The sequence below is a fragment of the Mustela erminea genome, chromosome 16 (assembly GCF_009829155.1).
Source record: "Mustela erminea isolate mMusErm1 chromosome 16, mMusErm1.Pri, whole genome shotgun sequence".
Classification (NCBI taxonomy): domain Eukaryota; kingdom Metazoa; phylum Chordata; class Mammalia; order Carnivora; family Mustelidae; genus Mustela; species Mustela erminea.
This window is the reverse complement of record NC_045629.1, coordinates 46,140,018-46,211,313: the sequence shown is the minus strand read 5'-3', so window position 1 is coordinate 46,211,313 and position 71,296 is coordinate 46,140,018. Positions and strand designations below refer to the sequence as shown.

General features: G+C 44.2%; 1 protein-coding gene and 1 long non-coding RNA gene across 10 annotated transcripts; one reads left to right on the top strand and one right to left on the bottom strand.

Annotated features, from left to right (window-relative positions):
* Positions 1–17,657: 17,657 nt before the first annotated feature.
* LOC116575181 lies at positions 17,658–53,216 on the bottom strand. Of its 6 annotated transcripts, none has more exons than XR_004279636.1 (10): positions 52,852–53,216; positions 52,103–52,146; positions 45,919–45,976; positions 39,250–39,301; positions 34,672–34,758; positions 33,472–33,669; positions 32,926–33,004; positions 19,084–19,123; positions 18,701–18,746; positions 17,658–18,253 (listed from the first exon to the last, which is right to left on the bottom strand). It is a non-coding gene; the product is annotated as an uncharacterized LOC116575181 (long non-coding RNA). The 6 variants fall into 6 exon arrangements; XR_004279637.1 differs by lacking the exon at positions 52,852–53,216 and adding an exon at positions 52,622–52,845; XR_004279634.1 differs by lacking the exon at positions 52,103–52,146 and having other exon boundaries at positions 18,701–18,749.
* A 58-nt stretch (positions 53,217–53,274) lies between these two features.
* On the top strand, positions 53,275–70,644 carry TSPYL5 (TSPY like 5). Of its 4 annotated transcripts, XM_032316431.1 has the most exons (4): positions 53,275–55,551; positions 61,248–61,359; positions 69,062–69,182; positions 69,379–70,643. In XM_032316431.1, exon 1 carries the CDS (start codon positions 53,373–53,375, stop codon positions 54,618–54,620), a length of 1,248 nt encoding a protein of 415 aa, XP_032172322.1. In that variant the 5' UTR covers positions 53,275–53,372; the 3' UTR covers positions 54,621–55,551; positions 61,248–61,359; positions 69,062–69,182; positions 69,379–70,643. The 4 variants fall into 4 exon arrangements, with proteins under 4 accessions (XP_032172322.1, XP_032172321.1, XP_032172324.1 ...); XM_032316430.1 differs by having other exon boundaries at positions 69,062–70,644; XM_032316433.1 differs by lacking the exons at positions 61,248–61,359; positions 69,062–69,182; positions 69,379–70,643 and adding an exon at positions 61,115–61,239.
* The last annotated feature ends 652 nt before the right edge of the window (positions 70,645–71,296 follow it).

Below are 71,296 nucleotides of genomic sequence, written 5' to 3'. Positions count from 1 at the left end.
ACATAGGGATTTTGAAGGGGACATCTTTAGAATTCTGCCGATTGCAGAGAGACAGAAGAAAGACCAAAAGAGAGGAATTTGGGTCCTGGAAGCTAAATCCCAGGAGGCACGGGGATGAGAATGAAGAGGAGGATGGTATCCATAAGAACTTAAATTTAATGATAGTAACAAGCAAGAGGTCATGATGGGATCAGCTAGATGAAAAGACTCACAAAGAATTATTTTTGCTGGATCTGGGTGAGTGATGGGGTTGTGGTCATCTTAGAAATACTCATCTTCTGGGGCAGCTGGGTGGCTCAGTCGGTTAAGCTTTGAATTCTTGAGTTTGGCTCAGGTCATGATCTTAGGGTGGGGAGATCAAGCCCTATGTCAGGCTCTCGCTGGAGCGTGAAGATTCTCTTTCCCTCTGCCCTTCCTTACTCCTCTCCCTAAAAAACAAAACAAAATAAAAACCAAAGAACTCATTTTCCATCTGGGAGAATGGAACTCTCTAAGAAGTGTGAGTTTCCCATGGGTTTCTAGTGGTGAGGAGATGCTGATTTTCCTGGAAAGTGACATCCAAGGTCTCAGGCACACTTAAGCCTGGAGAGGAACTGGATGCTGAGCCCACGCTCTCTCACTTTATTTCTATAGCTAGCTCCAGTCTCCTGCCCAAAGTCTAAGACCAAAATGGGTGTTTTCATTTCCTGGGGCTGCTACAAAAAATCACCACAAACTGGGTAGCTTAAAACAACAGAAATGTATTCTCTCACAGTCCTGGAGGCCAGGAGTCTGCAATTGGGATCCCTGGGCTGAAATCAAGGCTGTGTTTCCTTCAGAGGCTCTCTGGGAGAATTTGTTCCTTGTCTTTTCCATTTGGTGGCTGCTGTTGGGGTGTGTGCCAATATGGAGGAGAGTTGGGTTTTGCGGGGGAGAGCCTTAGCAGGGAGGAGCCTAGGGAGATGGGCTGGGCTGGACCAGTAGACTTACCTGAGGTGCCAAGAAATGGTCCAGAGATGACCTAACTAGTTCTTTACTATGTTGGGGGCCACCAAAGAGGAGGATGGAGGTCTCCAAAGATGGTATAATGGGGCATGCAAAGAAAACAGTAGAACTTCCAGAGAACTTCTGTCTGTATTCACTGATCTTCTCCCTCCCAATGTCTATTTTAAGGAAAGTTTTGCATTGCTTTTGTAAAACATTAGTATAGTAATTGATATATATAATCTACAGGAATTGATATAGACAATCTAGTACAGTCAATGATACACATAATATATTTATAATATGATATATTATAGATATGTAAAATAATTATATATATGTAAAACATTTTCCTGAGTGGGTGCAAGACCCCACAATACTATAAAACACAGCAGCACAGTCCAACACAGTAGGCCCTTCGCTGGATCCAGGAATGATGTCCCATCAGGTGGCCCGATTGGGTCTACGACCCTTGCATACCGGGCTTGATTCTGGAAGCTTCCTTCAGAACAGGTGGGGAAATAATTATTCAAGGTGTTACAGTTGAGATCTGCTGACCCTATATTAAATATCTTCCTACATCTAGCTAACTTGTCCTGACAACCCTCTACTGCAAGTCAATGTATTTAGTTACTGTTTATGTTGGAGGGTTTGCCGGGAAGTGACATTGCTTAAAGTTAAATGCTTTAGATCTACTATAATTGGTGTATTTATTGATGTTTTTTAAATGATTGTGCCTGGAGTTTGGTAAAAGCTGATTAATTTTTTTGCAGGCTTAAATGATCATGGCCATGCTCTGTGGAGGAACGTTTTAGGGGCTCCATCACCCACATCGGCCGGATGCAACCAGTTAATTTCTGAGGGAATCTGAGCCCTGCTCGGAGGGTTCTCCCAAGTTTGGCTCTGTGTTGAGGTGGGGGTGGGGCACACCTACAAGGTTCCCATCCCTGAAGTTCTTCTTGTTCTTCAGAGAAGTCTGTACACAAACACCCAGTGGAAGGACATAGGTCTACTTTGGCTGGTGCCATGGAGTGGCGGCATCTGTCATGTTAGAAAATGTGTTTATGGAACTCTGCCTCCTGGGAGACCTCTGGGCCTTTGGAAAGCTGTAAAATCTGGATTTGGCCCTTTTCACCAGAGCTTTGATGTGGAGCCATTTCGCCAGGCTGAAATGTGTCATAAATGCATCTAGGACATGGCCTCACAGAACTGTGGCCAGATTTGCAGCAGGGACACTGTTGAGGGTGACAGTCTGTCTATCATTACATCACACGGTCCTTTTTAAGAGCCGCAAGTGAGGCCTTTTCTGTAACTCTCAATACTGGGATAGAGGGTTTTTTCCCCTCCTGAGCACCTAGTTCGCTTTTCATTTTATGAACACAGTAAAGCATGTAAATGAGCACATTTCCCTCTTGGACTGAGAAACATCGAGATACATTTGCTGCTTTCTTCTCTAAAGTACACAGGGCTCTGTGGGTGTCCATTTTGTGTACTAATTCCAGCTTTATCTTATTTGTTTCTACCTTAAATTTCCACTTTATGTCTTTACTTCGCTGATGTGTTATTATATGTACTGAATGTGTTTTCCTAAGTCACCTCAGATATTTCAGAATTGAAGGGAATGGAGGTGTGTGCAGGGGTTAACAAAAACGTGAGTTCTGATGATAGAATGACCTGAGGTTGAATTCCCAACCGGCCACTCAGGACATGTGTGACCGCCGATAACTTGCCTGACTTTGTTCAATCTCAGCATCCTCATCTGTGAAATGGGGTACCAAGAGTACCAATTTTTTTTTTTTTTTAAGGCTGTTGTGGGCAGTCAATAGAAAGTATTTAATATAATGCCTGGCTTATATTAAGTACTAAATCAGTGTTCTATAATTATTGTTACTGTTAGTATTAAAACTAGTGAGAGAATAAATAAATACATGAATAAATTAGTTTATCTCCTGGAGGAGAACAAAGTTAGTCTCCTCCTGCTGGGGCATTTCCTCTGCTCCTATGGGTTGAAGCCATCTGGAGAATTAAGAGAACAAATTCCAATGATGATGACTTAAAATCCTGTAGAAGCTCACATACCCTGAAGCCTCTGAGAAAGATTTTTATTTTTTACGTTTTAACTAGGAGGGAATGGCGAAAGGGTCATAAAATGTTAAAGTATATTACTGAGTATATTATTGGCTTATATTACTTTTTAACAGCAACTCCAAAAATTATTCCACCTCAAAAACAATTCCAAACAATAATGTTGTGGCTTTTGTGTATGCTGTCATTAATTTGGAGTGTGTGGGGGGGTGCTGCCTACTGACCACATTTACCCTGCAACTTAAGACAAGAAAACGAAATGGAACAGTAGATGATTATAATGTTCTAGAATAGGCTAGTCATGTTATAGTGACTGAAGACCAGATGTATTTGAGGAAGGATAGAAATACCAAGGTGGCATCTTTATTGAGGTGCTTTATAAACATGGGCCAATTATTTCCCCAAGGAACTCTCTGAAATAGCAGAAGCTCTAGACATCAGACCAAGATCTCATGTTAGTCTGCACTTTTATGTGCTTAACTCATTTTTAATTCTGATCCAGCATCTGGAACATGCCTGGCACAGATATTTCTCAATTGAATAAGTGAATGAATAGGTTGCCCCAAGCCATGAGAAGCCCACCAAGCCCTGGACAATCTCCCAGGAGGCAAAGGACCAAAGGAAAGTCGGTGACCAGTGGGTTGATGAATAAGCCACTGGAAGACTATAAGGCCGGGAACATAGGGCAGGGATTGGATTCGTTCACTCACTCATTCAAGCTAGTTTTTGTTTATAGTCACTGTTAGGGTCCTGATGCTATGGCAGCCTCAGTGGATCCAGAAGACAAGGCATCTGTTTGCTGGCACTGATCACACAGTAACAACACGTGGGACAGGCACAAGGCATCCTATGGGAAGAAAAGGAGGATACCCCGTCCACACTTGGAAATATTCAGGGAAGGCTTTCATGAAGAATGGGCATAGGAAGGTTGAGTGGGAAGTCTTGATCAGGTGGGGTGGGGGGACAGGCAGGAATAGTCAGAAAATAAGAGAGTGCATGTCACCCCAGAACACTCCGCCATACAGAGTCATTGTGGCTGGAGCAGAAAGAGTGCAGAAGACCACTGACACTCAGGCTGGCAAAGACAAGCAAGGGGTCTACTCAGCATGGCCTTGTCTTCTAGGATAAGGGTTATCACTTTATATGGAAAGCAATGGACATTCATTGACAGTTTGAAGCAGGAGAGTTTTAAGATCAGATCTGAGTTTAGAAAGCTCACCTTGGATGCCATGGAGAATGGATTTTGGGGTGGAGACTAAAGACAGGGAAACCACTGAGAGAGAAGGCTGGCATGTTGACCAGGCAACAGAGGGCAGATCTGAAAGACAGTTGGGTGTTCTTAGTGAACAGATGTGACTGGGAACGGAAGAGGAAGAGCCAAAGCTATCTGCAAAGGAATGAAAGGAAGATCAAGGTTCCCTCCAAGTACTGGGTGGACATTTTCCACTTCTCTTTTCTAAGGCACCTCTAAGGACCCGCGGGCAGGAGGGTGAGATATGCATCCATCATGCATCCCAAAGTTGTCGGAGCTCCTCTTCTCACCTCCCTTCCAATCTCACCATCATGGTGTCCTTTCATAGTGGCTGTCTTGCTACAATCAGGGAGGCCATGGGAGCCCGAGGACCCTGCTTGATGGGATTTCGGAGGCTGGAAGGCCTTTGGACACTGCCTCACATGGGAGAATGGGAGTCAAGACCTGCCTATGAGGGCTACATAAAAATAGGAAACAACGAATCAGACAATGGTGGCATTGGGCTTGGGATTTAGAAGCCAAAAACCTATATCCAGGCTCCATTTAGGGTGAGCTGGGGAAAATCATTAAGCTCCAACACTAAAATATCATTAAACATCAACACTAAAAGCTAAAGTGACTTACACAAATCCATGAGTCGTTTACACTCAATGAATTTCAATTTTCTTTTTCTTCTTTATGAAATAAGAATTAAAGTATCTTCCTATCCATATCTTGAGTGCAATGAACCACGTGTGTACTAATGCTTTGAACCCCGTAATATGATTAACCATGCACGTGTTGGAAACCTGGGAGGCTGTGCCACGTGCTGTGTTGAGCATGGATTTTATGAGTCCAACAGATAGGAATTTGTGTCCTGGATATACTGCAAATCAGCTGTTGGCAAGTAGGGGAGGCTGCTCCCCAAATAGCTTCCAGGGATCCCCAACTCCTGATATTTACTCCCTTGTTCAACCCCCGCTTCTTTGTGTGTGTGGATTGGACCTCGTGACTCAACTGAGTAGAATTTGCAAAGTTCATGGGATGTCCCTTTGGAGATGAGGCTCTAAAAGGCTGTGATTTCTGTTTTGCTCACTATCTCTCTGACTCTGGTGAAGCAAGCTGCCAAGAAGAGACTCATGGGACAGAGGGCAACCTCCAGCCAATGAGTGTGGAACAGGGCCTTCAGCCCCACAGCCCGTGAGGAACTGAGTCCTCCAGCTCCCATGTGAGTGAGCTTGAAAGCAGCTTCTTTCCCACCGGAACCTTGACATGTCTATGGTTCCTGCTAATACCTCAGCTGCAGTCCCGTGAGAGACCCTAAGCCAGAGGACCAAGCTAAGCCATGCTGTGATTTCTGATTCACAGAAACTGAGATAATCAAGGTTGTCAGAAGCCACTAAGTGTTGGGGGGGGGATTTTTTACGAGATAATACGTAACAAATATCAAGCTACTCTATCGCTCTGAGCTGTAGTGTCCTCCTCCATGAAATGGGATCTGAACCCCTGCATGCAGAAGTGATAGCAAGAATTCACTGAGAGAATGGGTCTAAGCCAAATACAGTGCCTGGCACTTAGTAGGCATTTAGCAAATAGTTGTTAATAGTATCTAAAAGGCAGCAAACCCCGGGGACAGTTGAATGGGACACATAACAGGGCACTGAGTTAGACTCGTGTCTCCCTGGGCTGCCCCGTTATAACAAACCACAGTTTGTCGGTAATGTCAGTAGAGTTGCGTGTCTTCTCCAGTTGACTTTGCATTGGATGAGGATGAGGGTATGTGTGTCGTGTCCCCACTCTGTTCCCCATGCCTGGTAACACTCAGTGAAGATTTGTTAAATGAGTGAAGAAATAATTGAATTAATGAGAAGGCTGAGAGATGGCTTGCCCCTTTGGGACATCTGGGACTTCAAGCAGCTGGCGCTTGGCCCAGGAGAGAGCATGGGGGAGTGGGAAGGACATTGGAGCTGGAGTGTCAGGGCCAATTCTGAAGCTCATTAGCAGATCCACCCCAGCCCCACTGTGTTTGCTGCACATGGGCAACGCATTACTGCATCACTGAGTGATTCGAGCCTCAGGTTCCTCCTGCGTCAAATGGGAGTCACAGCTGTCCTCACCTCCTAATAGGATCCTTGTAAGGATTAAGCGAAGCCACCAACGTAAAATCATTTTGCAAATGATAAACATGATCCTAATATCAGCAACCAGAAATGCTTTTCACGTGGCTGTTATTCAATCAGTCCCATTTTGACGCAACTCAGGTTTGGTTTTTGGACAAAATTCATGGACTAATTTAATATAAAGAACAGTATGCTGATAAAGTTTTACTTTTTTTTTTTTTTTAAAGATTTTATTTATTTTCAGAGAGAGAGAGAGCACAAGCAGGGGGAGCGACAGGCAAAGCAGGCAGAAGGAGAAGCAGGCTCCCCACTGAGCAAGGAGCCCCATGCGGAACTCAATCCCAGAGCCCTGGGATCATGACCTGAGCTGAGGGCAGCAGCTTAACTGACTGAGGCTTCTGGGTGTCCCAAAGTTTTACTTTTTTTATTATCTTTTTTTATTGTCTGGAACGTTTTTTTTTCAAAGGAATAGAATGTCTTGTTTTTCCTTTCAACTATTTTCACTCACCTTTGTGATGGGCATGTTTGGATTTGCAAATGGGGGGTGTGTCTTTTTCCGATGCATCCTTTAATGGGAGGGACAAGGTAGTTCAGCCCTTCCAATGTGTTGTTGATAAATTTTGGCTCCAGACATTTGTTTCATGTCCATCGGCATGGGGGAAAGCGCTCTTACCTGCTAAGGAAAACAAAGGCCTTTGAGAAGTGTCCCTCATTTGTTTTCACGCCCTAACCAGACAACTCCTTCTGCTTCAGAGAAATCGCAAAGTAGCCAAGAAGCCTAAGTCAGTTTCCTTGAGCAAGTAACATCCAGGCCCCTTCCCTTCGGAGCCTGTCCCAAACACAACTTCTTTTACCTAAAAGATGTCTTTCCACAGCATTTTACAATTGAAGTTCAGAGAGAGGTTCACCAGTTTGCCATAAATGAAGGCACTGTGGGACATGGACACGAGTTAGGGAAATGGCATACTATAACTCCCTCTTGGAAAATCACAACGCCCCTGTTGGCAACCAACTTTCACATGACTTAGGTTGAAGGAAACATCATGGAGTCAGAGTCAGTTGCTTTCTCCATTATTTCTTCTATTTCTTTAATAACAGTGGTAACCTTCTTTCTGGCCCTTTAGTTGTTTGTCCACTTGCCTATCTCCCTGGTTGCTCTGTCATCTCTGTGAGGACAGACTAGCTCCTTCATTCTGCATTTCTGCTGGGCCCGGCGCCATACTGGAAATGGCACAGGTACTCAACGAATGTCTTTGGAACAAGCAGACAGACTAATAAATGTTGAATCAGCTAGAGTGGGCCAAATAAGCAGACCTTAAAGAAAAGGGCATAGACAGGCAAAATGGGTCATGTTTTTCATGGGCCAGAATCAAACAGTTATGGGGTGAAAATCCCACTTCCTTCATCAGCGGGTTCTAGTAAGTCATTGTTCCCAACCGGTTTGGTCCCCTTGAATCATTTATTCGGGGTCGTATAAGCATGGTCTTTCTGAACTTTCCTGCCCAGGAACAGTCACACATTCTTTCACACAAATCCTCTTTAATTTTTTTCCCCTGTGGACACAAGGTTGTTTACCAGGGGAAAGTAACTTAGAAACTGCTCATCTTGTTGTGGAGTTAATGAGAGCAAACACACGGCCAACCGTACATTACCAGTGGACGACCAGCCCGCAGTAACAGTAATAGTCTTTGCCTGGAGGCCAGTTTTGAACACGCTTTTAACATCCATGTCACCAACCCCCTTTTCTCGTGTTATGGGTAGAAAGTAATCCGTGGAGGCTCTGACTATATGCTCACATTCTCCATTACTTGTCAGGTTCCCTTTCACCTGATGGACAAACACAAACAAGTGGAAAAGGAACTTCGGCTCAGGCTGGCCCAGGAGTTGGAATAAAGTGTATGGGTTCCAGGTGCTAACTCTCTTCTATAACTTTTGTTAATGGAGGTTCTCTATCTTTCCATTAGCTCAGCTACATGCTTCTGGGGGCCTGAGTGTGGGAGAAAGAGAGGGTTATTCAAGACCATAATATAATGATGGCTCCAAAAACATGGCAACCGCCCAAGGAGGAGGAAGCAGGACCGTGCTAAGTTGTTTCATGGTTAGCGAGACAAACGTCAGTGAACTCCAGCAAAGGTCTGTATCATGTAGTGCTGACCCCAGTGGAAACGGTGGGGGAACCCTTCAAAGTTTGGCCATGACACCAGAAGCTTCGCAACACGCATCGGTCTGTTTTAGAGAGACCCAAGTGTCGTTCATTGCTGTAAGTGGGGTAAATGAGCCGAGCAGATAGGACAAGAGGCATGGCGCCATCTTGCACTTACTTAGTGAGAACCATTCAGGGGAATGGTTCAGCTTCCCAGCTGGGGGAAGCAGAATTGGTGAAGGTGATCTTTAGTAAAAACGACACCTGTTAAATTGCTAGTTATTGACCGGGATCCACGAAGCATGCCAAGGATGGAATTAGACTTTCTTTTTTATTATTACCAGTCTTTTTTGGCTCCAGGAGCTGGGGGTGGCATGTAGTGCAGGGACATGGACAGTGCTGGAGGCCAGAAAAGAAGGCTCAGTGATACGAAGGGTCAGAAAAAAAGGAGGAAAACAAGGAAGGACAAAGAGAGGTCTCAGAGAGCCACAGAGATAAACAGGCAGGGAATTCCTTCCGCAAACAAGTGAAACATGAATCATTTAATGCTGAAATTGTAGTTGGGGTTCCTGAAAGGAATCTAGGAGGCGAGGTGGAAAATCATTAGCAGAAATTAATCATCTGCCGCTTTCAACACTAAAAATGATACTGACCTCTGTCAACAAAAAAGACCATAGAGGAAGCCAGAGGGACTGCTCTGGGGCCTGAGGGTTCTCCAGGGAAGCTGCTGTCCTGTTGGGCAGAAGAGTGGCAACAGGCAACCAGGACAGGGCTCTGTCTGTGATTCTCTGGAGGAAATAATACTATCACAGATCTCCGTGCAGTTGGGAGGGAGGGTGGTTCATGCAGATAAACAGGAAGAGAAGTTCAGCACTGACTGGGGCCCAGCACCCCTTTGTGAAGACCATACTGTGATGAGCTCAGTTCCGGGCAGAGACCTGTTTGGTTTGGACCGGGAGTCCCCTTGCAGAACCCTAAGGGCATGCTTTGTCTGGGGGGCACGCTGACAGTGCCAGAGGGCACCTTAACCCCAGGAGCTAGACAAGAGATGACAACACTGTCTCCACTGTTTGGAGCCCGAGGCTGACTTGCTTCCTCCGGTGTCTACCACCCCAGGTTTCTGGACCATCACTTTCCCGATGGGTGTCTAGGGAGCACACTTCCACCTCCCAAGGAACTGTCTGATAGGCTCTTTGTCTCTTCCAGTCACTGGGGAGGGTGGGTGGGGGCTGCTTGGGCTCCTGGCTTCCTGGGCATGGTGATATTAGGATCATGGTGTGAGTGAAGTCCCCAGAGTGCAAACGTAAGGAGGCCCTCACTCTCAAGGCCATCGGGAAAGTGCATGGTCGACACCCCTCTGTATTTTGCACCTTGCTTCTCCCATCCTACTGCCAGCTCTGTTGGACCCAAGTATTTTTGCTCTACATTTGGTAGTCACCAAGGGGGTCTGGAGCCTACATTTCTTTCTGGTATCCAGAGAGGCTGTGGCCAAATTTGGAATATATCTGGATATGCGGGGCATATTTTAATCTCTGCAGCTGCAAGACTCTCAGGGGTTGTCTAGGACCCACTGCAGTGGATGCTTGCAACCTGTACAGCCGTTCCATCTCTGGGCAGGGAGAGGTGGGAAACAGAAGGAGAGTGTCCACCAGTGTGACCTAAAGGCGACCCCACAAGGACATTGATAAGCTTTGAGAGATAACTTCTCTATTCTTGTCTGATGAGAAAAATAAATACCTGTTCATTTTAGATGGAGTTAAAAAGGAAAAAGCACCTGTAAGTCCAACCTCCAGAGTGATCCACTACTCCCACAGTTAGTCCTTTATAGAGTTTCATCTTTCGTCACAAGGCCCTAGGGGTGACGACGACAGAGATGAGAACAACGACCATCACGACAAACGTGTATTATTTTTTACATGCATTTTCCAACATGATCTAATCTATTACTCAGAACAACCCCACTGGGTCAGTAACAGGATCCCCCTCTTGAGGTAAAGTGACAGAGCTTAGAGATGTGAAGTGACCTGCCAAAGTGACACAGTTAGGAAGGGGCTGAGCCAGATTCAAACCCAAGTGTACCCAACCCTATAGTCTGAGGGCAAGAGGGTGCATTAGGTAGGATCTCCTTCTTCCCCTCTCTGATTTGTTTCCTCTCTATTCACAAAGAAGGCATAGAATGAAGATTAAATGACAGATCCTGTTTTGGAAGGTTTTTTTACCCCTTGGGTGCAACGACACGAGGCTCCTGCAAACAAGAAGTGCATGTCAGCCCCTCCCATCCTTCCCACTTCAGATTCTGTACAGTGTTTCTGGAGCTTGCTCATTTCATATAATTTACAAATTTGCAAGAAAAACGTCTTGTTTCCTTTCTGTGTTTGCATTTTGATTTTCTAGATTGTTTCGATTCTTTCTGGTGCTGCATGAAGTTCCAAGCAATGGAAGACGGGTTTCCCACCAGAAAGAACTGTGCACCCCTCACATCCGACACCTGCTCACATCAGACTTTCCCCAGGGGTTTTTGAAGTCAGACACAGTGGGTTCCACTCCACTGTCATAAGAAGAAATTGTGTTTTTGTCCCTACGTGCTTTAGAATGACGTAAAACAGAAAATGCATGTAGATTCAAGAGGGTCACAAATTCTCAGACAGTTCTTCTCTTTGAGGGGAGGTCTGTTTCTCCTCCTCTTGAATATGAGGGTGACTTGTGACTGCTGGACCACTCGAAGATGATGCCGTGTCAGTTCCTGTTTTAGCTTTTTTGGGAACTGACAGTTCCTACTCGGTCTCCTAAAATACTCTGTCTTGGAGGGCGCCTGGGTGGTTCAGTTGGTTGAGCAGCTGCCTTTGGCTCAGGTCATGATCGTGGACTTCCAGGATCAAGTCCTGCATCGGGCTCCCAGCTCCTTGGGGAGTCTGCTTCTCCCTCTGACCTTCTCCTCTCTCATGTTCTCTCTCACTCATTCCCTCTCAAATAAATAAATAAAATCTTTAAAAGGAAAAAAAAATACTCTGTCTTGGAATCCTGAGCCATATAAGGGTGTTTCAATGAGCCCAAAATCACCGTGCTGGGAGCAAGTGCAGGCTAGCCACATGGAGAGAGTCAGTGAGGAGAGAAGTCGGGAGGAGAGAAGGACAAGGTTCTCTCTCGCCCGTGCCTGCCCCAGCCATTCAAGTCCCCCCAGCTGAGACTGAGACAGTGTGAGGCAGAAAGGAGCTGTCCTTCTCTGTCCTTTCAGCAGACTCTTGAGATAAAATCCTAAATCATTGTTTTCCGTTACTAAGGTTTTGTTTGTTACGCAGCAGCAGATAACTGCGACAGAACTGCTTGTAAAAGTCTACAAAACCACTGAAGATATTTTGATTCCAGGACAGTAAAGTGGTCCTGTCCTCATTTCCTAGGTTTGTTCTAATGAAGGCCCCAAACTTCATGGCTTAAAAAAGAATTTATTGTCACATAGTTCTGGAGCCTAGAAGTCTACACCCAGGTGTCAGGAGGGCCAAGCTCCCTCTGAGACGCTGGGTGGACTCCTTCCTTGCCTCTCCTGGCTCTTGGCATTGGCATGTGGATCCTCAGTGTGTCTTGCCTTAAAGCCACAGCCCTTCCCTATCTTTTTCTGTTGTCACGTGTCCTTCACCCTGTGTGTATGTGTGTGTGTGTGTCTTCTTTGTATAAAGATACAAACTGTACTGGATTCATGACCAGCCTTACACCCGTGTAACCTCATCTCAATTTAACTAGTTATATTTATGACTAGTTATATTTATCCAAACCAGGCCACATACTCCGGCACTAGGGGTCAGGTTTTCTCAATGCTTTGGGAAGGGGGACAAAATTCAAGCCCTAACAGCAACTTTGGACAAATAACCGGTCAGCCGACAGCCAAATGGCTGTTCTCTTGGAGACCACATGTCCCTCTGGTAGAGGTAAATACTTTGCCATGTTCCAGTCTCAGTGTTTACTCAGGTTTGTAATTCAAGCATTCAACATTCTGGTGAGACATTTATTTACAACTCTAACTGGAAATGTTTCATGCACAGCCTTTAGGCGTATTTATATTGGTAAGGTTAGGGGGAAAAAACCAGCCTATTGTTGTTACCTGTTACAGCAGTTGATCTTATAAAGAAGTGAGTGACTGGATGAGAACATGGGCATTCCCTCCGATTTTCTCTTTCTCTCTTTCCCAATCTATCACGTACACACACTCCCTTAGTCATAAAGCTCAGAGAGAAGTAAGAAAGAGAAACGAGAAATAGAGGGTAATCACAAGCCTTTTGTTCCTAGCCATTGGTGTCCAACCACCAGGGTTTGAACCCCACCTTGGCCTCTTACTTGCTTTGTTAGCTTGTATCACAATAGAACACTACACACTGAGTGGCTTAAATGATGAAAATTAATTTTCTTACAGTTTTGGCCTCTTTTTGTGTCCAAATTTCCTCTTATAAAGACCTCCGTCAGATCACATTAGGACCCATCCTAACAGTCTCATTTTAACTTAATGATCTCTTTAAAGATACTATCTCCAAAACAGTCACATTCTGAGGTACTGGGAGTTAGGGCTTCTATCTATAAATTGTCGGGGTGTGGGGGGCACGATTCAGCCATAACACCTGCTGTCCAGTATTAGCAGATTGCTTTCTCTCTCCAAGACTTAGCTTCTGTACAACTGGGAAACTGTTAGGAACTAATATGTATCAAATGTTTTCTATGTTTTAAATACTTTATTATCTCACTTAATCCTTACAATAGCCATGAAGTTGGTATTATTATAATACCCAATAAAAATACAGGATACCCAGTTAAATCAGATTAAAAAAGGAATACGTTTTTTGTAGCATAAATATGTCTCAGGCAATATCTGGGACATACTTACAAAAAATGATTATTTATTTGACATTCAAATTTACTCAAGTGTCCTGCAATTCATGTAGCAACCTTATCTCCTGGAGCCAGAATAGTAAGAAAGGACTATTTTAGTAAGGTCAGGTCTGTTGCCTTGGAAGAAGGCCTGAGTGTCTCCTTCTCTCCTCTTGTGTTTGGAAGCTGTCTTCTTACTGCAGCACCAAACTGAGGCCCCCGGGGAAGATAATTCCTGATTTTGGAAGGGATTTGCTTTCTCCCTCTTTCTTTACTTTCTTTTTCTCTGTCACTGGCTGGTGTGGCTTGAATAGGCTTTTTTTTTTTTTTTTTTTTTTTTTTTTTTTTGCATTATAATAAAATAAAAAAAGATTCAGATAGGAGCTTGGGGAGAAATGGCCAAGTGCCTATTTTGTTGGTTTGATGCTACCTAGCACAGAGAGAGGAAACAAAAAAAAGACTTCTCCTTGTGACCCAGCTGTGTTCATCAAAGCCCCTCACTCAGGTTTTTTTTTTTTTTTTTTTTTTAAGATTTTATTTATTTCTTTGACAGAGATCACAAGTAGGCAGAGCAGCAGGCAGAGAGAGACGAGGAAGCAGGTTCCCTGCCAACCAGAGAGCCCAATGCAGGGCTTGATCCCAGGACCCTGGGACCACAACCCGAGTGAAGGCAGAGGCTTTAACCCACTGAGCCACCTCTTCAGGTAAGAGCAAAATGGTATTTGCCTTACTTTGCTTTTCTTCATCCGGAGGTGTCGCTCTCTCTTGGGGACTCTGAGTGAAGGCTTGAGAAAAATTATTCAAACCTCAGCAGTAAGCAAAAGGGTTATTTTGTGAGCTTTTAATGTCATCAAAAGCTGTGGTAATTAAAATGTGGTTTGCTGACTAGCGAAGTCACTTGGGAATTTGCTAATATGCAAATTCTCAGGCCAAGCCCAAGATCTATTGAATCAGAATTTCTAAGGGCAAGACCCAGAAATCTGTATTTTTATATAATCTGAGAAGCATTGATCCAGAGAAGCTTGCCTAAGGGTCCTCTCACTCTTTGTGGGAACATTACATAGCGCGTGCCATTGATTTGGGCTCAGACCTTGTACAATGCTGGTAAGACGGTAATGATTTTATTTTCTATCCAGGTAGAAAAGACAACCCTACATATGATGTTTTTTCTGCCTTCTTGGATATAAACCAGTTTTGGATCTGAATTTACCATCTTCCCTCAGCTCTCCTTGCTTTCTCCACTGACTTCAGAAGTCCTGTTTTCTGGGCCTTTGGATGGCTCAGTTCGTTAAATGACTGTCTTTGGCTCAGGTCATGATCCTGGGGTCCTGGGATTGAGTCCTAGGATGGACTTGCTGTTCGGTGGGGACAATGATTCTCTCTCTGCCTGCTGCTGCTGCCCTCCTGCTTTTGTGCTCTCTCTCCAATAAATAAATGAAATCTTAAAAAAAAAAAAAGGAAAAAGCATTAAAAAAAAAAAAAGGAAGTCCTATTTTTTCATATTCTCTCTGATCTAGCATTGTCATTCTACTGGTTCCCTCATTAATGAACTAAATAAAACTTTGGCATGTGCTTACTTATCTATATGAAAATCAGGTTTTTAATATTTGGGGAATTATACTTTGACAGAAGGATAACTGAGAAGATAGGACTCATGACTTCTTCAGACTCCTGGCTGAATCCTGTCATAACACTGTCTCCATCGGGGGCTACTTATTACAAACAACAGAAGCCCATCCAAATTAGCGCCAGTAAGAAGGAATTCATTAGAAGCCTGGACGGGTCCCATGGAACTTAGCTATAGGAAAGACATAGCCAGGACTCCGAGGGAGGGGGACACTGTCAGTCTTTCACATTCTCTCACTCCAAATGCTCTCTGGTTTCTGATTTTCTACCGATAGGAGCACTACTCTCTGGTTTCATTACAGATTGGTTTCCCTGTTTACTTACCAGCATGAGTTTAGCGAAGCACGGATCTGGTTGATCTCCCAGCCCCAGAATCTGATTTGTCCTTTATAAACCAATAAATCAACTAGATTTGGGTACCATGCCCACCTAGCTGGGGGAGGGGAAGGTGGGTCAGCTGCCCATCACCAGGAGCTGAGGGTAGGGCAGGTATTCTAAGAAGCACCCATGAGCCAGGGTGGCAGTTTATCTGTGATACCCTGCCCTCAAGAAGGCCGTTTTAGATATTCAGGACTGAGAGGTGATGAAAGAGACGTTCTTTCCAGGATTTCCTGCCTGAAACCTGAGAGTGTTCTTAGGACCGTTTGATTCAAACTATCCCTGAGGCCCAGCAAATAGAAGACCTTCAGCTTCTGAAAAGGACCGAGTGAAGGCTGCAGAAAGGGAGGGTGATTTTTATGAAACTCTTTGAAATGGAACCTAATAAAACATCGTTTAACACTTGGTTAATTGATCATCGAGAAAATTATGTCATACTGGCATTCATTTTCAGCCAAAATACTTAGAGTAACACTAGCTACTATAACAAATAAATCTCTGAATTTCATTGCCTTAGTACAAGACCAGTTTATTTTCTACCCACAACAGTATAGGCAGTATGGGTGTCCCAGATCAGTGGGTAATAATCGCTTACCTTTAAAAATTTTTGTCAGTAATGCTTTGTGCATGATTTGTTAAATTTATAGACATTGGATGATTTTGATACTAGTTCAAGAGTTATCTTTTTTAAAAATGAATACATTTTCTCATCATTTATTGCCAGTATTTGGAAATATGCCAAGACTGATCTTGGCATATTTAACTAGCACTGTGGTTAAGCCCGCTTAGTCACTTTAGTAATTTATAGGTACATTCTTTTATATTTTCTATGTATATGATCGTATTGTCAGAATACCTTTATTTCTAATTCTTATGCCTTTATCATCTGGAGGAAAGTCAGATAAGAATTATGGTAGAACATTAATGAACTATGTATTCTTAAGAAGTTAGAGCAGTGAAATTAAACTCAAAGAAAGTAGAAGACAACAAGGCAGAAAACAAACACATAATAAAGATCCACAAAGCCAAAGTTTTTTCTTAAAAGGCTAATAAAATAAACACATTCTGCGAAATTAATGAGAGAGAGAGAGAGGAGGCACAACTTAATAACAGTAATTGACTTTCTAATGTAAATGTAAAAATCGTGTAATGTAAAAATGGAAAAAACATGACTACATATGTTAAAAAGAAAATATGGTCTTTTGAACAACTTAATGCCAACATATTGAAAAAAATTAGATGAAATTAAGAAATTCTAGAATAATATAAAACACCAAAACTGATTCAAGAGGAAATGGAAAATGTGAATAGTTCTATAATCAATAAAAATATTCAATCACTAACAAGAAATATCCCTACAAAAAATAACCCAGCTCCAGGCAGTTTTACTAAGTGATCTCAAACATTCAAGGAACAAACAATGTCAGTTTTATAAAAATTATCCCAGAACATATGAGTGCAGCCTAATCTTAATACCAAACTTGGCAAGTATGGTACAAGAAATGCAAATTAATCCGATGTCATTTATGAACATAGGTACATTCTACACAAAAATATCAGCAAACTGAATTCAGCAACATATGCAATTTAATAATATATCATCTGTCAGTTGGAATTATCTCCAAAATGTAAAGTTAGTTTAACATTAGAAAGTTAATTACTATGATTCACTACATTAATAAATTAAAAGGAAGAAATATACAATTATCTCAATCGTTACAGAAAAATGGATTGCTAAAACTCAATATGTGTTCAGCTAGAAATGCCTAGCAACCAGGAAGAATTCTCAAAAGAAAATAACTTCATTAACTTCAGGAAATCTACAAAAGCACTCCAAATAACCAACATCATAAGTAATAGAGAAATATTGAAAATATTCCCTTTAGTATCAAGAATAAGACTAAGAGGGCTTACCATCTTACTTCAATTTCATGTTGTAGTAGTATCCTGACGAGTTCAGTAAGGGGAAGAAATAAGATCAGAATGGAAGGATCCTAAAAGTCATAACAGAATTTAAAATCGTCTCCATAGAGAATCCAAAAGAAACTACAGATAATTATTAGACTCAATAAAAAAGTTTAGCCAAGTGGCTGGATAAACAGCTAGAAAAATCAAGAAGAACAAAGCAATTGAATTTATATCTCCCAGAAATACATTAAAAAAATGAAATAAAAAAAATCTATCTAAGATCATCCAAAAGTTAAAGTAACAAGTAATAATGTCTCCCGACCTCAGTATACAAAACTTTCATGGGAAATAGAATAAAGATGTATTGAAGACAGTTAGAAGCCCTAAAAACGGATGTGGATGTGGATATGAAGACGCAGACACACATGCACCAGCTTGGGCCTGGTGTCATCCTGGCAATAGTATGGGGTACAGAGTACACAGGTAAGGCCACCACATAGGTTACAAGTTTGCAAATAATGCTGAAAACTGGCGGGACGTCCCAGGAAGTCTCTTGTTTTTCCAGGAAGAGAGCTGGACAGCAGAGAGACTCGATGACCTTTGGGGGAGAGCCTTAAGAAGTTAAACACCTCAAACTGTATTGTTTCAGGCTCCCAACTGTGCAAATCCCAAGATCTTTAGGCAGCATCCAGGCTTTATATTTGGCTGGAGGAAAGTGACTCTCTTCTTTCTAATAGAGAAAGAATTGCCGAATTTTGGAAAAATACGAAACAATTTTGCAAGGGGCACGTTCATGGTAATAACATACCCCTTAGCTTTACACCTTGCCATAACAAGGCTGAATTACTCATAGCAAGATTCAAAAGTTGAAGGCTTCCTCTTTATCTTTAGTTACTGTCAGATGAGGCTGCATCAGGCTTCCATTGCTTTCCTTCAAGCCATCGACTGAAAAGAAATCATACATTTCTAAGAAATGGAAAGGGGGCAAGCACAAGTACTAACTTAGGGAAATGTGGCCAATGTCATGGGTAAACACCAGTCTGGTTAAGGTGGGCGTGAAAGTCCTCTTGTGTCCTTGTATCCCTTTCCTGTGTAGAATTTATCAGGGTGTTCTTACTGCCCATTGAAAATCAATGGGAAAGAAGCCAGGAGCCCAATGCCTATCCAGACTAATCATCTCAGTGTATTTAATCACAGGACTGTCAGCCTTGGTGTCATCACAGCCAGCATAGGTGGTCAATGGCATTTCAAAATCTTACTGTCAAGTCCTATCTTTCCCCAGCCTCTGTGGCTTGCTTCCATCCACCTTTGAGATGATTTAACCCACACCAGCATGTGTAGCCCCAAGTGGTTTCTAGGAAAAGGATTGCAGATATGCCTGCCACTACTTACCTCCTTTCCCAAGATAGACGTCATCAATGGATCACCACCTTCTTTTCTGCTAAACCCAGAGAGCCGCAGCCTTAGAATCCTTTACAACTCAGGGCTTCTAACAGCTATCTCCAATGGCCCAGGACTGGTATGCAGGCAGGAATGTATTTGGCTTCTCTACACTTGGACCAACTGGATATAGAAGACCCGAAAGATAGCCAGCCTAGGACGGGCTCCATATGGAGTCGTCCATGCTGCTTAGTCTGTCCTTGACTTTACGTTGCTTTTCTTATAACTGGCTTTCCTGCGTCCACCCATCCACCCACCCACCCATCCAACAAATACTGACTGAGTGCCTCCTATAAATCAGATGCTATGCTAAGCCCCAAAGATACAGTACTTACATTTATAATGGAACTTTTATCCTAGTGGTGGAGACGGTTTCTAAACAAATAAATGAAACAGTAATAAATGCCAAGAAGAAGATTAAAGCAGGACAAGCATATCTACATATGTCAAAATGATTAAATCCACAGTGTGAATAGGTGCAGTTTACTCTATTTCAATTATGGCTCAATAAACTTGAGGTGGGAGGTAAATTTAGAAGAAAAACAATGGTGGCTGACATGAAAAGGAGCAATATTTCAAACATTATGGCCATGACACTCCCTCTCAGGCAGCAGTACGTGAGCAGAGTCTGCGTGAAGTAAAGGAATGGCACAGGAAGTTATGCAGGAAGGAACATTCCAGGCTGTGAGGGACTAGTAGGAAATACTGGTAGGAAATAAGGGATTGATGGGAAATCATCTGGTTAATATTCCTCTCATTTTTAGGGTCAATTTTAGAGAGGTTATATAACTTGTCTAAATAACCGATAAACCCCCAAATGTCAGGGTTCTAACATGCCAGAGATGCATGTATTGTGCACTGGAAAACCAAAGCAGGAGTTTCTGACTGGCCAGAACTTTCCTCCTAGCAGGGATCCAGAGGCCAAGCGATGGCCTCTTAGACTTATGACCTCTCCATACCAAGGTCAGTTCAAAGGCACGGCTGGGAGTGGAGAATGTTAATCTACCAGCTGGGCTCCCCTTCCGCTCACGCTCAGGGTGCATTAGCAGGAATACTGTCCTGCGACTCATAATTGCGAAGGTGTAGAAGAAGAGAATTGGGGTGGAATCAGCCAGCAGTTTCCTCCATGGCTACTTAGTGGCCAGATCAGGATTTGAACCCACGTCTCCAGGCCTCCATAGTCCACACTCCTTATCACTGCCCTCTTCTGTCTCCCCAGGTGAGCTGTTCCTTTGCCATCCTCTGAAGGCCTGGCTCCTGCCCCCGCAGCTTTGCTTGGCCTCTGTCTGCCTTACCTCTTGTCTGTTTCTGAGTGTTCTCTGCTCCCAGACTTCTTTTCCCTGCGTTTTGGTCATGCGTCAGTGTGCGGCCTCCCCCATCGTCTGGGCTCAGTCCTCCAAAAGAGGGGGTCTGCCTGCTACATGGGGCCTGCGCCCAGAGTCCCTCTGTCCAGCATCAGCTGCACCGCACTGGGCAGGCTTCTCCTAAGAGAGCTTGGCTTTGTGGCAATTAAGGGGCTATTTTCACTGTTAAATGCAGACACTACAGCTAGAAAACCAATGGTTTTAGCATACATAACCAGTTGACTATTTCAGTTAAAGAAAAGATGCTTTAACTACTTTTTAGAGAATAAATAAGAGACAACCTGAACACTGAAAGTCACCGGAACCACCACGTGTGGAGACTCAGGCCTCCATGAGTGAATGGAGTTTCAGAACATGAGCACGCGCGCATCTAGGGCCACAAGGGGCCTGGGGTATGGGGTGAAGGGCTTAGATCCCCAGGCCATGCCCAGAAAGCTGCTCTAGGTACATCTATCATCGATGGGAGGCTGAGAATCCCATCATTTGTATAAAAGAGAAAACATGTTAACACATAATAACACATTTATAGAGGGTTTAGAAGTTCATTGCCTTTTCTGTTAAATTCACATTTTATATCTAGTTATTTTATCTTCATAATCTTAGCAGAGCACATTTCTTAATACACACTTGTTAAATGCAGAATGACTTATGGATGAAGGACTGGGACAGAAAACAAGGTCTCCCTATTCTTAGCATGTGTGAGTAGATGAATCTATGAGCAACAAATAAGAAGATAATATATCATCACGATATAACAAACCATATAATGGGGTTGATTTGCTTTTGCTATGTATAGGTAGGACTAGGTGATTAATAAGGTATAAATGTTAGGCAATTCCAGAGGTGGGGTCCAGGGACCCAGCCCCCACCCCCATGTCCTCTCTGCCTTATTGGGTCTGGGGACTCTGACCTTTCACACTCAGACTAGTTTTTGGGAAGACACTCCCATCCCTTCACACAAGATCTTTTTAGAGAATGTCCCAGAAAGGAATGGACCTGAGAAAAGAAAGAGAAAGAGAAGAAAAGAAAGGTAAGGAAAGAAAAAGAAAAGAGAAACAAAAACACAAGGAAAACCGAGAGAAAAAACGAGTCTTGAAAAAGAAAAAAGAAAAGTGACTTCATTTTGGCTCATACAAACAAAAACAAAACCCCCCAAAACGAGTCTTTATTCTTTTAACTCTGGTTCACATGTGCACACGTGCACACACACGCAAGCGGACCCATTTCCAAGGCACTAGACTCCTTCCTGCCCTCATCCTCCCTCTGTGGAACGTCCTCTTTCCCTGGCAGAGCTCTGGAATGATCTGGTTGCAGTTTATTATGCTGTGAGGACTCCAGAAAGAGAGGCCAAATGGAGATGAGGACAAACCTCTCCTTCTCCAAGGTGACGCTCAGGTGGTGCCGTGCATTTGCGACTCCGCCGGGTGTTTGGGTCGCAGGAGACCGCTGGACCTGAGGCTGCAGGGACGATGACCCGGGGGTGACAAACGTGCAAATAAGACCCAGAGAGGCAGTGGACTCCTCCTGTCTCTCACACTCCACACCGACACGGGCATCTAGTTTGAAGGCCGTTGGGAGTCTGTCCTCTCCGCCTCACCGCGCTGCTTCCTGCCTTAGATCAGGCTCACGTGGCCTCTTCCTGGGGTGGTGGCCACGGCGGGTGTCCCCTGAGCTAGCCTTCCTCCCTCCCGGGCTCCAGTTCCCGCAGCTCGCACTTGCATCCGGGGGCGCTGCTGAGTTGAGAGAAGAAGACACGAACCCGTGTAGCTCCGGGGGGTCTCAGTGAGAGCATCCCGCTTTCCTTCTCTGTCCAGCCCACCCTCTGCACTGTCGTCAAAACAGTCCTCCTGAAATGCAAACCCAGCCGAGTATTCTCCTCCTCGTGCCCGGCCTGCCCCCTACTCTACACGGTAAAGACCAGACTCCTTATCGTGGTGTGTAAAGCCTGAGCGACCTGGATCCCCCTACCTCCCTGGTCTAATCCTCCATTCTGTCAGATAGGGCTTTGCTTCCAACCACTCAAAATTACACAGAACTCTCCCTGAAAGCCTTGCTTCCCGAGAACCCAGGCCTGGTGATGCACTGTGCCTTCTGCCTGGAACTTCTTTCCTTCTCTTGTGCATCTGGTGACCATCTAGCCATTCTTGAAGACTCTGTTCAAACAGGCCGCATTGGCGCTTGCAAGCTGTGTCCTTAGGAAGCCCATTTGAGCGTGTGCATTGGTCTCCCGTAAAGCAAGGGCAGCCCTGCGTTTCGTTAGCTCCCTTGTCTCTCTCCCAGGGCTGGGAGCTCTTCTAAGAGTCCTGCTTTTTCCTCCTCCTCCAGATCCCCCCAGCACAGGCGCAGTGCCACTGATTGCTGCCGAGTAAGTTTCGGTGGCTTAATCACACCGTGCAGGGTTAATGCGTAGTGAGGACAGTATCGCTTCCTTTCTCTTACGGTCTGATTGTGTTACCCAAAGAAGAGATATTGAAGTCCTGATTGCCAGGACTTCAGAATGTAGTTTTATTTGGAAAGAAGATTGTCGCAGGGGTAATGAGTTAAGTTGGGCCCCTAATCCCAGATGACTGGGGTCCTTTAAGAGGAGCAAAGACACAGAGACGGACGCACACAGGACCGTTCAGCACTGGGGGCAGAGACAGCAGAGATGCATTGGCAGGCCAAGCACACCGAGGACTCCCGGGAGCCAGGAGATGCTGGAAGAGGTGAGGAAGGAACTCTCCCTAAAGCTACTGGGGAGAACACGATCCTGCTGACACCCTGATTTCAGATTTCTAGCCTCAGAACTGTGAGTCAATGAATTTCTGTCCTTTTAAGACACTTAGTGCGTGATAGTCTTAGGGGAGCCTGGCAAAACAAGTACACTTTCCATCAGACCAGATGATCCGTCCCATCCTTTGAAAGATGACTGCTGATTGTCTCCCTGTCTCTGCACACGATGGTACAAAGGTCACCATGCAGAGGCACAAGGACCACAAAACTCATAAATCTTCAAGGGCCCCTCCCTTATGAGGCTCATTCTCAAGGGCATGGGAGGGTCGCCAGCTTTGCGTTCCCATGACTCTAAGTTTTTAAAATTTTTTTTTGCATGGTATTGTAGCCACAGTAAATGAAGAGTGCTGTCTTTTTCCTCTGCTCTTGAGTCGGGCGACTTTGCCGTGGCTGGGAACTTTTTGGCATCCTGCTAAGAGGATATAAATTGCCCAGGAGATACGTGAGCTTGGTTTAGTGCGATAGATGGATGTGGTTTCCAGTCCCCTGGATGGAGAGGTAAGTTAGCATTAGCTCTCCCACCGTAAAGGACTTTCTGCAGCTCTCCTCTCCCTCCCTGTGCCGACTCAGCAGAGTCACATGGGGTGCGAGGCCAGAGGCGGTGTCCTGTTATGCCTGTGTCCTTCCGCACCCACTCTGAAGCTAGGGGGAAGTGAAAAGACACAGGTTCCAAGTGGATCCAGATGCGAGTCTGTGAAGCATTCTTTAAATCGCCAGACGTATAAAACCGTAATTGGAGAAATTCTCTGCTCATCTTCGTCAGATCGAACTTCTCTTCTGTCAGCAATATACTTGAGTAGTGTAGCCTGTACCTAGATTAACACGCCTTCCATTCTTTTGTATTATGATGGAAAGTCCCACAAAATAGAATTTAGTCTGAATTCTTGTGTTTTAGGACACAGACCTCTCCTATAGACAGGTCTATAGGGCTGAGCCCATTCTGAATGTGCATTTGTATGTTTTCTGCATGCACAACAGGTCATGTTTTTGTGACTTTACCATATCTTGTTCTGATGAAGTCTGATGCTTGGTACAGATGAACCTGCATCTGACCCACAGCCTGATGAGACAAAAGACAAGACTTTCGTCTTGAAAAGACAAGACTTTTCCCTGAACAAAAGTCCTACCCATATTCTTCTTTGAATCATTGTGTAGCATAAGAGTAATGTATTGTACAAATTAGGTAGCTCAATACAATAACTTATGAAGCAGAAAGTAACTTTTCTAAACCATTTAAATAACGTGAAATTAAAAGAAAAACTTTTTTTACTAAAAGAAAGACTGAATTTTGTTTTTTAGAAAAGATTATACAATTGTAACTGTATGAAGAGTTAATCAGAGCATATGGAGCCCAAAACTGTGTGGGAAGAATGTATTATAGAGATGTGCCAGGCAATTATTTAATAAGAATATGTTATTTATGGACTTTGTGATACTGGTGGTGTTAGTCATCTTTGTTATTATTTGAAATGTGTTTACTTTCTTCTCTCAGTCTAAAGAAATATTCGTTTTTGTGCCAAATTTTATATTCCTCATTTTGTATTCTTTTTCTTAAAGAAGACCTTCCCCCAAATTATATGTTAAGCCCTATGTAATCTGAAACTGGCCTTGTCAATCATAATCATGATGACACAATTTTTCATCAAGTTTTACTGAAAGCCAACGGCAGACAGGGTGTTGTGGTAGGGGCTTTATGGCATAAAGTGGGAAGAGCCATCGGTTGGAGTTAAGAGTCTGGGGGTCCCAGAGAAAGAGAGAGAGTCATAGGAGATTAGGCAAGACCATACTCCTCTTTAAAACTTGACTTCTTCTTTAGTGAAATGAGGAGTATGGGTTAAATAAATTCTAAAGCTCACCTTTGCTTGATTTTGTGAATATGCATTTCAGAGTCAGCCCAAACTTGAGTATTATTTATAAATAATATTGTCACTACTTAGCTGTTTATGCTTTCCGGGAATTTATGACCTAGTGAGCTAGGATGGGCCTTTGGTTTGCTGTGACAGGGCAATGTTTGCTGGGAGTTCTGTTCCTTTGTTTCAGAGGTTGATTTATATCTTGAGCCAAATGGGCCCCATTTCTGACAGCTGAAGTTTTGAAGTTGTGCCTGAGCATGTTCTCATGAGGGTGGATACTCTTTCTATTCCAGCAGGAATTACTATGTCTAACAGCTAAGTTAACCATCTCGGTCTCATTGATCCTCTGACAAATCCTGCTTGGGGGACCTGGGACAGGACCCACTCCTGCCTGGCAGTCTGGGGCGTGATGCCATGACTTTGCTTTCATGGACCCTGACATCTAATAGAACATCCTCTCTGATGTTTTGATTGCTCTGAGGAGATCCACTAGGATACTGGCCATGATTTCTGTCACAGGGATAATGCTTATTGTCACAGGGGATGTTGACATGACAGAGCTCTACAGTTCTTTTTGCTAAGGAGCCATTGTCCATGCAAATGTCAAAAACAAAATTTTCATTCCAACTAATGTTCATTCTATATTAGAAAAATAGCAATGCGTGCTTCAGCTGACACTTCTTTTTTATTTCCATGCCTAAGTTAACCAATGGCTGTTTTTATTCATTTTTCACTTACTGATTTGATTTACATCCCTTCTTTTTCCAACTTAAGGGTTTGAATTTAGTTTTCTAAATTCAAAAGGGAATTCTGGCCATATCAAAATGGCAGGTTTTGAACCTGGCAAGATCATAATTGTATTTGGGTTTGATTTCGATTTCCAAAGATAACTTAAGGAGGTGTCAACAGCCCTTAATAAGGCCAGTTACATAAGCAGGTAATTAGTTTGAGAACAGAATGTCAACATTGATAAAAGCTGCTAATTTGGTTATTTTTAAAGATGTTTGAGCTGAGGCAGATACCTTTTAAAAAAGAGCTCTTGTCTGCTATGGCTGTTTTTGAAGATTACATGCTAGTCAGTTAAATGATTCATCCAATAATTCCCTCAATAAATATTTGCAAAGGCACTGGATGAGAAGCTGTTGACCACTTCGCAGAGAGTCCTACAGACTGAGGGTTAGTGTGAAGAAGACGGAAGTTACAGGTCAATTTGACCCAGAAAAGGAAACCCCACCTTTGAAGTTCCACTCCAAAGATAGGACACGGATAGATAGTGTTGATCTATGCTGGCTTGGCAGACACTAATGGAGCAACAGGAAAAAATAAAAGAACTCAACACCAGCATGGTCCTTTGGGGGGAACCAGAGACATTGACTCTGTTTACTGAAGAAAGTGGTCATTTGGTTGCTGCTGCAGAGGATAACCAACCATAGGACTGTCACAAGAGCAATTAAAAAAAAAAAAGAAAGAAAGAAACTGAATGGAACAAATAGCACAAACTGTGTGGTCATATATGAATCTCTTTAGATGGGTAACTATTACTATATAGATGGGTCAAATTATTAGCATTAATGCAACCACAGTTCTAGACTATGCGGAAAGTGTCCTGAACATTTCACTAATTAATTCAATCATCCCATCAATCAAATGATAGTTTCTGTTGAGACTACGCATGAGGCCTCAAAGATGAAGAAACTGTATGGAGGCCAGAGTAAGGAGACAAATAAACCAGCAGTACAAGATAGCTTGAAAAGCGCAATGACAGAATACTTGAAAGGCACCGCATTCACCGGTAAGGGAGTGGAGAGCGGGGGACGCTAGGAGAGAAAGCATGGCTAAAGCCATTGATAGCCTACCCACCCACCATATCCCCATTCTCCTTTCCAAAGGAACCTTTTGTTTTATATGAGGCAGAACACCTTCAGAGAAGAGGGATTTTCCCCTAGTCACAGGTACGCCATAGTGATCCTTCTTCCTTTGCCAAAGACTGCTGTAGGGTAAGCCAGTAACCTAGACCTGCCTAATGGGACCAGTGGGAAAGTCTGCTGGGAAACATTTTCTTCTCCGAGAAAGAAGATGTCGCGGGGGAAGCTGTTATTTCTCTCTGCCTTTGGATGTGGTTTTGTGTGGATCTGATGTCTGGAGTCAAGGCATGCAGTTTGAGACCATATGGGGAACGCCGAGACAAAGAGAAGGCAGCCTACAGCTCAGACATCATCAGGCTGCGAAATTAACTAGTTCTGGAACTGCCTGCTGTGTGCTTCTTGCTAGGGGGATAAGAAGTCTCTGTATCATACTGCATTAAATCTCTAGTTTGACATTTTGTTAGTTGAAAAAAATTGATACAATAATCTTCCTGAAGGAAGTTCTGAGCTGAGTCTTTAAAGAGTGTATAAGGCTTAACCAGACAAAGAAGTGGATGAGGCAGGCACTGAAGGGACTGAGCCAGACAGACAGTAGCACATCGAGGGAACCACAAGTATTTTAGTATGGCTCTGGCAAGCGGTGGGGCTGGAGAGAAATATAGGACCTTGTGTGCCATGAGAAAAACCTTGAGTGTATCCTGAAATAACCTAGGGGCACTGAAGATGCCTCTTAGATTTGTGTTTGATAGAGATGACTCTGGTGGCCATGGGGGGACACATCAGGGGGCTTGGGATGAAACAGAGAGCACTAGGATAATCCTGATGAGAAATGGAAAGCATGGTAGTGAAGGGAATGCAGAGCGGGGGCGGGGGGGGGGGTGGGGGACGGTGAGGGGAGGGTTGGGAGATGTTAAGAAGGCAAGCTCCACAGGACTTGAAGCCTGATTGAATGTGGGGCGGAAGACCCAGGGAGGTGGAAAGGCCAATTCTTGAGTTTTTGATGGATGTCAAGGCAGATAGACATTTTTGCCACCGAGACAGGAAATTAATAAGGTGGTTCTGAGGCTGGGGAAGTAGTTGGAATGTGTGTGTTGGGTTGGAGGTGATAATATATTCAACTTGAACATATACATTTGAGAATTCTGAAGGACACAGAGGTGGGGATATCTAGCTCACGGTTGTATGTATAGGACTAAACCAAATGCTCTGAGGAGAGGTCTCGCCTGGAGAGATCCAAGGGGCCTTAGCAGAGAGATGCCATTGAAACCTTCTAAGGGGGTGTACAGTGTGCAGACTGAGATGAGATGTTTCTCCGAACACACCCACACTTTAAAAGCAAAAAAGTGGGACAAAGGAGGCAAAGGGCCATCAATCAGAGAAATAGGAGAAGAGGGGAACAGAAGCAAAGGGAAGATTATTTCAAGAGAAGAGAAGGGGCCAGTGTCAAATCCCAGAGAAATGCCAAGTAAGACAGACACTGAGAAAAATCCAGGGGGTTTTATAGAAAGGAGAAGTCTATATGCCCAGGGGAACGGTGGGGGTAGAGATGGGCTTGTGCTGTGGTAGGGGAAGGAATGGAAGGTAAGGAAACAGAGACAGATGTATCAGTCATGGGTTCCCAAACTTGGCTGCACATTGGAATTTGCTGGGTCTCAGTTCCAGGGAGCGTGATTTAATTGGTCTGTGGAGTGTCTAGCCAGGAGGGCCATCCAAATTCCCCCAGGTGATTCTATTATGCATCAAAATTAGAGACACACTGCTAGCAAGGACAACGTGGGAAACTGAGCTGAGTAAGAGGAAGGCTTATGGATTGGAGAAGCGGGCTAGAGGAAGGTTCCCGGTCCTCAGAAAAAGAGGCCAAGACTGAGACACAAAGTACGGAGCTTCATGCTGGGAAGTGGGGGGAGCAGCAGGTCTTCTGTGAAGGGGGAAAAGGCTATAAAGATGTGAAAAGGGGTGTGTACCTTCGAGGAGAGGAGGAAGTCGAGGGAGACCTCTCTTATTCTAGTTTTTCTTGTTGGAGCTTCCCAAGGGTCAAGGAGCTCATTTGTGTGATGAATATACTGTTGGGTTTTCTTTTGTATGTCTGTCCCTCCTACTGAATATACTGTTATACACCACAAGCTCATCTGTTTTGCTCACCATCAGATCTCCAGAGGCAGACTTATTATTGCCTGGACTCCAGTAGGTGCTCATTAAATATTTGTTGAATGAGTGAGTGGTTTATTTATTTATCTCCCTTGGTGTGCTCAGTGGTGATCACTAGGATTTCAAAAATATGTCGAAAGAAGTGAGAAGCCAGAGGCTTGCCACAGGCATCACACGACATTCAACTTCTCACCTGATTTAGCAACACTACAGAGCCTGGGCTCTAAAAATGAAGACCAGTGACCACTGTGTAGCCCAAATCCCATGACTGCCTGTGGACTGACCTTGGGCAGGTTGGTCACCTGGGCAACTCACTGGGACAGGAAAGGAGAGGTGGATGTGAGGTAGCTCTTTAGGATTCGTGCAAGCATAACTGCAAATGCATGCTTCACAGAGGCATTTGCTTCCTTTTTTGTTGTTTTTTTTTTTCTTTTTGCTTTCTTTTAAAAAAAATTTTTTTGTTTGTTTGTTTCCTGAATGCACCAGCTGGCTTATACTATACAAGAAGCATAAAGAAGTGAATTAATAAAATTCAGTGTCTCTGCTCCCTTTATGGGGCTAGCATATGCCTTCTTGGTGGTTGTTTGAACTTGTTGGTCTGTCTCCTCCCAAAAAAAGTAAGTTTCATGAGAGCTAAGAGTTTTGTCCATTTTTTTTTTAAGTAGGCTCCCTACTCACTGTAGAGCCCAACATGGGGCTTGAACGCACAACCCTGAGATCAAGATCTGAGTTGAGCTCAATAATCAGATGCTTTATCAACTGAGACTCCAGGTGCACCAAATTTTGTCTGTCTTATTCTCTGATGTATCGCACCTCCTTAATCAGCATCGTCCCACAATAACTATGTATTGAATGAAAGGACATTCACACTGTGCTCTGGCTGTTATTCCAGATGGGTTCTCTGCTCTGAAATCCTGCAGTGTTTCCCCTCCTAATCTAGAATTTAACCATCACCCACTCCATCATGAAGCTAGGTGTGTACACCTTCTCCATATTCTGGACTCCTTAAGGAAGGGATTTTGTCTAGTCATCCTTGGGACCTATCATCATCCTGAGCCCATAAAAAAATTTGTTCATTCAAAAAAAAATTGGCTAAGGGGTACCTGGCTGGCTCAGTGGGATAAGCTTCTGCCTTTGGCTTGGGTTGTGATCTCAGCGTCCTGGGATTGAGCCCCGCATCAGGCTCTTTGCTCAGCAGGGAGCATGCTTCCTCCTCTCTCTTTCTCTCTCTCTCTGCCTGCCTCTCTGCCTGCTTGTGATCTCTCTCTCTCTCTAAGTCAAATAAATAAATAAAATCTTTAAAAAAAAATTGGCTGTGTATTGCTAGTTCCAGGTGCTGTGCTAGGCCCTACTGATACGATGTTAAACAAGATTCGGTTTCTTACCTCAGGGGTTTCCCACCCAGGGAGGAGGCAGATGTACAGGCAAATAATAAGCAAGTCATTGAGCAGTGCCACCGTGGGGTCTGGACAAGGAACAATAGGAGGGAGCACAGTGGAGCACTTCCATCCTCATGGGGCCAGGGTGTGGGTGGTTGGAAGGCTGGTCAGTGAAGTCTCGTCAGAGGGGCTACTGCTTGAGTAAGGAGATGAGGGTATGTGGGTTGGCAGGCATGGACGTGGAGAGAAAAGGGGAAGTGTAGTGGTGGTGTGAGGAGAAGTGTGTCGGGCACAGAGAAGAGTGTGACCATGAGAACAAGGAGACATGAGAAAGTGCAGGGAGTGGTGTGGCTCAGGGCTGGTGTTGTCTGTCATGACTTGAAAAATAAATCAAAGATTTATTCTCATCACAACCTGGGACTCCAACTTAACTGAAGGTTGACAGAGTAGCGTCCTTTCTGCTCGTGGATGGGGGGAGCCCAGTCCCAGTGCACAGTTCCCAATACGTAAGATCCCTACACTGAAGCCTGGGCTCTGCTTTCTTCATTCTTTGCAATTGATTACAGTGCTTGTGAAGATCTTATTTTTCTCCACTCTAAATCCTGCATCTCTTGTCTGAGACTAATTATATGATTACACCCTTCTTTTAATATTGACCTGGTTTTATGGTATAAGATACTTTCAAATGATAAAACTAGTTTTCTTTGAGATAAAAAGGGTGGGAAAAGAAATTGACTACAGTGTCTGTGGAAGGATAAAGGAAATAAACATTTTGGGATAAACAAAGACATTTTAAGTCCCTAACTGTGATCTATTAGGGACATTTCTATCCAAAAGACAACCCCGTACACAGCAGCGAGCAGACAACGTCTGGGCCGCAAATACAAAATGCTTCAAGGAAAACATTCTTCCTTGAAAATAATCAAACGCAAAAGAAAGAGAATTGGAGTTATATCCCATCCCTAATTTGTGCTACAAACCATGTGGCCAAAGTGTAAAATTTATAAATGAAATTATCTTTGGCTTCTTCGACCATCATGACTAGCTTCCTCAATGAGAGGAGCAAGTAGAAGGAAGAGCCATTTCCTCAACGTATCTCCTCCCTGAGTGAGGCTCCTGTTTGATTGGTTTGGCTCAGTTTTTCCTGTGAGCAGAAATGGAGAAGAGGTTGCAGGACGGACAAGTCAAGGCAGAGCCCCCAGACTCCTTCCTCTTTAAACAGAAGAAAAAACCCTGAAAGGTATTTTGACATTTTGTTTTCAATTTTCTAACTTGGCTCAAGTCGCTTACCTTTCTTCGCAAAGCTACCTACACCAGAGAAACGTATATACTGTATTTCTTGTCAGAAAGGGGAAAAAAAAATCTTCAAATGCTTGACAATATGGTGGGCTGGAAGTACATGAACATATGTACTGGGAATTGAAAGACTCCATGAAACTTCCTCTATAATCATAATATAAATAGTTTCCATTCCATTATTCTGCCATTGTACCTAGAAATCCTGTGTGATTCCTGTCTTTAGGGAAAGATATGTCAACATTTCAGATTACTCTGATTGAATGGTGATACCCCACTCGGTTGTTAGCTGCTGGACAGCAGAGCTATCTTATGCTTCCAAGAATGCCCCCTTGGCTTACATATACTCTATCCATATGGTAGGCGTTTAATCAGTATTACATGGAAAGCCAAAACTAAGCACTGTCAACCATTAACATCATAATAGGATTGTTCACTTATAAAATAATTCTCCAACTACGAACACTGAAATCTATGCTTATTCAGAAGAAGGAAAGTTAGGTTGCTTTAGCGGGCCTGGAGCAAGAGAGGGTGAAGTGAGATGCTTGGGACCTTGGGCACCAGATTCGTATTAGAAACATCATGTCAACCACATGTGTAATCAAAAAATTTCTAGGAGTCACATTGAAAAAGGTAAAAGAAGCAGGTAAAATCAATTTTCATATTTTTAACCCAATATATTAAAAAGTATCATTTAAATAGGTAATTAAAATAAGAACTGTTAGTGTGATCTTTTACATTTTTTTGCATAAGTCTTCAAAATCCAGTGTCTATTTTAATCTGATAGCAAGTCTCAGCTCAGAGGAGCTGCATTTCAAGTGTCCAACAGCCACATGTGGCTACCATATTGGGCAGCACAGATCTAGAAGGCCAGCTGGCAGAGAGGGAGGGAAAGAGAGAGGGAAGGCAAAAGGGAGGGGCACTGCAGTGGGGGAACCACAGGGAGCCAGGGGTGGGAATAAAGTGGCTAGGAACAGAGACTGGGGAGGAGAGCTGGAAGGCAGGAAGGCACTGAGACATAATGTACTTCATAAGTCTGCTGGGCTCTTTCTAGTGTGATGGCAGGAGCTGCACTGCCCAGGCATGCTTGGCTCAGGCTGGGTTGGAAGGATTTTCAGGGCTGTGTGTAGGTACGGTTCCTTCAAGTGCTGTTCCTTTGGTGTCTCTGAAGTGAATTCATCCATCCCGAGGTCTCTTAGTTTAATAAATTGAGGAGTCAGGCGCCTGGGTGGCTCAGTGGGTTAAGCCTCTGCCTTCAGCTCAGGTCATGATCTCAGGGTCCTGGGATCGAGCCCCGCATCAGGCTCTCTTCTCGGCAGGGAGCCTGCTTTCCCCTCTCTCTCTGCCTGACCCTCTGCCTACGTGTGATCTTTGTCTGTCAAATAAACAAATAAAAAAATCTTTAAAAAAATAAACCTGAGGAGTTTTTAGAACACCAACATTATCACTACTTTCTTCTAGAGAAATGACCATCTTCTAGAGGAACATAACTGAAATTACCATCTTCTAGCACGGGCATCCGTGGCTAGAGGATTCCTCTACCACTCTGTATTTGATGTCATGGAGATCCCAGAAGAGACTGTGGGAAACAGGGAAGACAGAGAAACTTTCAGTCACTTTGACCAGCATGCCATCCAGCCCAAACGAGGCACTACTCCACGATCCACCACCCACGAACCAAAACTCAGTTTGGAGGCATCTTCCTTAAAGTGGTTACATATGGCACTAGTTTGCCGTACTTGGGATGCCTGGGTCAGAGTGAAATCCACACAGAAATGCCATTTGCTTCATTCTCTAATTCCTCTTTCTTGTCAAATTTAGAAAGTTACAGCAGTGGCAACCCCAGGCGCCACATCTAATTCAAAGTGTATTTCTCTCCCAGGAAATCAATTAAGACTTAAAAAATGTTAGGGTGTTTTTTTCTACCTATACCCCATATTTAGATTTGGTCATGGGCATTTCCTCATTGCTGAAATCAAGAAGTCAGAGATTTCTGATCTTTCTAGCACGTGTCTGTTCAAGAAAATGTTTTCCATCTTTGCTCACCTGGGTGGAATAATCCAACCTCCGAGGTGTAGTTCCATTAGAACAATAACCCAAGGCTGCACCTTCTCTTATTATTTTTTGTCCTGTTTTGCTTCTTTCTAAAAGGTCTCCTCTTCACTGGGTCTTCCCATGGATCTTGGGCACATTCTTTCCCATCACAGGTATTATCTGAGTCTTCACTTACAATAATGGTTCCACCTAGAAATCCAACGAGGAACTCTTTTAAATATTTTGGATGGATCTTCCCCTCTCAAATCTGTCCAAAATTTCTGTAATGAACTGGCAGATCGGCCACGGTGTCCTGCCTGTGGTTTCTTCAGTTGCTCTTATTAGGGACTCTCTTCCTGGAGATGGAAGAGGATGGCTTTCCTAAACTTGAGGTCCCTTAGCAGATGTGGGAAGGGGAGGGGTCATTCCTGCTGGCTCTTGTTTCTAATCTTCTCTTTGGGAGCAACTAGATCTGGGTGTGTCTTTCTATTCCCTTTATATCCATCTTCCATGTCTCTAAAACCCCAAATGTTTTACTAAGGAAACATTTCTTTTCCTTCTGCTTAGGCAGCCCATCTGCTTTCATTTGTCTCTCATTCTCTTTCTGCTCCTATTTAGATAATAGCACAGAAGCATATTTTGACAACCAATCCATTCCTGCTTGAGTTTCTGAGCAAACCTGCTTCCAGATATACTCTTTCAAGATAAGGCCTTTACATTGTCTTCTTAACTTTTGGGTTGATAATTTCACTGAACATTCTGGTGTATCTGTGGTGGGGGGATTGTTTTATTTGTTTTCTTTATCTAAACCCAGGAAGATGGAACATTCTTATGAAACACGGGCTTCTACTCCTCTTGATAGCGTGCATTACTGAAATCCACCACCCTTTGGGAAGTCATCGATGTTAGCAACCTTGAACTGTAAAGTGAGGGCCAGAATTTAGGTAATTAACAAACTCAGGACAAACTGGAGGTTAAGAGCTCTACTACCATTATTTCATTTAATTTCCACCATAGTCACTGAGGTAGGTATTAATAACATCCACAGTTTACAGAGAAGCAAAGTAAGAATTGGAGAGGTTAAGCAACCAATCTGTGTTATACCAGCAGCAGGAGGTGGAACTAGGACTGAAATCCAGATCTGTTTCTAAAGGCAGTGCTCTCATCATTTGCCTGTTAAAAGGTGGGTCACTGTCCATCGTCCATCCCTACCTTTTCATTTAAATCCATATTCCTCGGACATGAGTCTCAGGAAATTGTTGGCTTCCCTTTCCACTGATGCTTCCAGAATGTGTTTCCCTGCAAATGATGAAGTGGAAAAGGGTAAGAGTGAGTAGATGAATAGGGAGTTCCAGATGGGGTGAGAAATGCTGAAATGATGGGTCGTATTCGTAAATCAGCAGGTGTGCATGGCTCTTGGTGACAGTCACCCATTTACCCCATGGCCAAGCTGTCTGTCTTGATTTTGCTGAGCTGCAGTGGAAGCCAAACTGTCTTCTACTGAATGAGAGACCCAACAAGATGGGCTGAAATTCTTAAATCAAGCCAAATAAAAATCAAACCCTGGGCATTGCTGCAGTGGAAGACGAAGAGATGTCACATGCCTGTTGCTGAATATCTCAGAGATTATCATTGCCTGGGAATGGAATTCCAATGACTGGAAAAGCAGAGAGATGATTGCCCTGATGCATTGCCCGTTAATCCTGTTCATCCTTTTGCCAAGGAGGTAATGAAGCTAAGGCAGAAGGAATTGTTATTGAACAACCCAACATCTACTATTTAAGCTAAAAGTCAAGCAGAAAAGGAAGGTCCCCAAAGTCATCAAGGATAATGTTTTAAGCTGTAGAGGGAAATCTAAGGCAGGTTGCTGTAAACTTTGATTTTCCACCCTGTTCCTGAGGCAGACGGGCCTGTGGATCTTTGGAAATTTATTACTTTTTCATGCAAATTTGAACCATGTAAATTTGAAATTGTTAATATGAAAATAATAATAAAGCCTCCCTTTAGGTTCAACATTTGGGATAATATAAATTCCCCTCATTTTTTCATGTTCCCGGCAGGGGATAGATGGTACACCTAAACTGGGTGAAAGGACTGTTCACAAGGTGGGGCCAGGGGGTAGGGAAACTGCCAGGACGGTACAATCCCTGCTCCAGACCTCCAGGGACAAGGGGAGTGAGTGGATCCTGAACTCTCGGGAGGACAGCTAAATGGGGAGGGGTACTGGGTGGGAACTTGGGCCTTCAGGAGAGGGACACAGCTGACCAGTGGTGGCCCAGCAGAGTGGGATCCCTGGGAATTGATACCCTAGCCTCTTCCTTCCCTCTCCCTGATTTCTTGCAGGTGCTGCCCATTGGGAGAACCCGGCCGGAAGCCAGACGTCAAGGTTGTATATGTAGATGGACTCCCTGGGGGGAGCAGGGTGAAGAACCTGGAGGACCCCACACTAAACCAAAGTCTGAGCCAAGAATCCTATCATTTCAAACCAGTGGTAGGACACATTGTAAATGGGCTTTCTGACATTGCCCATGGCGGTGCCACTCCAGCTGGTAAACAGCCCTCACATTCGTTGTCCCCCAAACTCTCTACCCATGCTCAGGATGGAACTGGTATTGATTTTGAATTATGAGATGCTTTGAGGAAGCATGCCTTCCGTTGAATTTAACCTCCCCAATCCCCCTTCTTCTCCAAAATACCATGTTGGTTTGGAGTCTTCCTTTAAGAGATTTTAAGCTGAAAGACAGAATTCTGGCTCACCTCACTTTATGCCACTTCTGTGTTCTTGAAATGCCACAAAGGTAAGCATTTCCTAAATACAACTCTCTTTATTTGGAGGTATGGGACATTTTCAGGGCTGTGCAGCCTTCTTTTCTCTTACCCTAGAATTGATCGGTACTCCAAGAAATTAATTTAGAACAGGATTAACAGCTGGGTCTTGTCACAGTGGTTGCAGAAATTCTGGCCGTTAAGACTATAAGCTCCCTGGGGGCACCTGGGTGGCTTAGTGGGTTAAAGCGTCTGCCTTTAGCTCAGGTCATGATCCCAGGGTCCTGGGATCAAGCCCCACATCGGGCTCTCTGTTCAGCAGGGAGCCTGCCTCCTCCCCTTCTATCTGTGCCTGCCTCTCTGCCTACTTGTGATTTCTGTCTGTCAAATAAATAAATAAAATATTAAAAAAAAAAAAGACTATAAGTTCCCTGAGGACAGGGGTTGTGTCTCATTCCATAACTTCTCCCCAGCTTCTGGCAGAATGTGTGGTTCTTAGAAAGTACTCAATAGGGTACCTGGGTGACTCAGTGGGTTAAGCTTCTGCCTTTGGCTCAGGTCATGATCTCAGGGTCCTGGTATCGAGTCCCAAATTGGGCTCTCTGCTTGGCAGGGAGTCTGCTTCCTCCTCTCTCTCTCTGCCTGCCTGCCTCTGCCTGCTTGTGATCTCTCTCTCTCTGTGTCAAATAAATAAATAAATAAATAAATAAATAAATAAATAAATCTTAAAAAAAGATAAAGTACTCAATAAATATTTCTTGGATAAGTGAACAAAGCATTTAAAATGATGCATAGATCCCTAACCAAATCATACCTATTTCTGACCATCAGAATGGTCAGATTTCAGAATCACTATAAATGATATTATGAAGGTCGAATGGGTCCCTCTTCTTCAAAGTGCAATTATTGCCAATTAAAAATTTTCCCTATGACTCAAAGAATGCCATTTATCCTTTCAGATCCCTGTGAACGCAGAGAACTTGGTATCTTGACCAAACCGAATGTTAAGAGTTTAGTCATCTGTTTTACTTTAAAAATGACAAGGCCGCACCTTCCAGCCATCCAAGGTTCAGCCCCAACTAGCTTGGAAGGAGCCTTTGATTCTCTCCAGGGCAACGGGATTCACCTGCTATCACCTGCCACAAGACAAGGATGAGGTGGGAGGGGCTAGAAGAATTGAGAAAAGCTTTGCCCTGTGATACTCTTCTTTGCTTAGAAAGCCTGCCTTCTGGCATCTCTTAATGATGGCTTAATTTGGGGGTATTTTTAATCCAGGAGATTAAACCAAGCCATCCATTAAGAAGTTAATCCATGCATTTGATTTCCATTAAGAGGGAGAAGAACAGATTTTTTTTCTCGCTCTTTTTTTTTTGTCCTGATTTCCCCTTTTACTTAAACTTCCTCTCCTCTGCTCAGTGATGTCATTGTAGCTTTTAGTCTCTGGCCCCGGGGCGGTGGGTGTTAGTGGTGCTCTCTGGGCAGCCACTGCTGATTCATCCTGATGAATCATCAACCTGGGCCTCTGGGCTGGGAGAGAATGATGTCACTGTGTATCTTCCTCCTCCTCCCTAGCCTCCCCTCTAATACGCTGCATGTTTGAAACAGGCGGGTTCAGCTGAGGCTGCCCAAGGGCCTGGGAACTCACGAAGCTTCCCAAATGCAGGGTGATCCTGGGCAGGGAGCCCTGGGGTTCTCACCAGTGCGGGAATGAACTCCTTCACCCTGCTCAACACGAAGCCATTTATAGACTCAGACAGCTAGAAAGTGACTGACCTGACACCTCCGAGGCACCCAGACATCCAGCAGTCAAGCTTCCCAGCCCTGCTCAGCCTCTCTGCTTTGAGGTCAATTATTATAAACTATCATTTTTGCAAGGATGCTCTTAGTTCAATGGTTGCATAATCCATGGCTGTTTCTCAGCAGTGATAACTCAGAGCCTCCGGACAACGGAAATCCCTGGTTTAATCTTTCTTTTTCTCCCTTTCCATTTCATTTTCTCTCTATCCTTCAACGTCTTCTCTACCTCGCTTCTTACTCAACACTTTCCAGCTGTGTATCGTTTGGATCTCTTTCCACTCCAGATTTTTCTGTAACGTGCAGCTGGACTCCTTCCAGGTCCCAGATGTGCTATTTATTTATGCTGAAGCATCTGGGCCTCAACGCAGTCTTGTCACGGCAACGTGGAAAATTTGCAAAAAAAAAAAATTCAACTGCCAGCTAGTTGGTGGGCTGTACCATCCTGATGGACCCGGGAGGCATTGCAAAGGAGTTGGAGGTGAGACTGAAGCAAGGGGCATGAGCGGGGATGGCAATCCAGGCGAAGCCAGAAGCTCACACTCTCCCATGCTTGGCTTTTAGATGAGTCTAGTCACACTGGAAGATGAGGGTTTGATTCATTTCAAAGCACGATGGTGTTGTTGCAAAATCCAAAGAAGCCGTTCTCTTCCGTAAGTGAACTGGAAGCATGGTGGCCTGGTGAAAGCAAATGGCTGTCACCCCTAAGTGATGGGGCTGTGAGCATCAGAGACGACAGCACTGGACTGGGAGTCTAGAGTCCTGGTTCTGGTTTCAACTCTCTCCTGCTTCTTTTCATGACCCTAGGCAAGCCTTTTCACCTGGGATCCTATTCCCTCTTCCACAACATTTAAAGATTGGGTTAAATTGTGAGGTTTCAAGCTTTTTTAAAATTCAAATAAAATCTTAAGTGGAAGTCTTTTATGTATGTGTGCTTAATCCTATGGCACAAGGAGATGGTGATAACCGAATTCTGGGAAATAGCATAACTGGCAGCTTGTCCAGCATACACTGGGTCCCACAGGGTCCAGAGACCCAGGGGGAGGGAGTCAGAGGTGTGCCTCTCCACCACTCAAGCATCCTCACCTTCACCTTGAAAGTCACGTGACTTAGCCACATGGCTACCCTTCTCAGTGGCTCAGAGATTAAGCCCCTCCACTGACACTCTGTCTTCCTTGTTCCTTCCCTGACCCAGTACAACTTCCTCCACCCCCTCTGCTCTTCTATTACCTCCTTCTCCTCAGCTTCCTGCTGGATGGCCAATCATTCAGCTCCATCGTCTCTGAAGAGTAAGTATGGGACACAACCATTTATAACCACAGGAGAAGCAAACCCTTGGCGTATGTATCTGAATGGAACCTCTCTTAGCAGATTTTCTGTGTATTGTATCAAAGGGAGCTCTTCTCTCTCTTCTTCCACTTGGGTCTCATTACTGAAGGTCCCCTTTCTGCTCCTAACCCTAGCTTATGTGGCAAGCCCCAGAAATGAAGAAAAGGATGAGTGTGATGTGTGTCCCTCAGTCTAACCATTTCTCAGACAACTTTATTGAAACTTAAGAGCTCCTTAAAGCACAGTTTGAGGACCACTGCATAAAATGTAATCATCACTCCCAATCCTTGAGTCCTAAAAACTCAAAGAAAAATATTTTTCATTTGGGTTAGAATCCTAGGAAGTTTTTGGACTAGAGAGGGTTTTGGGAGACTCCCCCACTCTTTCTTATCTGCTGCTTTGAGGGAGGTCTGCACCCATCTAGCATCTTACTAGTTGGGAGAAATTCCACCTGAGTAATTGTTCATAGCTTCTAGCACCATACAGCTCTCCCCAGGTGAGCTCCAGTGTGCTGTGTGAGATACTCTAGGCACATGGATGAAGGAACATTTCAGTATCAGAGAACATCCCTTCATACAGTGACTTCTTATACATAGACCCAAGAGTCCAGCTGGTATAGAGATGAGAGCTGTGTCACTAAGGGAGGTCTCAGGTCATCTTGGGTCTGTGGGCAAATAATTACTTTTCCTCTCATCCTCCATGAGTGGTAGAGCACCATATTTGAAGCTCTTATACATTGTATTATTCTTTCCAAATATTTGCTGTCCTACTTAGTGATAGATGAAGATCTCCTGGCTACAGGGATGTTGAGCTTAGTCACTGATTTGTTTTGACCAATGAAATGTGAGGAGAAGTGATACATGCCACCTACAAGATAACACACAAAGTCTACGTGAAGTTCTGTCATCTCACTATTCTCTCTTCTAACAAAGGGCCATATATGAAAAGTCCAGTATCTCACACAAGGGCTGCTTCTTTAGCCTGGGTCTCAGAATGACAGGGATGTGAAGAGGCAACAGACCCAAGACAGACATGTAGTAGATACAGAGTATGAACAAGAAATAGACCTTTGCTGTTTTAAGCCTCATTCTAGCTGAATTGTTTCTCATGGGTTAGGGGCCAGAGAGACCTGGATCTGCACTTCAGCTGTATAACCTAAGACAAATCACTAAACCTCTCAAAGCCCCCATTTTCTCATTCATGAAATGGGGATGATAATGGCACTTACCCACTGGGTTGTTGAGAGGATTAAATACAAAAATACAAGTAAATTGCTTATCATAGTACCAGATACTTAAAAAAAAAACACTTGACACATGTTACCTATGATTATGAGAAAACATATTAGGGCACAGGAATAAAAATATGGGTGTATAGGAAAGAGATGAACAATTATGAAGTAGGATAGTTGGTCATAAATCTTTTAACATTTAATTTTTAAAAATAATGCTCAATATTTATGACTCTGTGTAGGAAGAATAAAGGTACCCAAAGATGTCCAAATCTCAATTCCCAGAAACTGTCAATATGTTACCATATGTCAATATGTTGTACAGCAAAAGGGACTCGGTAAATGAGATTCAGTGAAGGATTTTATTTATTTATTTATTTTTAAAAAGATTTTATTTATTTATTTGACAGATAGAAATCACAAGTCAGCAGAGAGGCAGGCAGAGTGGGGGTGGGGGGGAAGCAGGCTCCCTGCTGAGCAGAGAGCCCGATGCGGGCCTCGATCCCAGGACTCTGAGATCATGACCTGAGCTGAAGGCAGAGCCTTAACCCACTGAGCCACCCAGGCACCCCAAGTGAAGGATTTTAGAGGTGGAAATTTATCCCAAATAATCCAGGTAGGACTGATGCAATCACAAGAGGTTTTATAAGTAAAAGAGGGAGGCTGAAGAGTCAGTGAGAGAAGAAAATGGGAGGAGGGGTTAAGAGGGATCCAATTTCTGGCTGGAAGAGCCGAGGAATGCAGACAGCCTCCAGAAGATGGAGAAGCCATTAGGACAAATTCTTCTCTACAGCCTCCGTTAGGAACACAGACCTGGATTTTAGTCCACTGTGACCATTTGGGCTTTTGACCCACAGAACTGTAAAATAATAAATTTATGTTTTGGTAGGCCACTAAATGTGTGGTAATTTGTTACAGCATCAATAGGAAACGAATTCAGGCCCAATTCCTTTTTCTGTTGTTTTAGCATTGCTGCTTCTTGTTAACAGATAGTCTCATTTTCCTGAGTCCAAAATCGTAAAGATTTGGGTAGGATTTTTTTAGATCCCAATGCTTGCTGATTCATAAATTAGGCTCCTGACTGTGGCCATCCTTTCTTGCCAATACCATCCCCCCATCTCACAGGTTCTCACTCTATGAATCCCACATGCATAGTTTCAAATCGTAAAAGGAATTTTCTATTATAACTTTAAAATGACATGTTATACTTTGTTCACTGTGTGTAGTTTTGGGGGGTGGTTTGTAATCTTTTCCAGTCACTACTAAAGGATAAAATTAAGGCCAGAAGGCCAGATCCTTAGATAAACCCGAATTATGCCAGTATGATTCTTAACATGACTTTTTCCAGAATTCTCGTTTAGTGGATGAATTCTTTCATCATCAAGAGAATGTCATATAAACTCTCCTGATGATGAAAGAATTCATTTACTAGAGTAATGCATGAGGCATATGGTAGTAATTTTTTTTTTAACCTCATTGGTTGCTGAAATCTTGTTTGATCCCAAACAGGGAGAATTGATTGTTGTTATTTGCTTTTAGATACTTTTGTTTTACTTCCTAATTTTTTTCTTAAATTCCAGTATAGTTAACATACAGTGTTATATTAGTTTCAGGTGTACAATGTAGTGATTCAACAATTCTCTACATTACTCAGTGATCATCAGGATAAGTGTCCTCCTTAATTCCCATCACCTATTTTGCCCCCCACCCACCTCCCCTCTGGGAACCATCTGTTTGTTCTCTGCAGTCAAGAGTCTGTTCCTTGGTTTGTCTCTTTTTTTCGCTTGTTCATTTGTTTCTTAAATTCCACAGATAAGTAAAACCATATAGTATTTGTCTTTCTCTTATTTTGCATAGCAAAATACTCCTAGCTCCATCCACATTGTTGCAAGTGGCAAGAATCCACTATTTTTTATGGCTGAATAATATTCCATTGTCTATATACCACATCTTTCTCATCATTCATCCATCCATGGACACTTGGGTTGCTTCCATAGTGTGGCTATTGTAAATAATGCTGCAATAAACATAGGGATGCATGTGTCCATTTGAATTAGTGTTTTTCTATCTTGGGGGTAAATATCCAATAGTGTGATTACTAGATCAGAGGGCAGTGCTCTTGTTAATTTTTTAGGAACCTCCCTTCTGTTTCCCTTTTTATTAGTTTCAGTGATGGCAGACAAGAGACAGGAAGAATGTTTGTCATCCTTTTCCCACAGGCACTTTTCAAAAATTTCAGCTCAGCCCTCTACAGTGCGTGGGCTGTGCAGGTAGGTCAGGGGTCTCCCTCATGCTTGCAAACATTCTGCAAGAAGCGTGCTCAGTGTGCTGTCATTTGCAGGACGATCTCTGCTTCAGGGGTTCTTGGCTCATTCACCACTCCTGCCTGTGGTGGGAGAATGAGTCACGTGGGAAGTGTAAATTTCCTGATCCCTCCAACTACAGTTCATAGGTCTAGCCACAACATGGTAAATATTCTATTTCTGTTCTAAGTAAAACAATAATTCTGTGCTCAGTCTGCTACTTTTTTTTTTTTCTTTCTTCTCATTGGCTCTCCATTCACAGAGTCCAGGCTGGGAGCAGACAATTTTCCAGAAATCTCTTCAACCACAACATGCTGACTAGCTTTAGTTATTTTCTACTATTAAAATAGGGTTGCAGTATGAAAGAGTTATCCTCTATAAATCCCAGTGCCAGAAAATAAGCCTTTGAGGTTTCTTGATATCTGGCCTTGTACTTCTAGGTGTCCCTCTATCACTTTAGAAGTCATAGCTGTGAGCCTCCCCACCTCCCATCTCCAAACTCCCCTTCTGTCTGATAGCTGGTCCTAGAAAGGGTGGTCTGTTTGCTCTCCAGTGACCAGCATCTCCCTCTCGGAGTGTGTGTAGAATCTAATTCGTAGAGTATACTCATTCTCCTCATGTTAGATTTTTGCTATTACATTTCAGCCTGGATTCTGCAGTGGAATTCTTCCTGCCACATAATGGACTTTCGTTCACTATTTTTGTCTAAATAGGGTTATACCCATTTTAAGCTAGATATTATATGAATTAGTATCGGAATCATACCCGCAACCAGATGGAGTTGGCTTTTCCTGGGGAAGACAAAGTGTTAGGTTTTCTTGTTTTAGTTATGAAAATGCCAGCTTGAGCAATGAACTGGCTGGTGTCCTAATTGTCTTAATGTGTGAATCAGAGAGGCCATATGGCCCACCTGATCAATTGTGTGGCGATGAAGAAGGGGAGGAAAAAAAGGATCCAGAGGGGCATAGTTAGTCACTCAAGTCTGCCATTTATGTCAGAAGTGTGTTAGTTGCCCAGTGAAGATTTGTAGATGCAGCTGCCAGGGGAAGTGAACAGCACGGATGTGTCTCTGAGATGGACTTGCAAAGCCTTCATGTTGTAGGAAGATGAAAATATTTTGGGAGTCTAAATTACATGTGTTAAGAAATCAGAGGGAGCATGGGGTTCTATGCATGAAAAAATAAAGCCAATTAAAAATAATGATCATCCTCTTGGAAGCTCAAAATGCAAAAAAAAAAAAAAAAAAATCTTGCTGGACAAGAATCTAAGCCCTCACTTGTGTCCGTCTTGAGTAGCAGCTGTCCCCTGGTTGCCATCAATTCCTAGTCTGCCTTACTGACGCTGGGTAGAGTCTGACCTTCGATCATGTGACCATTCTTTATTTTCAAAGATTTCTCTTGAGTGACAGCCATGAAAATCTCTCTTCTTTGGAGAGATTCAAATAATTTCCAGATATTCATTCATGATTTCATCTAAAAACTTAGTTTAAAGAAGTAAGGACATAGAGTAGGGTTTCAAAAGTGGAGTCTATAAGCAGAATTATTTTGTTTGGTTCTCACAGGATCTTTAAGAAATTTCACACACACACAAATTGCAGATTTCTCCATGGCTACAGTCAGCTGGAGTTAAGTGGCAACTGCTAGGCTGTGAAGGGTGTAATCCACTCTTTAGTTCCCTAGGGGCCTGCTTCATCCTCTTACACCACCTTGCTGGTCCTACACTTGAACCCTGGTACCTGAATAACCACCTCTCACACAATGGGGAAAATGAGGTACAAAGTCACTCTGAGAAGCAAATACAGCTTACATCCCCAACGACTCAGCTTTGTGTGTGAATGGGAGAGGACACGAAGTGGGCAAAATAGTTTTTAAAAGCATCTGGAATGGTTTCTCTAAACACACCGATGTGTTGGGGGAGCAAAGGGAGGAAAGTGATGGAGGTGGAGACATCAGTGACGAAAGGGAAGGGGAGGGCATGGCTCTCGGGAAGGCTTTATGCCCGCTTGGTAGCCAGAGACATTGTGAAATTCACCAGCCCATTTCTCCGTGATGCCATGACCCACGGACGACACCCAGGCTCCAAGCGCAATGTCAGCTGGAGAAGGCCCCATGTGCAGGGGCTAACTTCTGGAGATATGTCCACTTTCTCCTCTAAATTTTATAAACTCTATTTCCTTGAATGAAGTCACTATCGCTTTGGACCCAAACCACTGCAGAACTGCTTTTACTAAGTGGCTTTCTGTCCTGCTTGCCAGTCTACGTACTGGTGCTACAGGACATGCCCGTGGTGCAGGACTGAGCATCAGCATGGTCCTGGGGCTTTCACTCCTAATATTGGGTTTCTGGATTCAGTATTGGGAATACACGTGTTTTCTCTGAGAACCTGATTATTTTGTTTTGTTGCTGTTTTGTGTGTGTGTGTTTAAACATTGCAAACATCATAAAGGTTATACCACATCTGATTTCTCTCTTTGCACTGGTGGGTTAAAGGCCACAATCAAATCCATGGCCAGCCTCCATCAAGTACAGGGGACATAGTGGGAAGGGACACATTTGGATACTTCATTCTGGTTGTTTTTTTTTTTTTTCTTAATTTCCTAGACTTTAATTTTCCTTTGTTCTTTTTCTTGACTATTAATTTTTAAGTGCTTTTTAAAATGTCTTATTGCTATCAGATATTACACAAATACAGAATGAATAACCAAAGTGGGCATTCCAGAAGGCAAGGAGTATCTTTGGTTAAACTAGCTCAGGTAAAAGGAAATGCTTATGGGTACTAGTTGATTGCAACATATAATTGAACATTTTAACCACACAACGCCTGCCCATTAATTTAAAATTCAATTTAATTCTATCTTTGTTAATTTTCCCCAAGTCTTTGATGTAAATTCCTAGTTTCATCAAGATTTAGGACTTGTTTGATAAAATAGGGAGGGTAGGTCTTCTAATTGGTGTCTCTCACTATAGTTACTGGTGTCTGAGATGTGCTGGGTGATATGAGAGGATCCTCTGTCCTACCCCACCCCAGGGACCCTACCTCCAGGCAGGCTCTGGTCATCCTCCGTAAAGATCCTGGCCTTCTTCAATATCAGAACCTAGTGTAAACCATGCAGGATCTTAGTTTATATGAAGTAGAGGGAATTCCAATTTCTGTTTTTCATGTTAACCTTTGTCAATGACTATTTTCTGGGATATGTCAAGATTTGAATCCAAGTCCTGTTGGGATATTTTCCTTCCAGTTTATCTCCAAAGTGAAAATCTACCAACCTCACTTCCTTTTCTAGAACATTTCTATACTATTAATGTGTTGTTGGAAAAGAAGGAGTAGGGATATTAAGTGTGTCTGTATGTCTACATAGGAGAGGGGATAATGAAGATTTTTAAAATTATGGGTGTGATATGAACAAAACATTCCTGAGTGCACAAAAAGAGAGAGACCTTGCATCCTGCTGTTCTCTGCACTGGACAGCATGGGCTGGTGTTGACTGAGGACAGCTTGTTTGGGTTTGGAAATTGAGGGTGGTTTGGTACAGGAATGGCTGTGGGGTGATTCCAGGAGAAGGCACTGTGCAGCTTACATACAAGGCATATAAGGCAAGTTTGGCATTTGCAACTCATGGAGCTTCTTTTCTGGTTGAAGACAAAGGCTTGCCTATGTAGCCCAACTAGGGAAAAGTTCAAGAGTGTGATAAATTACTACCTCACATATTAAAACTAAAGACTGCAATAAATGCACTCACAGTTCTAAATTCAACCCATAGCCAATTAATGACAGACTTTCTTGGAGAGCACTTAGTTTTGCTTTAGGTACCCTCCTTAAATTGTAGTGAAAATGCTCATATTTGGTGATTGGAGTTTCATGGATTTCATAATTTACATAATTACAACCATGTCTTACGGCCCTTCTTTTCATACCTTCTGTTATGTTCTAAAACTGTCAATGCAACTTATTTTCTAAGGAGTTTTAAAATACTGTCTCTTAAGTTTCTCCAGCTTCGGAGCTGCATGGCGAAACCCATTAGATCCTGGGTCTGGACTAGTTAATACTACTGAAGTGAGTATGACTATTCATGGTTCCAGCAACTTATAAAGTTCAGATAACTTAACATGGCAATTCAAGTGACTTGGTAACTTAGCATTTAAAATTCCCGTTTCTTAGGTAAATACTTAATCATGCAGGACATTCCCTGTTGGTTTTCTCATCTTTCCAGGGCTAAGACTTCTCCATCCTCTCATTGATGGAGGAAGGTCTGGTGTGAATCTCATCTTTATGCTGAGGCTTAGCTGGACCTGCCTGTTCTTTGAAATCTGCCTCTACTACCACTGCGTCCGCTAAGGAAGTGTGCCCCTTATGGTCTCTAGTCACGGAGTCCTTCACTCTGCACCTTCTTTGCCAACAATACAAGCCCATTCAAATTCCCCAAATGCTCTTAACTAACCTCCACGCCTCTGTCTACTAAACATGGGGAAATGTATGGCTGCTCTTGCACTTTATCCTGGGGCTGTGAGAGATTGAGAGTAGGGTGGCTGGAGGATAGGACAGGCCATTTCAGAAATGCCTTTGGCAACATTTAATCTAGGGAAGATAAAAAGAAACCTGTGGGGCACTTGGGTGGCTCAGTAGGTTAAGCTTCTGCCTTCAGTTCAGGCCATGACCCTGGGGTCCTGGGATTGAGCTCCATATGGGGCTTGCTGCTCAGCAGGGAGCATGCTTCTCTCTCTCCATTTACCCCTCCCATGCTCATGCTCTCTCTCTTGAATATATAAATAAGATCTTTAAAAAAAGGGGGGGGCAGGGAAACCTTGTATATAATAAAGTCAGGAGGCCAAAAAGGGAGCTCTTATGCCCTACCACTTGTTGACAATTGCAACCATAACAGTAAGAATCATACCTTGCTGGTCCATACTATTTTAGAGTTTTTATCACCCCAGCAGGAGGAAGAAGGTTTTCTTCTTGCCCAGCAACTACCCAGCCAATGAGAAACACCTACAACTCAGCCAGTGAAAAGCCACCATACTTCAAACTCTCAGTTTACTTCAATGGACTTTTGTTTGTAATAGCCCTTCCCAATTCCCCCTTTCCTATATGGAAGATCCTTCCTCTCCTTTGTTCTCTGAACTTGCCTATAGTTTTGCTACAGCTTGCATGTTCTGATTTACAATTCTTTGTTACTCCTGAATAAATCCTTTTTTTTCCTTGTAAAATAACTGATGGTTTTATTTTTAAAGTTAACACTCTGTACATACTTTTCTACTCTCTTGGCTGCCCTGTGATGAAAGAAGCCCTCAAAGGATTTCTTGTCTGGGTTTCAGCTTTCAATTTGGGAGCTAGTCCTCCCCACTCTCAGATGTCTGTCTTTTCCAGGAGGATGGTCTCTACCAACTTCCCAAGAGTTTTGACGCTTGGAGGGGTAATTGTGTGAATCCTTTTCTTGAGAGATCCTGCACTGGCTATATACTCTCTAAATATTCTCCAAGATCCTTAAACCCAGCTCAGAAAACATTCTTATTGCTTGTGTGGTGGAGAAATGGCTTATACATCATCATATGTTTTTCCACCTTATGTTTTATGTTATAAACTCTATGCACTTAGTGCTCCAGGATTTGCCTTTGAAGAGCTAATTTTTTTCCTCTTTTTTTTAAAACCATTGTATCTTCCCCTCTCAAGAGACTATTTTGAAATTCAAAGTGAAGAATTTGACTTGCTGAATTCAGCTCTTGCTAGGTTCTTCAGTACTTTTCTCTCTCTAGGATAAAAGCCTTAGCCTAAAGATCTAATTTTAATGGTGGAAATGTTGTAGGGTAAAAAAGAAATGCCAAGAAGTAAGAATACATCTGTCAATATTTTAAAATATTTTACAGCTACTTATATGATATGAACTGAATGACTTAGGTGGTCTAGTAAAAAATTTTCCTCTTTGGGGAGGAATTGGAAAGAATCTAGGCACATGTCTAAAGATATTAACTTTAAATGGTTTTCAAAATTTACCATAAGAGGCAGATTTTTCTCTCCCTCTTGGCTTTGAAAATATTCCTTATGTCACCCTCTTCTTTTTCATGATCCTCCATAACCTGGGAGGGTTAGCTGGCAAAATTCCATACAGTAAGCAAGACTTACTGCCATTTAAGAGCCTTGCACTATCTCCTTGGGGCAAGACAAAACCCTGTGGCTAAAAATGTCAAGTCTGGGATCTTAAAGTTTTACCAGAGAAACTGTGGGGAATGTTAGTCTCTTAGTGGGAAATAGGTTGGATCACTGGAATGTCTTTTTCCCAGCTTGTTAATGTCTATGATTCAAGGAAGACAAACCTTAAAAAGAACGCAGAAAGTATAATTTTTAGAGAACAGAGGTGAACACTAGTTACTTTAACATTTTTATGAATTTTTCATAAACACTGCAACTGATGACATAATCATCACATTCAAAAGAATCAATGCTTATATTATCATGGATTTAAGTCCCTAATTGGGAAGAGGCCAAAATTCCAAGATTTCCCAGATTTCAGTTCATGATAGTAAACTTGTATTTCTTTCAAAATATTCACAGAATGCAGTGCAAATGGAGATGTTTTATTCCCAACATGGACAGTTGAAATGAAACTCCTTTCTTTGAGTATCAGCACACCAGTATACACTCCACTGAAAAAGGATTCTTGACTAACTGACATATGTATGTATTATGTTTACATCTGTAAGAATGTGTATGTATATGCATGTGTATCTAAAACTTTATATATACACACAATTTTTCAACATTGAAAGGTATTTTTACCCACTAGAAAGAGTTTGATATTTCAATCTCTCGAATGATAATTTTACATCATGGACTAGTGTTTAAGAGTGTGGGTGCTGGACTTTGATTGTCCAGCTAAAATCATTAATTAGTTGTGTGACCTTGGGCAAGGTACTGAAGATTTTCATATAGCAATAACCTCATCTCTAAGACGGCAGCCATAACTGCATCTGCCCCATGAAGTGGTTGTGGGGATTAAGTAAATTAGAACATGGCACTGTATAAAGTACAAAATAAATGTGAACTTTCAGTAATATTACTGGTATATGCAAGGCCCGTGCTAGCAGCTTTGGGGGTTAAAAGAGACAGTCCTTACCCTTATATGGCTTACTGTCTAGTGGGGAACTCAAGCTATGGTCTTATATAAAGTTAAATATTCATACCTGAGAAGAAAATCAACTGTTCAGTTCAGCTGCATGGACCAACCTCTTAAATATAGAAGCCATAAGGGCTGGTGACCTGGACCAGAGGAATACCTTTATAGAAAATGTTAGACTTAGTCTCACATTTGTTTCCCTTCACCTGATGTTTATCTCTCTGACATGATGAAAACAGGCTCAAGGCACATTGTATAATATGCACCATTTGCAGTGGCCCCGCTTACGTCAATCTTGCAGTGGTTTAACGGTGGGCCGGGCAAGCAGTCCATGACGCAGCTGCTGATGCTGGATTAAGGGTCTTGACAACAGAGGCTGGTTGAGCTGAGAGTGCTCTGAGAAGCAGGCCAGCACACCAATTTCTGTTTGCAGAGGAACAGTGACTACTTCAGCGGATTTTTAAGTTTTTTTTTTTTTTTTTTTAAGATTTTATTTATTTATTTGACAGAGAGAAATTACAAGTACACTGAGAGGCAGGCAGAGAGAGAGAGAGAAGGAAGCAGGCTCCCTGCTGAGCAGAGAGCCCGATGCGGGACTCGATCCCAGGACCCTGAGATCATGACCTGAGCCGAAGGCAGCGGCTTAACCCACTGAGCCACCCAGGCACCCGGATTTTTAAGTTTTTTTTTTTTTTTTTTTTTTTTTCTGAGATTTACAGACAATTCCAGAGTGTGGTTATCCAGTTTAAGAGGTCATTCTGTACAGGATGGGCATGAAACTGCATGTCTAACTGCCAGATAAATATTACAGTTAACAACTTCTCTGTGAGATAAAAGACAGGACTGCTCTCTGTGGTCTGGGACGTTCAAGGAAGGCCTAGGGAAGAAGTGGTTATGAAAGGGCCTTCAACAAAAATTTAAGGTAATCTTTGGATTAATCCCCTTTCAATCAAATATTAATTCCCCTAATTTAATTTTTTATAAAGAGGAATGCATTTATTTATTTAATTATTTTTAATTTTAAGTAGGTCCCAAGCCCAATGTGGGGCCTGAGATCAAAAGTCATACGCTCTACCAACTGAGCCAACAAGGCACACCATCCCCTAACTTAATTTTTAAAATTTATCACTCTAGATTTTCCCCTACATCCTGTCCCTGACTGGTGCTCATTTTGAAAGACAATTCTGTGTCTAAGTTATGAGTTTAACACGTTTTCATATGTTCATTTGAGTATATAACCTTCACCTGTTAAATTGCTTCTGTGGGGAAAATAGGTATTCTGAATTTCAGACAATCAATTTACAAACCCAAAGTAGAGTTTTTTAAAACTCTACTTTGTTGGTTCTTTCACTCAGCAATTAACGAGGAGTGCTTTTCATTAGTATCAGACACTGGTTGGCCCATATGAACAAAAGATACCTACTCTGACATTCTGGAGAGGAGATCCAGTTAAACAATACACAGAATTAAGAATTGGGATAGTGTGTTGGAAGGCAGTAAGTGCTAAGGGATAATGAAAAAGTAGCACAGAGTAAGAGAGATGGGATGGGTGACAATTTTAAATAGGATGGTCACTGTGGGGTTACACTTAAGCAAAGTGTGAAGGGAGCCAGCCAAGATGACCAACCCCAAGTGGGGCTAGAGTATTTAGGGCAGAAGGAAGAGCCAGTGCAAAGGCCCAGAAGCAGGAGCTTACCTAGTGAGTCTGAAGAATAGCTAAGAGACCAGTATATTTGGAAGAGGCGGGGAGAGACTAGATGATGAGGTCAGAGAAGTAAGTGGCAGGAGGAAACTTGCTAGATCATAGCCTCGCAGGACTGTAGAAGTTTTGAGAAAGTCAGTGGTCACTTGCACTGGGCGGGCTTAAAGCTAGGCCTGTGGGTATCAAAATAATTTCTCTTTTCCCCAGTGTCCTATACTTCAACTTTAATGTAGATACAAATAAACTGAGATCTTGCTAAAATTCAAATTCTGGTTTGGTAGGTTTGGGGCAGGGCCTGAAATTCGCCTTTTTTAACAAGGTTCAAGGTGATGCCGGGCTGCTGTTCTATAGCCACACACTGACACGTCAGAGTAAAGAGGTGCTGAGTTCCCAGGGGCTCTGGAACTTACCTCTCCATTAGCTGGGTACAAGGGCTTTCTTGTTCTTCGTGAGCCTGAAAGGACAACCTTAAGAGGTTTTTGTTCACTTTCCTCTTGGTCATGGGTCTCACCACTGGTCTCCCCATTTCAAAGTCCTATCACTTGGCTAGTAAGAGCATGGTCTAGAACTCCCTCCAGGAACAAGAGATAGGTTGTCTGGCTGTTTCCATGCAGGATCTAAGAAGTTTCTAGGGCCTCCTCGCTGCCACTGTGGAGGCTCTGACCACATTCCTATTTTACTCCAATTACAGAAGTTCTGACTTGTGGCTTTCACTCCTGGTCCTATATACCTTGAGTGAAAGACCAGCCCTGTAAACCAGGCTTGAGGCAGCTTAGAGGATGTGGGTTATGCTCCTGGGTAGAAGAGAGAATACCCTGCAAGGCTGGCCTTCTGCAGAGCAGGCCTGGGAGGACTATCTACTTGTGAATATAAAGCAAGGTCAAGAGCCAGATAGCTAGATGGATTTGAACCGTGCTTCTATTCCTTACTGTGTAATATCAGGAATACTCCTTGGGGTCCTGGAGCCACAGTTCTCTCATCCGGAAAGTAGGAACACCACCCCCACTACCCTCATTTATCGAGAGGATGCATATACAGCATGGAGTCAGGTGCCTGGTTCATACTGACGCTCACAAAATACTGGTTATTATTTTTATAATCATGGGTAACATCCCACCACCTACCAAATCGCTTTCTGGCCTGGCCCGACGGTACCCACCTCTACATTCTCTGGAGCTCAGGCACCGTGGCAAACCCCTCCGCAAAGCCTTTCAAAGAGAAAACAGAGGGGCCAACAACAGTTTCCTCGAGGCAAATGTCACTAGAGGTAATCAAGGAACGGAAGATGTTTAGTTTAGAAAGAAGATGATGGGGAGGGGGATGGGGATGGACGTGATGGCTGTCGTCATATTGTTTTGTGTGAGAGTGATCAGACGTGCTCTACGAGATGCAGCCGGCACGCTGCGACCCACCGGAAGCAACGAAAGGAAAGCACGCCCGCCTCCAACAGACACAGCGAGGCAGGGTGCGATGGAGGAGGGGGTGTCTGAGAGGGTCGGCTCCTGCGCAGCTGCGGTCGCGGAGCCAATCGCCGCGCGCAGCCCGTCCTCGCGCGACGGTACAGTCGTACAGCCGTGACGTCGACGGTTGCCATGGAGAGGCCCGCTCGCTGGGGACCGCGAGCTGGCGCCAGGGGCGGCGGGGTCGGAGCGTGGCTTTGAAGCCGCTTCCGCTACCACCATGAGCGGCCGAAGTCGGGGTAGAAAGTCTTCCCGCGCCAAAAGCCGGGGCAAAGGCCGCGGCAAGGCCCGAGTCCGCGCTGCTCCTGCCGACGCCCCCCGCGACCCGGACCCGCCACAGTGCCAGAGGCTCGGGGAGGAAACCCAGGCGGCACAGGTGCAGGCTGGCGCGGGTTGGGGTGGCCTGGAAACCGCTGCGCCCGCGCCGTCCCGTCGGCCCGGGGAGGACGCTGCCTGCCGGCTCCCCCTGGACTGTGGCCTCGCGCTCCGGGCCCGAGCTGCGGGGGATCGCGGGCAGGCCGCGACTAGGTCCGGCCCAGGGAAGGCCACATCCCTCTCGGAGCGCCTAGCAACAGACACTGTCTTCGTGGGAACCGTGGGAAGCGTGGGAAGGCCTAAAAATGGCCCCCGCGTTGGAAATCGGCGTGGCCCTGCCGGGAAGAAGGCCCCAGAAACCTGTAGCACGGCGGGGAGGGGGCCGCAGGCCATAGCCGGTGGGAAGCTGAAGAAGGGGGCCACAGGCGAGAATGTCTCCGTCCCCGTGGTAGAGGAAAAGAAGGTGGAGAAGGATGCAGGGTCAGGGCCCCTGGCGACAGATGGCAGCATGGATACGCTGGAGACCGTCCAGCTGAAGCTGGAGACCATGAACGCCCAGGCAGACAGGGCCTACCTTCGGCTCTCGCGGAAGTTTGGGCAGTTGCGACTGCATCACTTAGAGCGCAGGAACCTCCTCATCCAGAATATCCCGGGCTTCTGGGGACAAGCTTTTCAGAACCACCCCCAGCTATCATCCTTTCTGAACAACCAAGACAAAGAGGTTCTCAGCTACCTGAACAGCTTGGAAGTGGAAGAGCTTGGCCTTGCCAGACTGGGCTACAAAATCAAGTTCTACTTTGGGCGCAACCCCTATTTCCAAAATAAGGTGCTCATCAAGGAATATGGGTGTGGGCCTTCGGGTCAGGTGGTGTCTCGTTCTACTCCAATCCAGTGGCTCCCAGGGCATGATCTCCAGTCCTTAAGCCAGGGGAACCCCGACAACAGCCGTAGCTTCTTTGGGTGGTTTTCAAACCACAGCTCCATTGAGTCTGACAAGATTGTGGAGATAATCAACGAAGAACTGTGGCCCAATCCCCTGCAGTACTACCTTATGAGTGAAGGGGCCCGTGCGGAGAAAGGAAAGGAAGGCAGGCAGGGTCCAGCAAGGCAGCCAGTGGAGACCCCAGAGCCTGGGGCAAACAAGTCCAACTGATCCCGCACTGGCCTCCCTACTACCTCCCATTGGACCTGTGCCTAGCTAACCACTCGTGTTTGGCTGTCTGCCTTCTCTTCATATTGGCCTCTGCACTGTATTCCCTTTGGACTTCAGTTATAAGAATATGGTATCTATGATCATGTTCTTTAGCCTCCTTGTGGCCTTCTTGCTTTTTCACATTAGTGTTACATGTTAAATGATCTCAATCCTACTGTTTATATGTTCAGCGCACATGCTTCAAGTGTGTGCTGCCTTTGTCTACATTGCCTGGACCATGATCTTGGCTCTGGCCCTTCCTAGCTGTCTTTAATATGGACACTCGTGAGTCATCCTCAAAGAGGACCAGTGCATCCTCAAGCTCTGCTGCTTCAAGGCCAGTGACTTGCTGAGCTTTGTGTTCATGCTGGCCCTGCGTGCCATCTAGGGCCAGTTTTTTCTGTTGCCACTGCATAATGAAGCTAGCGCACATGGTATTGGCCATCAGCCAAAACTAATTGTTCCAAAGCTCTGGGGTCACCAGCCTAGTTGCCATCACCTGCTGGATCTCTGACTTTGGCCAGGCACCTCTGCTGCCCTGCTGGATATGCAGAATAGCACTTGACTGCTAGGCATGGATGAGGTTAAGGGTGAGAAGCACTATGCCACGTGTTCTATACCATCGTGTGTCTCTTCCTGCTTCTGGGCCCTTCTCCTGTTGAACATTCATCAAGGTCTATACCGTGCCCCGTCACTGTCAGGCCACTGAGACTTGTCTGCGTTGCTATTGGCCCCAGTTGACCTCCGGGTCAGCGAAGACCTCAAGAACTGCCTGTGGACCCAGGCCCCCTGCCAGTGCATGAGACACACACCTTCCAGGAACCCTGCTGCCTACCAGACCGATGGGCGGGTGTGTGGACGTGTGCTCACTGTCATCGTTCCGTGGCTCCAGGTGAGGGTGGGGAATGGACCCACATGTAACCTAGGTACCCTTGTCAACTCCACTTATCCCTTCCTAGCACAGGACCAGAGTGCTATAGTGGGGTTGCTGGGGAAGTGGTATTTCTTATCTGTGGGCCTGCGTCTGCTTCATCGTACACCTCTATACCTTACTTGCCCTTCCTTCATTCCCTCTCTTCCTTCTTTCCCCCCTTCCTCTCCTGTCCTTTTTTCCTCCACTTCTCCCTCCCTTTTTTGTCGCAATATTACCACAGCTCAGAAAGAGAAAACAACTGAGAAACCAGGGTTTTCTGCATACAGCTAGAGAGACAGGTGGGACTTGCTGTGCACACTCACGCACTGGGGAAACAGAGGGTAGAGGAAGCCAGAAGGCCAAGTTGGTCTGTGGTCAGACCTTGGCTCTGACTCCTGGGTTCACTGTATAATTCTCATGTTTAAAATTCTTCTCATGGCTACACATGGGTTAGAATTATAAGCCCTAAGGCAGCAGTGTTGTGGACTAGTGTTTACTCCTGTTCCAACTTTTTTTTTTTTTTTGGTGCCCCTTAAGACCCAGTTAGCCCATACAGTTTCCTCCTCTGTGGTAGCCTCTGGCCGTCTGGCCCTCATTCCCCAGCTTTCTACTCTCAGCAGTCCTTTGCTCTCTTTATTTCTACCTTTAAATACCCTTAGGATAGGCTTCCATCTTGGGGCATGGGGACAGGGTGGGCAGAATCCATTCTGGATCTCCAGGGCTCATTTCCAGTGAGTATAAAAGCTGAGCTGGGCCCTCTTTCTCCTTTGCATGCCTAAGGGTGGAGGGGTAGGACTGTAACTACACATTCCTTCCCCCAATCTCCTTTTCCTTATGGGAGACCTCGTTCTGAGCTCTGCAAGGGCTGGGGAGGCCTTGACTCAAAATTTGTAGAGAGAGATTGCCAGGTGGGGGACTTGGAGCAAAAACATAGGGCAGGAATGAGCCTGGTGTGGAAGGGCCTGGAGATGCTGGTAGAAATGGCTTGGGAAGCCTCAGGGAAAGTATACCTCTCTCTCAGTGAGGGCAAGGACAGGAAGGGGCATTCCCCAGAGTAAGGAGGGGAGAATTAAGGGGTCATGGGTCAATACAGTGCCTGGGTGAGGGTTGCCCACGGTTTTGTCCAATCATTAGTTCATCATTAGTGGATTTTATAAATCACATAAACAAATCCAAAGCAGAATAATGTTACTTTGGATGCTTTCTCTTTTGTTCTAGGTGTGGCCTTGCGTATGTGGAAGATTGATGCTATATGCTGCTTATTTTGCCATAAGTAAAATCTTACCACTTCCCCCATTTTTGCCTAATGGGACAATATAGCTGTATAGGTCTGCTTTTTTTTTTTCTTTCTTTCTTTCTTTTCTTTTCTTTTCTTTTTTTTTCTTTTTTTTTTACTTTTTGCTCTTTATTATGGACATTTTCAGACAAGCACAGAAATGGAGAGGATGGTACCTGGACCCTGTGTACCCGTCACCTAGCTACATCAATTATGATCAGCCTGGTATCTTCCTCTCTTCACCTGTATTGTTGATGGAAAATCCGACACTGTGCCAATTCAACCTTGACTACTTTGGGAGATCAGGACTCTCTTTTGGTGGTGATAGTGGTGGGCCGCACTATCATGATCACATCAGGTCTGCTTTTTGCTTTTTGCTCTGAATGTTAACTAATGAAGTTCCAGAAATGGGCCTTAGAAGTGAAAGTCTTCAGGATAAATAGGGAATCTCAAAAAGAGATGAAAAGATGCTCCCATTCCCCTGTATCCACGAAAGGAGAGAGAGAGAGAGATTGTTCTGTTGTAAATCTTTCAAAGACTGATAGAATAAGGTGCTTACCTGAGACCCTTCACCAGAATATCAGTCTTTTTTGCCTGAGAAAGATGGAGGCTTGTGTGACTGTTAGAAATATCATCAGCTTGTCCTGGTTTCATAATATAACTGGTCTTAGAAGTATAATTTGGAAATTGTTTCTGTGTTCTGTGAAAATAACCTCCCAAAAGCAATCAGTTACTGGTTGTCTTGGTAATTTGACACCCTGGTAATAATGCAATTATTCCTTTGTTCCCAAACAGTATAAATAGTTGTAAGCTTGCATGCATTATGGAAAAATAAAAGCCTGTATCTCTGTTATATTTTTTATTTTAAAAAAAGAGTTGGAAGGTGGAGCTGAGGCTGCATAGTTGAGGGGATGTATACGTTGGCCTCAAAGAGTGATTCGTAGGTCTAAGGCCCTGGTGTGACTAGCTACAGAACAATGATTCTCATGCCCTTAGCAGAAATTGAGACTCTGTGGTTCGTTCTGGGAGGAAGACAGGTCATTCTTGTTTTTAACGAGTTTTCCAGATGATTTTAGTGGAAATCCAGTGTTTCTCAAATTTTGAATTTTGAATTGTGTGAGGAATCCTGTGAAACTATGAATTCCGATTCAGTAGTCCAGGGTGGAACCTGAGATTCTATATTTCTAACAAAATTTCAGGTGATGCCAGTGCTGGTGGTTTGTGAACTGTACTTCGAGTAGCAGAGCAAGTGACATTCAAGTCCCATTCAGACTAGAGTAATAGTGCTCTGGTTGCACTATTGGAATGATCCGAGAAGCTTAAATATATAGCCGGAGCTCTGCATAAATGCCAACTAAATCGGAATGTGGGAAGGGGTTGGTCCAGGTCTAGGTGTTTTAGAAACATCCCACATGATTCTATTGTCTAGCCAGGGTTGAGAACTAGGGTCTCTGATGCTGTTCATAATGCATCTATAAGAAGGCTAATTCTATTCATCAGGGGAAGCAGCCACAGCAACAAAAGGCCACGAAAAGCTGCCCAGCAGAAAACAGTTGGAAAAAATTAGAAGTGGGTTGTTAAATGCCCCCCCCAAATTGGTTTATGTGATAAAGGGCATGATTCAATAAATACGCAGTGTTCAGAGCATAGTAGGTGTTCAAATATTAAACGAATGTATGAGTTTAAAACACAGTTTTAAAGGGTTTTAGTGGGTCAAATGCCTCAGGGCTAGTCTGGTATTAAATTTGCAAAAAAGCAGGCCAGATTTGTTTCATGAGGGTATATGTATGTATTCGTTTGTTGGGGCTGCCGTACTGAAGGAACCCCGATGGGGTGGCTTAAATAACAGAAATTGACTTGCCCCGTTTTGGAGTCTAGAAGTGTCGGATCAAATTGTGAGCAGGGTTAGTTTCCTCTAAAGGCCTCTCTCCCGGCTTGTAGGTGGTCCTCTTCTCTCTGTCTACACGCGGCCTTCCCTCTGTGTGAGCCTGGGAGCGGTGGGCCGAGGTGGAGATGGTGTGTGACTGGTCTGCAGAGCTAGATTGTTTACTTGGGAGCGCAGGCCTAGTGCAGCTGCATCTTTGAAGGGCAGTGGGAGGAATCAGGATTTTTATGCAGAATCTCCCAATTTTGAATGCTTTCAACTAAAAAACAATTTTTTTTAAATACCCATTAGTGATATGTGGAATGTGAAAGGGTCTGGAGAGCCGCCTCTATCTGATGCTCAAGCATCTTGGGATTCATGCAGAGGCCTCTGGGGTTATACGTTAGAAGGGACTCTCTGCCCAATTCAGCTCACACACTCGCGTCTTCAGAGGTGCAAAGCCTTCACTCCCTGGCCCCCCTTTCATGCCCCTCTCTTTGGTTCTTTGGAGATCTTCTCTGATCTGGGGTTCACTACCTCCCCATGGGCTCATTCATTCATTGCCTCCTGTATGTGCCATTCTCAGTTGTAGACATGAACTATGTTCATAGCTGTGAACAAATAGCACTTTGAATTCTGCCCCCCTTCTAGGTTTCAGTCTCTCAGATTTTGCCTGGAATTGTCAGTCAATCTCTTTTTTTCCCTTTTCCTGCATAGGGCTGCTGAGTGTTTTAGGTCCATATGGGAACTAAAGGAAGCCTCTTGCTATCTGACTTCTAAGAATTCACAGGGCAGTTAGGTTTTTAATAACCCGGAAAGTGAGGGCATTTTGCAGTAATTCTTGTTAGACTGAATCCCTCACCTTTTCCTCAACTTTGAGTTTTATTACAAAAGGCCGCTTTCTGGTTTCTAAACTTGTTACTGGGTGGGCTTTTTTGGGAGTTATGAGGAGTTTGATTATGCCATGGGTGAGGGAGGAGACAAAACTAGTCTTACTCGTAGCTTATGGCAAGTTTTTATCAGCTTCGGACTGTCTCTCCTTACACTTTGGGCTTCCTGCCTCTGGTCTACACCAGTTTGCAACCAGGCAGGGAGGCACACTGATAAGGGGTGGCCTCACCTAGGGAGGAAACTTTGCCCTCATTTGTCCCTTTGAAAGTTGTGGAAACTCCTCCTGCCCTCTCACCCCTTGAGATCTGGGCCTTTGTGAACCACTGTTACTGATGGGTGGCTCATACCCCTCAGGGGTTGGGGCAGCAAAAAAACCAAAAATAAAAATAAACAAATGAAAAAAAAGAGAGAGAGAGAGAGAGAAAATCCAGGCTATTAAGTCTATGGCTTTTATCTCTCTTTGTCCTTAGCATCTTCATTTCTGCTTTTGGAATCTTCTGCAGCCATATTTCACCATTCGGGGTCCCAACTCACTTCTGCTGATTCATTTTCACCCGAAACTCTGACTTTGTGCTTGTGGACCCCAGATCCACATTCTCTGGTCGGGTGTTCGGTTACATACTCTACAAGGCTCCAACCTTGAATTCCTTCTCTCCCTGCCTCCTGTCAACCTGGTTCTCAGCTGAGCCTTGAGAAATATGACAAAATAGCCCCCATCGGTGTGACACTTGACGTAGTCTCTTACATTATCTCAATTGTAACAACTATCTGGTAAGATGGCTCGAAGAGCTTAAATGACTTGACCAAAACCACTGAAGTAGTAGTAAGCAGTAGAGCCAGAACCCAAACTCAGGTCTGCCAAATCCAGACTTCATCCATACCTGGAATGGTAAACAGGTGGCCCAAGCAGATAGATACCTGGTACTACGAATCTAGGCACTTCTTACCACAGAACCTGTTATTAAGCCTTCGCATAGTGCATCAGAACCCTCAGCGCAGCACTCTGGTCAGTCCCAGCCAGTTGCAGTTGGCACGTAGGTGTGAACCTTCTTGACCATCCAAACGAGAGCCCGCCCGCAGAGCTCAGTTAGCAGCAGGGCTGGCTGAGGTTGGGTGACCCAGAACAGCGGCTGAGGCTTCCTTTAACTGCTTTGTTCTACGGTTAGGCTCGGCTTAAAGTTTCAATACCTGAAGATGAATGATTTGGAAAAAAGGAGATAATTTTTCTCCCGTAACAAGAAGTCTGGTGTAACAAGAAGTTACAGGCTTGCTTCAGTGGCTCTGTGATATGAGGGCTCTGGTCCATTCCGGCTCTTCCTCTTCTCTTGGCTGTCTTATGATTCCCCAGCCTCACTTAAAGGTGGGCAGGGAGGAGGAGAGGGAGATCTTCTCACATGTCTCTGTCCTTTTCAGGGATGAAAATCTTTGCCAGTAGTCCCTGCTGGATCTCAGGAGACATGAGTTAGGTTCCTTGGGCCAGGAATGGGTCACACTCTCACACTCTATTTCAGGGAAGCATAGTGCTGCCATCAGAGAATAAGGAGAGCTCAAGTGGTTGGAACGGATGGGAGATGTTAGTCACCTGTAGGTTCATCCTTTCTGGAGCTGTGTGGCTATGCCGCTGACACGCATATCACCTAATAGTTGGAAGCACCGTGTACGCACGCTGTCCCTGCCTCAGCTCCCCGGGCACCTCTTCTGACAAGAAGGCTCTACCAGTGCTTGGTGTTCCATGTCTCATCTCCTCCATTACACGGTAAGTGCTCCTCCTGCCACGCAATGCCTTTCTGGTTTTCCTGTCTCCCATAGCATCTCACTCAGAGTTCACTCAACATCTGATGCCTGTGGTCGATAAATGCTTACTGCAAATGCAGTAAGTCAGTAATCTTTCTAAAATGTAAATTTGATTATGTCAGTCACCTGTTCAAAACCTTCAGGAGTAAGGTTCAAAATCCTAAGAAGAATATTTTCTACTTTAAACTTTTTTATTATGAAGAATTTCAGTATACATAAAAATTGACAAACCACAATGATTACTTTTTAAGTATACTTTTTAAGTTCAATGATTTTTAACCTTGTGCCATATTTTTTGTCTCTCTCTCTCTCTATATATATATATATCTATGTTTTGGTGAACAATTTGAAAATATCTTGCTTGACCCTTCACCCCTAAATACTCAGCATCCATCTCATAAAAAAGGATTTTCTCCTGTGTAAACCTAAGACTATTATCACACTGCAGAACACAGTTCCTAAATGCCACCTAGTATCCAGTCCATATTTAGATTTCTCCACTGTTCCCAAGATTATCTTACAGTAATGTTCAGGCATTTTTCTAGTGATCTCTTCAATCTTTTTTGAACAAAATCCCCTCACTTTTGTCCCCCTCATAACATCGACTTTCCGAAGAAGTTGGGTCAGTTGTCTTACAGGATATCCCCAATTCCAGATTTTTCTGACTTTATCTTCCTGGTGTCAGTTAACTTTTTCCTCTGTCTCCCGTATTTCTTGTAAGCCAAGGATGCAGATGGAATGCCTTTGGCGAGAGTACACAGATGACGCAGGTACTTAACAGTGCATCACTCTGGAAGGCGAAGTGACAGCTGGTCCCACTGTCATGCTGTTTGTTTGCTCTCTTGGTTAAGATGGTGATCACCATATTTCTCTCTCCCAGTTTAGCAGGAAATCTCTGAAATTACTGTAAGGATACTGTTGCCTTAAACTTTCATCCCAAGGTTTTAACAGCCATTGATGACATTTGCCCAAACCCATTATTTCACTATGGGTTGTGAAGTAGTGACTTTCTAATCTTGGCATTTCCTTTACATGTGTTATCTTGTATTTTTCTGTAAGGAAGACTTTATTCTCATCATCTAGCAATGAACTCTACTTCCTTCTGAAAGGCAGTGTAAATGCTTCGTTTATTCCTTTTATTATCTATTTTCAGAAGCAGAAGTTGGTGTAAAATTGTCTCTAATGGTTTCAAATAAGGGCATGTTTTTCTTTTCTCTTTACTTTCACTGTGGACTTCTGGGGTTTTATTTATTTAATGTCTTATGATCAATGACAGCCATTTTTTCTTTTGGATACTCAACTGACCTGCATTTTGCCACTAACTTTTTTACCAGACTCCTTTGTCCTTGTCCCTGATTTTCTCCCTTTGCACCCCTGTGCTGTGAGGCAGCCAGTGTGAATCAGTGTGAATCATTTCCGGGTTTCTGGATGCCCACTGTGCTCTTTGACACACTGAATTGTTTGCACAAGTTGTTAGTGTAGGAAGAAAGACCTTGCAGCCCTTCTCAAATATGGCTCAGATATTCTTGTACTGGGTTGTAGCTTTTAATCTGAGTTATTCCTTCTTTTTTCTTAATGTCCACACAATATTCTGTCCACACTTCAATTTACGATCTCTAATGCAGTGACTTGCTATTGTCTGTTTATCAGAGACTGTGAGATCCTTGAGGCCACAGAGTAATAAAGACAAGTAGTATGTCTTAGTCATTTTTGTATTCTTACAGTTCAGGGACTTATACATAGTAGGTGCTCATTAACCAGTTGAATGAGTGAGCAAATGAATGGTCCTTAAAGATTCCTTAAGGCATCAGTGGCAAACTACAGAGAGGCTGGAAGTGCCCAGAAGCAGAGGTTGGGAATAATTTCAGGTGAAGGGAAGCATGAACCGAATACAAATGGGTTAAAGGGTGGTGGTGGGGGCGGACTATCACCGGTACAAAGCCTCAGGCAAGAATCTTAGTGGTACCGAATTACTCTGGCAGCATATTGGAAAGCAAGCAGGAAAATGGAAGTGAGCAGGGAAGCAAAAGAATTATGTTGGAAATGTACCACATGTGGTGGGCTTTAGTGATGTCCCACACATGATGCTCATCAGAAGCAAGAAAAGGCGAAGCTGATTTGATTCTGCCAGTGACTTTTTCTCACAAAAATTTTTTTGACAGAGAGCGAGAGTGCACAGACAGTAGGAGCAGGATAAAGCAGGTTCCCCGCTGAGCAGGAAGCCCAATGAGGGGCTCGATCCCTGGACTCTGAGATCATGACATGAGTTGAAGACAGAGGCCTAACCCATTGAGCCACCCAGGCTCAGTTAAGAAACTTGCTCAGGTTTTCTCAGCCAGAATTCTTTGGCTCCCTTTCTTACTCTTTATATATGGATATATACACATAGTGTGGGCTCTCCTAAGAGGTCCCATGAATTTAAAGGACTTCAAAAGATTAGGTTAGAACAAAGGCAATCACTAAAAGAGTGATAACACTGAAAAGCAAGCTGGACAAGTTAAACTGGCAAAATGGAACCCAGTAGAGGATCTAGCAGAACGTTAGCTTGAGCTTCAGTAGGAGATAGCCTCAAGTCCCGGACTGTTGGGAAAATGTGGTCATCAAAGCCCACTGCTGCTTTGCCTGGTGGAGTAGCACCAGACACTTCATGAGAAAATCCAGAACACTTAGGGGGAGAAAGGTACAAGACAAGGCCTTTGAAACCTCATAACATTCTAGAGATCGTGATCACAGAGCAGACCCTTTCTCAGGAAGTGAGGTTGTAGGGCCTTGCTGTGTCATGGAGAGAGCTCTTCAGTTCTGTCCCGAGGACCCGTCTTTCCATCAGTGCCACCGTTGGCTTATGGAGCATTTATTCATGCAGCTAGCATTGATGTGAAGAAGACTGTGCTCCTACACATTTTCCCCGTCATTCTCAGCAAGAGGTCTTCTCTGACTCCTTGATAAAATTCCCACCCCTACTGTTAACTCTATTCATCCTCACAGTTCCCTTGTCCTTCATGGGATTTGTCACAATTGGTGACTATGGTTGTGTCTTTGAGATTGTTTCTTCCTCTCTACTATAAACCCTTAAAGATCTTTGTTCATTCTTGAATCCCAGGTACGTACACATGGACAAAGACTTTGATCTGGTGGAAGTATTGGTCTTATGAGCCATGGCCCATTAAGATGGCAGATTGGATGGACCATATCTTGGAGTTGTCCCATGGCAGAAGCTGTCTCTACCTAACTGTGCATTGAGACTTGGAGAATCCATTTTGTAGAGCACATACCACATGCTGGGCACAGTGGTAGGCACATTTAAACACATCACCACAACAGTTCTTTTATTATCCTCATTTTCCAGATGAGATGAAAGAGCCCAAGAGACTTTAGATAACTTGTTTAATGTTATGTCAGTTGTAATTCTTGGGGCTGGGAGGGGAGTGCCTTGGCCACTGTTCTGTCCTACCTCTCAGGCTGGGACTTGCAGTGTGATTTGGCGAGTTGGACAAACATGGTCTCCTGTCTTCAGAAGAGAGGGAGGAGGGTGCGTGACTCAAGATAGACTTCAAGCTCTTCAGGGAGTAGTTATCACTGTCCAGGGAGTGGAAATGTGTGTGTGTGTGGGGGGCACATCTGCGTGTGTGCCCAGGGAGGGTGTAAGAGTGGCCAACAAGGCAGCTTTGGAATAAGCCCACAGAGCGGTAGTCTGCATGCTGCTTGTCCACGGGCCCACAGTGCCCAGAGGCTGCCAGGGCTCGTGTGCTTGCTTGGATCACTGCCCACTCAGCAGAGGAGTCAGCATTTTAAAGACTCCTAGCTGTGGGTAGCTTGTGGGAAACAGACTCTCTCGGCTTGAAGCAGCTCAGAAGGAGTAGGCCTCTATTAAGGCCCTGAGCAGATGGTGAGGCGGGGAGGCTGAGTCACAGGAGGCAGCAGGCGCAACAAAAGGCCATCGCAACTACTAACGGAGGGGATTTGTTTGTGTAGAGGCAACACAGGCCTGCAGGTCATAAGCTGTTCTTTGAGCTTCAGCCTCCCACACAGACAGCTGTCTCTATCTCTGCTCTTGTCTCCAGCTAGGAAAGATGGTGACAAGTCATTCTTTCTTGACATTCCACAGGGGTGTTTCCCTATTCCCGAAAAGCTCACTGACCCTTCTGCTCCACGTAGGGACCGTGGGGAGGGAAAGAAAGCAAGGCAGCTAACACTTACTGAGCACCTCCTACATGCTCAACTGTGACACATGGAACATTTTCACCATCTTTTGTTTTTTTTTTCTTTTTACAGTAATGAGCTTATGAAGTGTCCATTTTTATCTACATTTTACCGTTAATAATATTGACCCTCTGAAAGTTAAGAAACTTGCTCAGGTTTTCTCAGCCAGAATTCTTTGGCTCCAGAACTTCTGTCCTTTCCATTTGGTCATAGTTCTCCCTCCCAGAAGAAGGCGGCAGACATGGTTGCTTTGAGCTGCAAGTAACAAAAACCTAATGGGGACCTAGAGTGTAGGGGCAGTTACTGTTGCCATAATAAAGAATTTGGAAGCAGGGGGTCCCATGGTTAGTTTAGCTGTTCAGTTATTTTATCAAGTCCCCAGACTCTTTCTGTTTTCCCAGTCCTTCTCTTCTAACATCTTGGCATACACTCGGCAAGGACTTTTTGTCCTCAAACTTGTCTCATGGTCTCAGTTCCAGCTGCTTCAGTTCCAGACATCATATTCTCAGAGACAGTGTCCAAAATAGGGAAGTAGCAAAACCGGTAAAGAGGAGCTTCTCCAGTACAACACTCTCTTTTGACCAGGGAAGAAAATATTTCCTGAAGTCTCTAGTGCACTTTCCCTTACATCTCATTGGCCAGACATGAGTCGTGTGTGTGTGTGTGTGTGTGTGTGTGTGTGTGTGTGTGTGTGTGTATTCCCACTTAGACCAGTTCCTGGCAAAGGGGGACATTACTGCCATGACTCACTCAGATTAACCATAACCAGGACTAGTTCCTCCACTTTGCCTGCAAGGAGGAAGGGAACTTGGCTGTGGGGTCGGCACTTGCCCCATGGTAGTAAGGCCAAGGGCTCCTCAGGCTCCATGACGGCCATAGCCAGGACAAAACAGCTGGGAGAACTGAAGACATTTACTGAGTATTCGCAGGTTTAGAACAGCAGGCCTGTTTTGTTCCCTTTCTGATCTCAGGTGTTAGTTAGACACCGTGGTGGGTTGAAAGAATGATAGGATATAGGCTTGCACGTACTTTATAATCTAACTGGGGGAGAAGTGAAATAACAACGAACAATTAAATAAAAGCATGAACCGAAAGCTTCACAAAAGCCAGCATAGGATCAAATGGTCTCTGGGTCAGAGGGCAATTCAGCAGATTCTTCTCAAAAGTGTTTTGTGAGTTTCTTTGTTATACTCATAACTGGATGGAAGCATTGTAAACACTTTTCAGCCAGTGGGATTTATTAGTGTATCCTCTGCTGGTTTCTGTTGTTTCCTTCCAAAGAAAATGCCTAAATTTTTCAATGATTTGAGGATATTCTGGGCCAAGGAAATTATTTTTAGGTGTTGAATACGATATTGCTGGCCACCCAGAAAAAATATTTGGTGCTTCAGCAAGAGATGTGTACCAGTCATAAACTTATGTATGAATTCTGGTAGCTTCACTGTGTAAGGTTGACATTTTATGATTTTTTTTTTCCTTTTGTGGAGGGTTCCCCGTGGAACTAAGCAGTATTCAAATTAAGCATGAACATTCATTTCAACTGTTACATTAGAGGCATTTGAATAATGCTTAACAAAATGCCACAACAGCCAAAACTTTAATCTGGTCTCTGATTAAAGGCAATCTTCTCAATCTGGCCTCAGTTCCTAGAGTAATCCTTTGAACAGATTAGACACTAACACATACTTTGCTGATAATTGTGTGCTGATTCTATAATAAATTGGTTGGGAGTAGTTACCAGTTGAAACTCCAAACTCCTAACTCCAAATGGTGACTCAGAATGTGGACCCTCATTCCTCTAGAGTTCCAGCTGAGTGACTTTCCCCACAGGCACTTTGCTAAGATCACCATTTGGGAACCGCCCCCCAGCCTCCCACCCTTTTTATTTTTGGGCTTTTGTTATATGATCTTCTCAGAGAAGCGTACCTTAATTTTTCCAGCCTCTTCTCTATTGGGGACTGGAATCACGCCCAGTAGTCATTTTGCAGGCTCCCTTTTCAGGGACTGTTCTAGTAAGAATGGGCTCTACGCGCTTTGCTACCTCACTCCACCCTGTTGCAGATCTTAAATGCTCCTCTGCCCTAGTTGAGCTAAAGCCATAGTGATCCACGCCAGTCTAAAGAGTGCCAAACAGTCTCATCTATGCGTTGTTGTCTGAGTACTCCAGTAGCTTCTGGGCCAGTGAGCAATTGGGGAAAGTGTTGTAGCTTTCTTGGCTAAAGAAAAAGGGTAAGACTCAGATTGCAGAACGTGCTTATCTTATGGCTGCCTTCCGGGCTACAGTGGAAGGTCTTCGAAACCAAAACTGGAACTTCAGCAGACCCAAGAAAGAGCAGTAGGTATGCGCTGAGGTCTAAGCAAGGCTGACTAGAGTCACTGGCTTTGGGTACTTGGCGATGACATCATATGTTCCAGAATGGTTAATCGCTAAATGTTTACCAAAGTAAGGTTGGAGGCCTATAGAGTTGTGGGAAAGATGTGTAATGGGAGGTTGTAGAGTACAGTAGTTAAGACTTGGAATCAGGCATGTCCGGGTTCATATCCAAACTCTGATAGTTACTAATTAGTATGTGCCACTTTGGTAGGTACTTAGCTTCTCTAAGCTCCATTTGTTCTTGTTTATTAATCTGTAAAATAGAGACAAAAGTTCTGAGTTAGATGGAAGTCAAAACACAAGACTGAAAAGAATTAAATTATTTTAGTATGTACAACTGAAAAGTCCGCAGGCAATCTGGGCTTCAGATAGAGCTTGATCCAGGGACTCAAACGATCTCTTTTTTCAGCTTTCAACTTTTCTTTCTTCTGTATTAACCTCATTCTCAGGCAGGTTTTTCCCCTCCTAGTGGCAAGCTGGCTATTTGATGCTCTAGACCCACAAATATTACCCTTTTAGCAACTTTAATGAAGAAAAAGGTATTTCTCCCCTTCTAGTTCTCCCCTTCTCTGCCTCAAAAAAAAAAAAAAAAAAAGTCCTGCGATTGCCTCTTTCGGTTCATTGGTCATTATGTACACTTGAGCCACTTGCCAAGCAGTGGGTTACTGCCCAGCCCTAGAGCCCGGAATGGGATCAGTCCCACCCAAGCTCCGAGGACTGACCATAGAGAAAGGATGAGTTTTTTTCCCAGATGAAAATAGTGGTACCAGTACCAGAGAAAGGGGGATGGATGCTGGGCAGGCAAAGCCAGCAGATGCCCACAGAATGGCAGTTCACTCCCCAGTCATCCTCATTAAAAAGAAAGTGGGAAGGGCAGGAACAAAAAAACTTAATACGAAGATCAAGTGCCAACAACTCCTTATCTTGTCTGTCTTCACAGTTTGACAGTCTTTACACTATAGAAATTTGGTCACAGCTTGAATGTGACCTATAACCCACATTGCTTTAAGCTCTCAAGGCAGTAAGCCTTGTTGTTGTTGTTGTTATTATTATTCTCTCAAGGTTTTGGTATTTTTCTTCTGTATTCTAGGGTGTGTCTCTTGCCTGCAGATAATCCAGACAGTGATTGCTGATGTGGGCACGTGAGGCTGGGAAGAGCAGGGCCCGCAGCTACTCCTGACATACAAAGAGGGCTCCTTCAGGGGGCAGAGGTGTGGGGCCTTTCACCTGGGGCTGCTGGGAGCCACATGAGACTGGCTAGTCCCTCAGAGAATCCAGGGATGGGATTCTGGGATTTCCTGGGAGCCACGTGACTTTCCATGTACCTCAGAGAGGTTTGGGAGATTTTACTCCTCTTTTCCTGGGCCAGGGGCCTGCCCTCATTCCTCCTCTTGGTTCCCATTCCAGGGCTTACATGTCTGTAAATCCCTCTTCTCTACACAGCGGTGTGTTCCTCTGTGGATGAGTCACACGAGTCACCCCTTGTGAGTGTGGGTGGCAGAGGGACACACAGGCGGGTGAGTGTCTTCCAACACTGGATGGTGTCTGTTAATGGATGCATGTTGGACGGCCACACGGATGAAGTCCCTGAGGCTCGGGGAGACGGCAGGATTTACCTTAGGACAAAGAGCCCAACAGAATTGGAAGGAACTTATGACAACATGGGGAAGATTGTTCCCGTGAAATGTTGCACAGAAACTTATTACAAGGATACCAGTTGGAGAAAGAGGTGAGCTCTATTTGGTGATGGTAGTGGGTTCTGTGTCCTTCCTTCTAGGCTGGGCTGTGGTGAGTAAGGAGGCCCGTGAGAGAACTAAGACAATTTTAGATGAATTGCTCAAAATATGAGACTAAGAGAAAAGGAGGCAGGACATAGAAGGGGCAGGAGCTAATTAGGTTGTGGTAGGTGAGCGTCTAGATAATTTCACCCTGGAGTCCCAAGTAGCTGGGCCTGGGAGCCAAGCAGGGAAAACACTTCCTCCTTTAGCAATTAGGCGGAATGTGGGGGGGATGCTTCTTAGCCTTGGGCCAGAGTGAGAAGCAGGAAGCAAGGAAGCTTTGCTCTGAGGATGAGGGTTTGGGGTAGAGGAAGCAGAGACCACCCAGGAGGGCAGCCTTTCCTGTCCCTAGGTGGGAGACCCAGGAGACTGCATAGAATCTCTCAGACCTTCGAACACCTCTGTTTCCTTCATCTGTGCTCCAGCTTCGCGCTGTACTGGAGCCAGCTGTGTGAGGACAGGCGTGGGAGGGTAGGTGATGAAGTGACAGGGACGATGCAGGGCCAGAGGGGAAAGCCCAGACCTCAGGACTGAGGTCTTCAGCAGAGAAATCTCTTCTTCCTCATGCTGGGGAGGTGGTTGCTAGGCATGGACTGGAGACCCGAATTACAGGATGACCCCCGGAAGTCCTTTTAGCCCTCTGGGGGATGTTCAGCCTGCTTCTGGGCTCAGGCAAGGTTTGGGCCCTGTTTTCCTGCCCTGCAGGAGGACCACTCTGAGGTCATCCCTGCCCTCCATCCCTGCCCCTACACACACTTCTAAATCCTGGAGCACCCCAGGCTCTGGCCCAACCTAAAGAAACTATTTGTTCTCTTGAGCTTTATTCTGATTCCATAGCACAGAAGGAAAAAAAGTCCAAAACAAAAAGTAAAACCATTTTAAACAACTGGTGGTTTTGTTTTGGTTATTTTTGGAAGGGTTTATGTTGGGGGGAAGGTGTGGAGGGGGGACTTCTTCATTCCTGCAAAATCTAAATCAATGAAAATTTAAAACAGGCTCCCAAGAGGACATTGAAAAATCTCAACCCAGGATAAACTGAAAGCTACATTTTCATCCCCCAAAATGAGGGCTTTCTGATGGAGCTGTTGGCAGCTCCGCTCCACAGCCTGGCCCTAGGCTGCAACATTGTTTATTTGAAGATGAGGATGCAGCTGGGGTGGCCCCTCTTGGGGGCTGCGGTCCCCACAGCACAGAGCCCTCCCTGTCTCCTGCTAGTGAGGCCCTCCCTCCCACAGAGCCCTTGCTCTGGGCCCCACTGCTGCGGGGCTCTCGCTGCACATCAGTCCTGGGCATCTGCCATCATCTCCCTTTGCCTTTGAAGGAAGATGCTGCTGCTTTCCTCCTGCCTCTCTTCAGGACGGAGGGCCGGGAGGCCCAGGGGGGGTCTTTCTGCCTGCAAAGGAGTGGGTGCGGCTGTGGGCAGGAAAGGGAGGAAGCCCACTGGAGGCTGCAATGAAAGGTGAAGCCACAGGAGGCGCCTTGGGACCTGTCTGCTGCACCCCATGCCTCTTAACCCCGTGGTGGTGGTCTGCAGGCTGACAGCTCAG

Coding starts and splice junctions, on each gene's coding strand:
- TSPYL5 (XM_032316430.1), top strand. CDS start 53,373: ATGAGCGGCCGAAGTCGGGGTAGAAAGTCTTCCCGCGCCAAAAGCCGG.